At 50.3% G+C, this 72,089-nt stretch overlaps 1 protein-coding gene across 4 annotated transcripts; it reads right to left on the bottom strand.

Annotated features, from left to right (window-relative positions):
• Nucleotides 1-331: 331 nt before the first annotated feature.
• On the bottom strand, nucleotides 332-39,311 carry FAR1 (fatty acyl-CoA reductase 1). 4 transcript variants are annotated; one of them, XM_077286668.1, is made up of 12 exons: nucleotides 39,170-39,311; nucleotides 28,577-28,780; nucleotides 26,863-27,038; nucleotides 23,740-23,919; nucleotides 21,465-21,642; nucleotides 20,087-20,131; nucleotides 19,351-19,478; nucleotides 19,202-19,269; nucleotides 16,686-16,857; nucleotides 5,683-5,812; nucleotides 4,905-5,032; nucleotides 332-3,132 (listed from the first exon to the last, which is right to left on the bottom strand). In XM_077286668.1, the coding sequence occupies exons 2-12, from the start codon at nucleotides 28,763-28,765 to the stop codon at nucleotides 2,970-2,972; spliced, it is 1,557 nt and encodes a 518-aa protein (XP_077142783.1). In that variant the 5' UTR covers nucleotides 28,766-28,780; nucleotides 39,170-39,311; the 3' UTR covers nucleotides 332-2,969. The 4 variants fall into 4 exon arrangements, with proteins under 4 accessions (XP_077142783.1, XP_077142785.1, XP_077142784.1 ...); XM_077286670.1 differs by lacking the exon at nucleotides 16,686-16,857 and adding an exon at nucleotides 13,169-13,340 and having other exon boundaries at nucleotides 19,360-19,478; nucleotides 39,170-39,310; XM_077286669.1 differs by having other exon boundaries at nucleotides 19,360-19,478; nucleotides 39,170-39,310.
• Nucleotides 39,312-72,089: the final 32,778 nt, after the last annotated feature.

Below are 72,089 nucleotides of genomic sequence, written 5' to 3' on the forward strand. Positions count from 1 at the left end.
TTCTCCATTATGAGGGACTTGGTCGACCTCATGCTTTACACTGCAGCACTGTCCAGCTTAGCTCTAGTTTATAAACGCAGCAACATTTCAGTATAAAATTAACAGTGAATGTTTCCATTACAGAAAGGTACAGACATGGTAGAGCCTCAGCAGGGTCACCCACAACGTTATAGACCCATCAAGACATGAGACCCCTGTCACCGGAGGACAGCTGTGGAGTACGTGCCCGACTGACGTCACATTCTCCAGGGACCGCGCCGAAGGACAATACCTCAATCAACCCAGCAATCAATATCACGAGGAAGAGGAAAAAACAAACAAGAGGCGGAAATGTCACAAAAAGTCATAATTTATTTATTTTTTTGTCCTGTCGCCGACCACGGTCTCTCACACTCCGGTGCGGTCCTGGACCGTGGCAGCAACAGAGGAATTAAAGGCTATACAAGTGTGAAAATAAAAAGAGCAATGACATTTCACGTGTTACCGAACCTGCTGCGCTCCGAAATCAGATCCACACCTACAGGAAACAAGGTGCCTGGCGGATCAGCATCGCACAGCGTGATGACGGAGAGTGGGGGTTATACCTGCCGCCGGTGGGAGTGCAACATCCATTACGGGAAAAGGGACTGTGCCAAGTGATGGGACGAGAAACTGAAGGCCGGGGGGCCACATGTGCCCACACACACAGGCTGGGATGGGCGACAATGCCCACACACGCAGGCCGGAGGTGCCCATGTCCACACACACACGCTGGTGGGCAACGATGCTCCCACACACAGGCCAGGGGGCCACACGCGCCCACACACGTCCACATACACATGCTGGGGGGCAACAATGCTCCCACACACAGGCCAGGGGGCCACACATGTCCCCATACACATGCTGGGGGGCATCAATGCCCCCATACACAGGTCGGAGGCCACACGCGCCCACACACAGGCCACACGTGTCCACATACACATGCTGGGGGGCATCAATGCCCCCATACACAGGTCAGAGGCCACACGTGTCCACATACACATGCTGGGGGGCATCAATGCCCCCATACACAGGTCGGAGGCCACACGCGCCCACACACACAGGCCAGGGGGCCACACACACATGCCGGGGCGCCATGTCCACCTAAGGCATTTTCAGCCGTTCTACCATCTGTGGGTCCGACCACCTCCTATACAAACACATTGATATGAAACGCCCCTTCTACATCTGCGGTCATTTTTTATGAACTTTTTAATTGTCCCAAATCATCACTACTGAATAGCAAATTTGCGACAGGTAAAAAAAAAAAAAAAAAAAGCTTCAACCGTTTTGTGTATACAGCTCCTACAGACACGGGTCTCCATAGTAACAGAAAGCCATGAGTATATTGTCTGACCCCGCAGTCACGCTCTCCTGTCGGTCACTCAGAGGTCTGCACATCGGCCACCTGATCTCGATCCGATGGGCACAGACGTCTGAATGAGCCTCAATCCAACAGGCTGTCAAAAAAAGAATAAAAATTGTGAGCAAGTGGAAAAAAGCCTGACTGCAGGATCAGACTACAAGGATTGGATTGTAGTCTGTTACCATGGAGATTTATAGACCTGGATAGGAGCTGTAGACACTAAACGGTGAGAGATTTTTTATTGAAATCTATTGCAAAGATGCTGCATTTTAGATGTGCGGAAAAATGGTGGCTGCAGCCTTAACGCCTGTCGAGGAGACAATATGAGAACTTCGACCTCTGATGGAAGCAGCCAGGTGGCCTCTGTACACAAAGGCATCAGACTTCTTCCCGGACAGCGCCACACTATCACTGGTTAAGGGTGGTACTGCAACCCCAAGGTGAACTAAACTGTAAAACCAGGAGGGCCCATGGACAGGAGGGGGCACCGTTACTAGTGACATTTCTAATCCCGTACCTCCCCTTTAACAAGTACGTCAGGCCAGGTGCAGGGCTGCAGTTTTATGGGGAGAAATAATCCGTAATGTGAGCTGAAGCTACACAGAGATCAGAAGCACGGCCCGGACACCGCTATAGATGGAAGGTGTCCAATCCATCATACCTTACACTGCCATCACTCTCTACAAGGATAACTCTACAGAGGGGAGGTCGTGTTGGTGCAGTAACAGGGAGGAGGCGATAATGAGGGCGCAGCCCAGGGGGACAAGACGTATGACTGATCAGTGACGAAAGGGCCCGCTGCTCATCCCACTTTATGGAAAGGGATTTTTTAGGACATATAAAAAGTACAAACAAAATGGCCAAAACCGCTTCAAATCGATTGGTTACACGTACGCAGTGCAAAGAGTCGGGGCGAAGAAAAAGGGCGACAGAGAAATGTAAAAAAAAAAGGAAAAAATATATAAACGGTTACAAAAACAGAAGCGTAAAAATACAAAAAACTAAAGAAAACATAAAAGATTAGAAATTAAATAAGGAGAAAAGAGGCAGCAAAAGCGAAGCAGTCACTACAGAGAACGATCGCTGATCCTGACACTACAACTCCCAGCATACCTCCTCTGTAATTCCTGCTGGACTCGTCCCTATAATTGATGCGGATCGTGTCAGGACCAGGGATATTGTCCATTTCCAGGAGGAACAGCAGAGGAGCGTCCTCACACAAGCTGTAGCAAAATTATAAGATTAAGGAGTTTGCTAGAGTTTATTACAGAAGACAGGGTCAGGAAGGCGGAGGCGTCCTTTGTCGCCCACACTGGGCTGGCTATGCTGGGAGTTTTAGTTTGCCGCTTACTACAGATACTTGATGCTAGAACCCATCAGCGTCCACCACCAGGCGTGGCACGTAGCGGTGTGTGACCGGGGATAACATCGGTTGTGTTTAGTGGCGGCCGGCTCGGACATGTGCGGTTTTGTTACTAAGGTACACTTGGAAAACGGATATCATGATGGTCGTACACGGATGGCTGTATACAGTCTGTGCAGTCTGCGCTGTGTGCATAGATGTCCAGGCGAGGCGTCCGGCTCTTCAGTATCTCATGGTGCTGGACGCCCGGAAGTAAGACAGAAACTTGAAACACAAACTAACCACAAAGTACCAGATGTTCCGCGCCATCTGAGAGCGCGCGATGAAGACGCGCCAGATGAGGACCACCAGGACGGTATTGAATCCATAGCGAATGTTCCTTAACCTGGAATAGAACGAGAAGCCATTCTTAAAGGGGTTGTCCCATGAGCAGCAGACATCACTTATATACAGAACAGGAAATAAATGGATGATCGCTGCCCCCACTGATCATGAGAACGGGGCACCCGAAACCCACTGTGTGCAATGGAGCGGTAATAAGCGTGTGTGTGCGACCACCTCCTATAGGCGGTGAATGGAGCGATGGTCACACATAGTCACTGCGGCTTTAGTTACAGGGGGCTTTGGGTCCTCGTTCTCCGCAGTTGGACCCCAGTGACTACATTCATCTCGTCTGACATGTTGTTGTGTATGGGACAACTGATTGATGAATGTCAGTTTTCGGCTCTCCTGACTCCTGGTGTCGTCCCTCTGTTACTTCTCCTGGACAATATGAGCACACCGTGGTCCCGGCTGTGGGGGGCGCCGCACACCGTGGTCCCGGCTGTGGGGGGCGCCGCACACCGTGGTCCCGGCTGTGGGGGGCGCCGCACACCGTGGTCCCGGCTGTGGGGGGCGCCGCACACCGTGGTCCCGGCTGTGGGGGGCGCCGCACACCGTGGTCCCGGCTGTGGGGGGCGCCGCACACCGTGGTCCCGGCTGTGGGGGGCGCCGCACACCGTGGTCCCGGCTGTGGGGGGCGCCGCACACCGTGGTCCCGGCTGTGGGGGGCGCCGCACACCGTGGTCCCGGCTGTGGGGGGCGCCGCACACCGTGGTCCCGGCTGTGGGGGGCGCCGCACACCGTGGTCCCGGCTGTGGGGGGCGCCGCACACCGTGGTCCCGGCTGTGGGGGGCGCCGCACACCGTGGTCCCGGCTGTGGGGGGCGCCGCACACCGTGGTCCCGGCTGTGGGGGGCGCCGCACACCGTGGTCCCGGCTGTGGGGGGCGCCGCACACCGTGGTCCCGGCTGTGGGGGGCGCCGCACACCGTGGTCCCGGCTGTGGGGGGCGCCGCACACCGTGGTCCCGGCTGTGGGGGGCGCCGCACACCGTGGTCCCGGCTGTGGGGGGCGCCGCACACCGTGGTCCCGGCTGTGGGGGGCGCCGCACACCGTGGTCCCGGCTGTGGGGGGCGCCGCACACCGTGGTCCCGGCTGTGGGGGGCGCCGCACACCGTGGTCCCGGCTGTGGGGGGCGCCGCACACCGTGGTCCCGGCTGTGGGGGGCGCCGCACACCGTGGTCCCGGCTGTGGGGGGCGCCGCACACCGTGGTCCCGGCTGTGGGGGGCGCCGCACACCGTGGTCCCGGCTGTGGGGGGCGCCGCACACCGTGGTCCCGGCTGTGGGGGCGCCGCACACCGTGGTCCCGGCTGTGGGGGGCGCCGCACACCGTGGTCCCGGCTGTGGGGGGCGCCGCACGCCGTGGTCCTGTGCACTCAGTTGGGAGTGCCAGGTCGTGCTAGGACACGTCCGTCTGACAGCTGTCATTTTTAGGAGTAATAACCATGCATAAAACTGACATTAGGGGAGGTGAGGACCCTCTAAAAGGAGTTTGAGACATTACTGAAGATTGATAAAAATTCATTTCAAAGATCAGCATCGAGGTTCACGAGCCACCGGACCCTCAGTAGGGGGCACTAATGGCACATACACCATGGTGGCTGTAGAAAGGGGGCGCAGGACTTTATTTTAACGCGGTAGTAAGAACTAGTCTTAGGCACAGAGTGGTACGGTGTAGCCAGCACTACCTGGTGGTACTTTTATCTTTACTATGATGTCCCAGACCACACTCTTCGCCGGCCTGTGCCCTCCCATCACCAGGCGGCAGACAACTTACTTGTTCAGGTGCTTCCTGGCGGCGGGCAGGCCCGACATCTCTTCATTCAGAACATACTTTTTGGTTCCCATACAATAGTTCTCCATATATTCCGCCCAGTGCAGCTGCCGAACGTCAAAGTTAAACACCTGCAAGACACAGAGGACGCTAGAAACCGGCAAATCACAGGAGCGAACTGACGGCCCCCCGCTAAGGCTTCTTTCACACTTCAGTTGTTTGGCGTCAGTCTGCTCCGACATAGTGACGGATCGACGGATCCGTCACAATTGTTGAGAAAACGGTTCTAACGGATCCGTTTTTTTGACGGATCCGTTACTTGGGGGTTGTCTGGGAAAAGTATCTACTTTTTGGAGCATGTGCAATTGAAAAAGCGGATTGGGGCGACGGATCCGCCGAAATGACGGTCGCGACGGATCCGTCGCGAACCGCCATTTCGGCGCAGACAAAAAACTTTATAATGTCCGTCAATGTCTAGATGACGTCCGCCAAATCTTGACGGATCCGTCACATGGCGGATGGAACAGACGACGATCTGCCACAATCCGTCGCTAATGTATGTCTATGGGAAAATAGCGGATCCGCCAAAAAAAAAAAAAAAGGCGGACCCGCTATTTGAGGACTGACGCCAAAAGACTGAAGTGTGAAAGAGGCCTAAGTGACAGCGACGCCACAAAGTGGAGAATGACGGAGGGTGGACGGATCCCACAGACACCCCTCCCCCCAGGTGACAGACAGCCCCCACCCCCCCCCCCCCCCGTACAGCAGACATGCCCCTCACCTTCTTGTCCTCGGGGCTGAGCTGGCTCATTAACATGTTGGTGTTCTCATTACTCCACACCCAGGAGTTACTCGTGAAATACTCCAGTAACATCATGGCTTTGTGCAGACGACTGATCGTTTTCATCATCCTTAACCAAGAGAAGAAAGCCACAAATCATTAGTGACCCCCCATGAGCGGGACAATCGGTGGGGGAAGAGGTCCACAACATTTAATAATCTGGGCACACAAATATCCAACACCCGTGTAGTTCACAAAAGCAACCGGAGTGAGCGGAACGGGAGAGAGAAGCAGAAAAGGCACAAATGACGTGAAGGACAGTCATGGTAATGAACATAGGGCAGACGGATGGAGCAAGAACGCGGAGGAACGCCCATGCGCTACGGACGAGGGCCAGACAGGGGAGGAGCCTCGACGAGGGCCAGACAGGGGAGGAGCCTCGACGAGGGCCAGACAGGGGAGGAGCCTCGACGAGGGCCAGACAGGGGAGGAGCCTCGACGAGGGCCAGACAGGGGAGGAGCCTCGACGAGGGCCAGACAGGGGAGGAGCCTCGACGAGGGCCAGACAGGGGAGGAGCCTCGACGAGGGCCAGACAGGGGAGGAGCCTCGACGAGGGCCAGACAGGGGAGGAGCCTCGACGAGGGCCAGACAGGGGAGGAGCCTCGACGAGGGCCAGACAGGGGAGGAGCCTCGACGAGGGCCAGACAGGGGAGGAGCCTCGACGAGGGCCAGACAGGGGAGGAGCCTCGACGAGGGCCAGACAGGGGAGGAGCCTCGACGAGGGCCAGACAGGGGAGGAGCCTTCAGGGTGAGGACAGAGGAGGAGCCTTCAGGGTGGAGGGTGAGGACAGAGGAGGAGCCTTCAGGGTGGAGGGTGAGGACAGAGGAGGAGCCTTCAGGGTGGGGACAGAAGAGGAGCCTTGAGGAAGGAATTGACAACAAAGGAGCCTCAAATGCAGAGGGTGGGATGAAGAATGAGGCGCTTGGAGGAGGGAAGGCAAGGAGAAACAAGAGGAGATGATACAGGACCCTTGAGGAGGGATGAAACAGACCCCAATGAGGAGATTTGAGGGGGCACCTGACAGAGGAGGAGGGTCAATATAAGAGCAGAGGACAGAAAGGAGGAGGACTGGGAAATCTGGCAGGGCATCTGTCACAGAACCCATCTATTTAGTATTGGGGGCTTATGGGGCTCTAAGATAACGTGTGTGATAACAGGAGACCATTACTGCAGGCCGTGCACATAATAAGCAGAGGGGTTAATGAGAGCCGGCCAAAAATACGCCACCAGTCCCATCATGTTAGGGGGATTCTTCCCTGCTGGATTTACGACCGATTAGAAAACAAAGTATTTTGGGTTCCTGACATCAGGGGATTTAATGGCTACAGCAGAATGTATCTGAGGCCTGAGGATGGTGGATATTGATAATAAAGCACTTAACCTAAATGCTTTCCTGCCAGAGAAGATTACAATGAAACGTGTTACAGGATCTCTTGGCAGCGAAAGCCTCCAAAACCTGGAGGGGGAATTAATGGCATTTCCTTTCAGGTAGTAAAAGGCATTTATTTCCCACATTTAAGCCGCCAAGGAAATAAAATAAATGATCAGAGTTGTGGAGCCTGTGAGAACCCCCCAGTAATTATGTAATATGCAACAGTGCAGGTGCAAGATGCTGCAGGGAGCTCCCCCTAGTGGAGACTGCAGACAGGACCTAATGTGTCTCTCTATACATGGCACGCCCCCTGGTGGTGACTGCAGACAGAATCTTATCATGTATCTCTGTATACAGGGAGCTCCCCCTAGTGGTGGCTGCAGACAGGACCTTATGTGTCTCTATACATGGCGCTCCCCCTAGTGGTGGCTGCAGGGAACTCCCCCTAGTGGTGGCTGCAGACAGGATCTTGTGTATCTCTGTATACAGGGAGCTCCCCCTAGTGGTGACTGCAGACAGGATCTTATGTATCTCTGTATACAGGGAGCTCCCTCTAGTGATCCCATTCAGCTTCAGAGGCAGCAGTCAGGCTGCTAATCTGTGGCCCCTGTTGCAGTCTGTAGTTCAGCCACAGTATGTGAGCCATTTCCTGACAGATCCTATGCAGATTCTTAAGCCTCTAGGATCATGTACAGACACTTATACCATTCTGCTACAAGCTAGGTATTACACAGGTGACCTGCAGCGTTCCATTACCTCACAGTGACCCAGATAGTGACAGAGAAGTGAGTGTAGAGGGGGAAGGCTGCAGTCAGTGAGTCCGGCAATGAATCCGCTCCTTCAAGAATGCTCAGTCTTAGCAGGGATCCTATTTAAAGCAAATGTTGGAGGAGGCTGCAGGAGCAGACCAAGGCGGAGAGGAAAAATGAAGGAGGAAGGCGGACGTGCTTGTGTTTTTACAAACAGGACAGGACCGGGGGTGATTCCGGGACAACACAGCTAGGACATCATTAGGATGCAACACTGGGAATGGACGTCAACCATCCCGGGCATCATCAGCGATAACATAGAGCAGTGCAAAGAGCCAACAAGTGTGGATAACCAGTGCATGTACAATGAGAGGATGCCGTCACACGAGCCGGGTCTGATAGAAAGGAAGGAGACCAAAGCCAAAAACTGCATCAAAGCGACAAGTGTGAAAGCAGAACGACCAAGATGAAAGAAATCAGTGATCCACACCTCCAAACCCAAGACTTTCAGCCATTCTATATTATAGGCTCACACACATTAATGCATTTTCAATCATGTTTAAACTTTACCCCTAAAATATATAAATGACTGAAAGATCATAAAAGCATCAAGGAAAAAAAAAATGCACAAAATGCAGAATTTACTGCAAACTTTTCATATCGGTAATAGCTTAATGCAGAGAAAAGTGACAGGCTTGATGGCAATAGAAGCACGGAGGGTGGAATTAGCCGGTTAGGTTGGTAATTGGGGAACAAACGTTCACTTACTGCACCTCTGAACGGGTCTCGTGCTGAAAACAAACTCTGCGAGCAACAGGAACGAAGAGACGGAAAAGAAAAAAACAACATGGTGGTCTGGCTCCAATGTGGGGATTCCAATGAGAACCACATGAGGATCGAGTGTGCAGACAGCTGCCGGCACCATGAAGGCGCTCGTCCGGATAACGGCAGGGGAGAAGCAGACACTGACCACGATTCATTGGCCAGTCCCTTCTCCAGCTGCCCGGCCAAGCTCCTCCAGCAGATGCAGACAGATATATGCAGGGGAAAGAAGCGGAGACGGTTTGGGGCCCTACAATGCAACACTTTATGGAGCAAGTTCATCCGCATGATCACTACAACTCACTGTTCATCAGTCTTCCTCTCAAACTCTCCTCTCTCCAATCTATCCTGTATGCAGCAGTCAGGGACACAATTCTTTCCAGCTGATACACCGATGCCTCCACTCTGTGCCTGTTATTGCATCGGTTACCCATCCGATACATACAGAATTCAACAAACTCATCACAGTCACCCAGAAACATCTCCACATTGCTGCTCTGCCCTAAACCTCCTTCATCTGTCTGCTACTAGTGATGAGCGAGTATACTCGATGCTCGGGTGATCTCCGAGTATTTGTTAGTGTTCGGAGATTTAGTTTTCATTGCAGCAGCTGAATGATTTACAGCTATTAGCCAGGCTGAGTACATGTGGGGGTTGCCTGGTTGCTAGGGAATCCCCACATGTAATCAAGCTGTCTAGCATCTGTAAATTATTCAGCTGCTGCAATGAAAACTAAATCTCCGAACACTAACAAATACTCGGAGATCACCCAAGCAACGAGTACACTCGCTCATCACTATTTACTACCCTACCTCTTCACAGTGCTGCACCACCCTACATCTCCTCATCCTCATGTCTGCAACCTACCCATCCTCTCCAGTCCTGCACCGCCCTACATCTCATCTTAATGTCTACCACCTACCCGTCCTCTCCACAGTGCTGTATCACTCTACATCTCATCTTTACCCCCTACCTGTCCTCTCCACAGTGCTGCACCGCCCTAAACCTCCTTCTCATCTGTCTACTACCCTACCTCTTCACAGTGCTGCACCGCCCTACATCTCCTCTTCATCTGTCTACCACCTACCCGTCCTCTCCTCAGTGCTGCACATCCCTACATCTCATCTGTCTACCACCTACCTGTCCTCTCCACAGTGCTGCACCACCCTAAACCTCTTTCTCATGTGTCTACTACCCTACCTCTTCACTGTGCTGCACTGCCCTACATCTCATCTACCACCTACCCATCCTCTCCAGTGCTGCACCATCCTACATCTCCTCCTCATCTGTCTACCACCTACCCGTCCTCTCCACAGTGCTGCACCACCCTTACATCTCCTCCTCATCTGTCTACCACCGTGTTCATCTTTGTTCTGCTAATGAGTCAGGATTTTACAATCCCCATAATCTGAATTGCATTCCTGTCTGTAAGACTTTCGTGCTGCATCAGATTTCTAGACTGCTCTACCCAAGACAAGTCAGGAGTTTTAAAAGAGGTTCTTTGTCTACTGTGGTGCCATTGTATATCAAACACGCAATCAAACAATCGCAAGTTCAAGCCCCCTAAGGAGACTAAAAGTAAAAATAAAAAAGGTAAACATAACAATATGGAAATGTATAAAACATGTACATACTTGGTATCACCAAGTCCAATCAATATGAATTTTTTTTTTAGCAAAATTCTTATTTTTAAAATACTGAAAAAAACCTATACATTTGGTATCCCCATAATCGGACTGACATGAGTCACGTTTCGAGGTCATTTTCATTGCACAACGATTGCCGCAAAGATTAAACCCAAAAACAAACAATGGCAGAAATGTTTGGGTTTTTTTTTTTTTCCTCCACCATTTTCACCGCACTTAATTTTTATTTGCACTTTTCCACTTACTCTATATTGTAAAATGAATGTTTTAATTGAAAACAATAACCTGCCCTGCAAAAAAAAAAGCCCCCCCGTATGGCTGTCAGTGCAAAGAATTAAAAAAAAAGTTATAGCCATTTGAAAAAGAGGAAAAAATAAAAACAGAAAAAAAATAGGCTGCATTCTTAAAGGGTCAAATGACCTTGGATTGGTGGTTTAATATCCTTGTTACACCGTATGCTATGATCAGTAGCAGATCGCTCAGTGCACAAAAGCTGCCATTGATCTCGGCAGCACGAGTCCTGTGCTGTCGAGAATGACGATCCTTTGTGCAGCACAAGAGATGATTTCACCAGATGAACGAGTGTTTTGCTGACTCTACGGCAGGGATGCTTCACGTGGACGATTTCAGCATATTGCATTATAGTTGTGCTCCAAACCATCAGTCAGTGGAGAATGTTGCAGAAAGGGACGAGGGGGTAAAAAAATAAATGAGGGACCTCCAGGCAGGAAAGGAAAAGAAAAAAAAAAAAAAAAAAAAAGCAGAAGAGGGGAGGCACAGATTAAAAGGGCGAGCAAATGGGAACGAGCAAGGAGAAAAAGCAAAAACAGATAATGGAAGATAATGGAGATGTAAAGGGGAAGATGAGGTATATACCGGCGCTTCTCAAGCTGCTCCCCGGCGCCATAGCATCGCTTTATGCTGTGCCCCGGCGCCATAGCATCGCTTTATGCTGCGCCCCGGCGCCATAGCATCGCTTTATGCTGTGCCCCGGCTTCATAGCATCGCTTTATACTGCTCCCTGGCACCATAGCATCGCTTTATGCTGCGTCCCGGCACCATAGCATCGCTTTATGCTGCGTCCCGGCGCCATAGCATCACTTTATGCTGCTCCCCAGAGCCATAGCATCGCTTTATGCTGCTTCCCGGAGCCATAGCATCGCTTTATGCTGCTCCCCAGCGCCATAGCATCGCTTTACGCTGCTCCCTGGCACCATAGCATCGCTTTACGCTGCTCCCTGGCACCATAGCATCGCTTTATGCTGCGCCCCGGCGCCATAGCATCGCTTTATGCTGCATCCCGGCACCATAGCATCGCTTTATGCTGCTCCCCGGCGCCATAGCATCGCTTTATGCTGCTCCCTGGCGCCATAGCATCGCTTTATGCTGCTCCCTGGCACCATAGCATCGCTTTACGCTGCTCCCTGGCACCATAGCATCGCTTTATGCTGCGTCCCGGCACCATAGCATCGCTTTATGCTGCTCCCCGGCGCCATAGCATCGCTTTATGCTGCTCCCCGGCGCCATAGCATCGCTTTATGCTGCTCCCCGGCGCCATAGCATCGCTTTATGCTGCTCCCCGGCGCCATAGCATCGCTTTATGCTGCTCCCCGGCGCCATAGCATCGCTTTATGCTGCTCCCCGGCGCCATAGCATCGCTTTATGCTGCATCCCGGCACCATAGCATCGCTTTATGCTGCTCCCCGGCGCCATAGCATCGCTTTATGCTGCTCCCCGGCGCCATAGCATCGCTTTATGCTGCTCCCTGGCACCATAGCATCGCTTTACGCTGCTCCCTGGCACCATAGCATCGCTTTATGCTGCGTCCCGGCACCATAGCATCGCTTTATGCTGCTCCCCGGCGCCATAGCATCGCTTTATGCTGCTCCCCGGCGCCATAGCATCGCTTTATGCTGCTCCCCGGCGCCATAGCATCGCTTTATGCTGCTCCCCGGTGCCATAGCATCGCTTTATGCTGCTCCCCGGCGCCATAGCATCGCTTTATGCTGCTCCCCGGCGCCATAGCATCGCTTTATGCTGCTCCCCGGCGCCATAGCATCGCTTTATGCTGCTTCCCTTGGCCATAGCACTGCTTTATGCTGCTCCCTGGCACCATAGCATCGCTTTATGCTGTGCCATAGCATCACTTTATGCCGCTCCCCAGAGCCATAGCATCGCTTTATGCTGCTCCCCAGAGCCATAGCATCGCTTTATGCTGCTCCCCTGGGCCACATCATCGCTTTATGCTGCTCCCTGGCACCATAGCATCGCTTTATGCTGCTCCCTGGCACCATAGCATCGCTTTATGCTGCTCCCTGGCACCATAGCATCGCTTTACGCTGCTCCCTGGCACCATAGCATCGCTTTACGCTGCTCCCTGGCACCATAGCATCGCTTTACGCTGCTCCCTGGCACCATAGCATCGCTTTATGCTGCTCCCTGGCACCATAGCATCGCTTTATGCTGCTCCCTGGCGCCATAGCATCGCTTTATGCTGCGCCCCAGCGCCATAGCATCGGTTTATGCTGCTCCCCGGGGCCATAGCATCGCTTTATACTGCCCCACGCTCTGGATTTTGGCATATTTTAATGTCATGCCGGTTCAGGAGACACTGTGACCACGGCGTGGTCCAGACTTCATTGTGGTCGTCTGAGGGTCCCCAGGAGAAAGTTTGAGAAGCGCCGGTATTAACCCTTCGAGGGCAGCAATATTGGCTTAGTTAAAAAGTCACTTTTTTGATTTGTTTGTATTTATTTTTGCCATTGAGCCTGCGTCTTCTCCGCACGCCTTCACCAGGATAACAGCACCTCCTAGTTTTAAGTGCAACCTCCTTACCAGGGTTTCTGACCTGTCAACCTGAGAATAGCATCATACAACAGTGCGGGAACTATATGACTGACAGCCGTCCAGTAATGGTGCAAAAGGGGGTTGTTTCGAAGGTTAACATTGGGGCGCCTGAGGGCCTGTTCTAAAGGATTCATCTTGAAGGAAACATTTACATAATATTCTGTAGGAGAAATAAGGATCAGATGCAGTGAGAACACGTAGACAGTCTGGGACTAAACACAATAGTCATACAATGATGCATTAGAAGGAGGACGCCTTATTAAAGGGAATGAGCCGCCTGAGGATGGACGTCTCCTCCAATTCCAGCGCACCTTGTTCTGCCATCACCGGCAAAAGGTCACTGTACAGGATGTGAGATAGTGAATGTAGCACTCACCGGGGGGGGGGGTGCGGGTGCGGGTAACACACGTCACTTCTATGGCCCAGGGGGAGAGCTATGCATGCATTTCACCATAGCGAACCTGCACTTAAAGGGGTCGTGTCATATTTCGTCAGGAGCGCACTGCTCCTCTGCCTAGTGGCAGTGCACTCCTGAACACTGACAGCTCTGCTGATCCGAGCAGTGCACTCTCAAATGCTGCAGAGTTTTATCTCTGCAGCATGGGAGGAGCGATACGACCAGATCTAGAGAAGCCCTGCGTAGTAAAAAGCTGGAAAATGTGTGATCATTGCCTAGGAAACCGGCCACTTCTGCAGTCTGTCACAGATCTGTCGGCCCCATGTCTCTTGCCCTTACTAAGAGGCACACAAGCCCCCACGTGACCTCATTCAAGGACCCTCACTAGCAAATAAGGGACAACGTCACATCCTCACCCCACTGCTGCCCTTCTTTGGGTCACTGTAAATTAATTCTGACCTTATTGTCATGAACCAGGAGGCTCAGGATGAATATGATAGAAAATAGACACTACGTCAACATTTCCTGCCCGTCCAGATAGCCGCCCAGAACAGGCATTTATTATAGATATAATAAATAGCTAAACAAACCTACTTCTCATCTCTCATATCCTCCCTATCTCACAACCCTAAACAGTTATTCAACACCTTCAATTCTCTCCTCCGTCCCCCAGCACCTCCTCCCTCCTCACTTATCTCTGCTGAAGACTTTGCCTCATTCTTCAAGCAGAAGATTGATAACATCAGAGACAGTTTTGGTCAACAAGCCCCAGAGCCCTTCCTCCCAACTTCCCTACCCTCCACCTCCAAAACCAACTACTCCACCATTACAGAAGATCAACTCGCCACTCTACTCTCAAGATCGCATCTCACCACCTGTGCACTTGACCCGCTCCCAACCCACCTCATCCCAAACCTCACCACAATCTTCATCCCAACCCTAACCCATCTCTTCAACCTATCACTAACAAATGGTGTTTTCCCCTCAAGCTTTAAACATGCCTCCATCACACCTATCCTCAAAAAGCCCTCTCTTGACCCATCCTTTGTATCTAGCTATCGCCCTATATCACTTCTCCCCTATGCCTCAAAACTACTGGAACAACACGTCTACCTTGAACTGTCCTCCCATCTCTCTTCTTGCTCCCTCTTTGACCGCTTACAATCTGGCTTCCGGCCACACCATTCCACTGAAACTGCCCTAACTAAGGTCACCACTGACCTTTTAACCGCCAAGAGCAAGCGACACTACTCTGTTCTCCTCCTCCTCGACCTGTCGGCTGCCTTTGACACAGTGGACCATTCCCTATTATTACAGACCCTCTCATCCCTTGGCATCACAGACTTGGCCCTATCCTGGATCTCATCATACCTAACAGACCGGACATTCAGCGTCTCCCACTCACACACCACCTCCTCACCTCGCCCCCTCTCTGTCGGAGTCCCACAAGGTTCAGTCCTTGGGCCCCTGCTCTTCTCCATTTACACCTTTGGCCTGGGACAGCTCATAGAATCTCATGGCTTTCAGTATCACCTCTATGCTGATGACACACAGATCTACATCTCTGGACCAGATATCACCTCCCTACTAACCAGAATCCCTCAATGTCTGTCCACTATTTCATCCTTCTTCTCCGCTAAATTTCTGAAACTTAACATGGACAAAACAGAATTCATCATCTTTCCCCCATCTCACGTGACCCCCCCAACGAACCTATCCATTACAGTAAATGGCTGCCCACTCTCCCCAGTCCCACAAGCTCGCTGCCTCGGGGTTATCCTTGACGCTGATCTCTCCTTCAAACCACATATCCAAGCCCTTTCCACTTCCTGCCGACTTCAACTCAAAAATATTGCACGAATCCGTTCATTCCTCAACCAAGAATCTGCAAAAACCCTAGTCCATGCCCTCATCATCTCTCGTCTTGACTACTGCAACCTCCTGCTCTGTGGCCTCCCCTCAAACACTCTCGCACCCCTCCAATCTATTCTAAACTCTGCTGCCCGACTAATCCACCTGTCCTCCCGCTATTCTCCGGCCTCTCCCCTCTGTCAATCCCTTCACTGGCTCCCCATTGCCCAGAGACTCCAGTACAAAACCCTAACCATGACGTACAAAGCCATCCACAACCTGTCTCCTCCTTACATCTGTGACCTCATCTCCCGGTACTTTCCTACACGCAACCTCCGATCCTCACAAGATCTCCTTCTCTACTCCCCTCTTATCTCCTCTTCCCACAATCGTATACAAGATTTCTCTCGCGTATCACCCCTACTCTGGAACCCTCTACCACAACACATCAGACTCTCGCCCACCATCGAAACCTTCAAAAAGAATCTGAAGACCCACCTCTTCCGACAAGCCTACAACCTGCAGTAACCACCGATCAACCAACCGCTGCACGATCAGCTCTATCCTCACCTACTGTATTCTCACCCATCCCTTGTAGATTGTGAGCCCTCGCGGGCAGGGTCCTCACTCCTCCTGTACCAGTTACGACTTGTATTGTTCAAGATTATTGTACTTGTTTTTATTATGTATACCCCTCCTCACTTGTAAAGCGCCATGGAATAAATGGCGCTATAACAATAAATAATAATAATAATAAATAATAATAATAGATGAAGATTGGGACCCCCAGCATTTCTATACTGAGTGTTGCCCGCACACTCGAGGAGTGAGGAATACCGTGGGTGACAAAGCAAAGACAAACAAGAATTAAAACAGACGTCCATTTTCAGGCTCGCGGGTGCATTCCCTTTAACGTACAGGCGGGAGACGATTTAGTGGATCAACATGGAAGTAGCAGGATAAAAAATGTGATTGCAGACTGAAAAGCCACCCAAATTGCACTTGAAGCCCCCCCCCCAAATAATAGAATGTGGCCCCCAATAAGACCCCTGGGGGATTGGTGCACGTTGATCCAGAAAGTCTGTCTCTGCCGGCGAGGCGCCCGGTGCGGGTCGACCATGGTTAGTACTGGGTTAGGCGGACGCATGCTTCGCGGACAGCAGACGGCCCATCGGCTCAGGGCCCGATTCGCAGTCAGTCACTGGCGCTTGACATGTAAGAGGAACAGAAAAAAATGACAGAGCGATCCACCATTACCTTGGGCTTCTTCCAGTAATCCTGAGGTAGATATCATACAGGAATGCTGGGGCCTTATGGCTTACAGCAATCCAATAGTGATATAATAGGTGATTGGAGGTTAGATTTACATTGGGCCGTCTGAAGGCCTGTTCGAGAGGATTCCTCTTGAAAGTGGAAATTACATGGTATTCTGAGAAAGAAAAGTTGTTCAATAGCTTAACCGTGTAATGACCGGCGACAGAAAACGCTCACAGAACCATAAAGACATCACAACTACGGGTGGAGGGGGGGGGAGGGGAGCATGCCATGTCCGCTGCCTACCAGGACGCCACCGGCTACGCGTGACCGCGACTATGCGGCAAGGACAGCTCAGTTTGGTGCCCTCTCTCCGTCTGGGTTCCCCTACTTTTTTTTCTGTTCCTCTTAAACCACTTCCCAATATTTGCTCTTAAGTCAGAACATTTTCCGCTAAAAAAAAATAAAAAATTGTAAATATAAAATGTATTTTATGGTTGGATTTTTAGGGGAAAATGTGCTGCAAGATGCTCAATGAAAAAAAAAAAAAAAAAAAAAAGGATTAATCCACCTCCGGTGAAGCCAGTCACCCAATTTGATCTCGTGCCACCTATTGTGTAAATTAGTTTGGATTTTAGAATTAAAAATAAAATTAAAATAAAAAGGTAAAAAACATTGAATTTTTATAAAAATGGCTGCAAAATTAAAAAGGTAATTCAATTCCTGGAAAAGTGATAAGATAAATATCTCCGTGTGCGGAATGAGCCATCATCTGCGGGCAAGCACGTGGGCTAATACATTATAATGGGGTACCCTCTGTATAAGCGTCCGAGCATGGACATATATACGAGGCTGCGGAGACCCGCAGCCGCTCCGTGCATCATGGTCAGGGCTCGGATCATGACAAATGGATCCCTGAATCCAGCCTAAAAGGGATCACAGTGGGTCCAGCCTTTAAAACCTCCTGGGCAAGCTGCCTACAGGAAAATGACTTCATATGGGTGCTGGGAGCCCCCCGATCCTGGGAACAGGGCTCTCAGACTGAAGCGGGGGTCGAGCGTACCCACCTTCAGGCCATTCCATTCATTCTCTGCGAGATGGCTGCAAAAAGCCAAGTAAAGTCCACCAGTCCTGTGCAGAAAGACTGGAGCAGAGGCGCACATTATTAGGATAGGCGGGGGTCCCAGCAGTCAGACCCCCAGTGATCTATGGCTATGAGATCACGTACAAGTCAGCAGGCCAGGACACAATCCACAGGTTTGGCCGACCTTATTCTAAAGTGTATTGGCTCCTTTATCTTAAGCCTGACCTACAATGGTGAGTATTAAAGGGAGACCCTTACCTCCGCTTTCGGACATACCAGGCCCCCTTAATCTGCTATTTATCTTTATTAGCAGAGAACTCCGGATGATTGAAGTAAACCAACGTCCCCCTGAGTGTCCCCTAAGGCTTCTTTCACACTTCAGTTTTTTGGCGTCAGTCACTTCCGACATAATGACGGATCGACGGATCCGTCACAATAGTTGAAAAAACGGATGTAACGGATCCGTTTTTTTGACGGATCCGTTACTCGGGGGTTGTATATACTTTTTGGAGCATGCGCAATTGAAAAAAATTGAAAAAACGGATTGGGGCGACGGATCCGCCGAAATGACGGTCGCGACGGATCCGTCGCCCATAGGTGGCTATTCTATGAAATGACGGACGCGACGGATCCGTCGCGATCCGCCATTTCAACGCAGACAAAAAACGTTGCAATGACCGTCAATGTCTAGATGACGTCCGCCAAATTTTGACGGATCCGTCGCATGACGGATGGAACGGACGACCATCCGTAAAAATCCGTCGCTAATGCAAGTCTATGAGGAAAAAAACGGATCCGTCGAAAAAAAACCCGGATCCGTTTTTTGAGGAAAATGGCGGATTTAGACTGACGCCAAACAACTGAAGTGTGAAAGAGGCCTAAATAGTAAAGATGTCGGCAGACGAGACTTACATGGGGGTGAATACCAGGAATAGCCCACAGGCAAGGGTTGCAATGCTCCCGATTGTGAGACATTTAATTGTGGACCCCCGCCCCTTTAAATCCACCACCTTTCTATAGTCTATGGGTCACTGACTACGAGTGCAGATAATCTATTAGCCCAGGTACCTTCCAACAAGAGGAAAACAAATTTAGATAAAAACCATGAAGCCAATTGATGCGAAGAGTTGTCGGATCTATGAGACTAAGAGCACAAGAGACATCCATTCTTATCACGATCCGCAGAACATAAGAGAAAAAACTTCATTCTTGAACAAAATTATATTCAAGTAATGCAAAATCCTACAAAAGTCAGGAGTCATGCCGAGCTAAAAGCTTAAAAAAAATAAAATAAGCCCGCAGCATGTAAGCAGAGCATTCCTTATCTACAGGCTGCCCTGCGAGAAGTCCAAGGAGCAGCTGCAGGACGGCGCTGCGCCACTACCCTGCCAGCGATATGCCGCAATAAGCTGGGACAGAAGGGAAGTGCTCATACCGACTTCACCCCAGTGGAAGGGATTGGTTCCTCCGGTCGTGCAGTTGTACACGATGATGTTTTTTGGCCTGAAAATGAAGAAAACGGAGAAGTTACGACACTGCGGACAAGAGCCGGCTCTGGGGCTACGGACAGAGAAGCGGTGTCACCTGCTGTACCTATTCACTCCCGAGTACCAGGCCGCCGCCACCGTGGTGTTCACAACCACATCCACAGGGATGAGGTCGGCCACGGCGTTGTTGGACGCTCTCATGGTGCGGAGGATTCCCTTTCCTGCCTGTAAAATGACAGCGATGAATGGCAGAAACGTAAAAATCGATTAAACCAGTCTGCTAATGTACATCGCTTCCTACTGCTGAAGACATTTAGGTAATTGCCCCCCGGGACCAATCAGTCACAACCCGGAGACTCATTGATTTAACCCTTCCCTGGTCTCACGTAAGGAGCGGGGAAACCGCGGCACTCGGCACATTGATGGAACAAGCTGGCTGCCATCACTGCCATTAACCGCTTACATGCCTGCGACACTGAAGCGATTGGGGGGAGATCTCGCTCCATCACCAGCCCCCCACCCGCTCCCACTGACTCTTTAGATTTGCCATTCAGGACCCAGAAGCCATGGTGGGGATGGCACTGTGTTATTACTTCTCTTCTTAGTGGGTATTGTAGCCGGAAGCAGCCATCACTTCTCTGGATAAATACTAAACAGACGGAGGACTGACAGTTGGAGCCAAGATGGGGCAACAGATGTGGGGGAACATCAATCTTCCAGAGGTGTAAATCAAAGCCTGTGATGAAGTCTATCCACAGTCGGCCAGGATACTCCAATAATATTGTGATGTGATCCGTGTGCCATTGAGGAAGGGGTCGGCTATGACTACTTACAGCAATGAAAAGACCACTTGGACCATTGAAATTATCGATCCAGCCCTGCGGAGAAGAAAGAGGCGTTCAGTGCTGTACACCTGTGACAGCAAACATGGCAGGCGTATACTTTACTAATGTACACATTCATTTCCAGGGTTACTGTCCCTTTAAGGCTCCAATAATCAGCACAGATACTAAGAAAACCTCCCAAAATAAACACAAGTGTGACCACGGACATCCACAGATCCGACAAGTGCAGGAGCCTCCGGTGTGTACGGTACAATGCTCACCCGGGTACAAGAGGAATCCCGAAACCGCAGCAGACATGACACCGTGAGCCAGACAGTGCACACCCGCAATACCAGGTAGCCCCAATACCAGGTAGCCCGCTGTCCCCAATACCAGGCAGCCCGCCGTCCCCAATACCAGGCAGCCAGCCATCTCCAATACCAGGCAGCCTGCCGTCCCCAATACCAGGTAGCCCGCCTGCAATACCAGGTAGCCAGCCATCCCCAATACCAGGCAGCCCTCCGCCCCCAATACCAGGTAGCCCGCCTGCAATACCAGGTAGCCCGCCGTCCCCAATACCAGGCAGCCCGCCACCCGCACCACCAGGTAGCCCCAATACCAAGAAGCCCGCCCGCAATACTAGGTAGCCCGCACTTACCAGGTAGCCCGCCGCCCGCAATATCAGGTAGCCCGCCTGCACCAGGTAGTCCACCGCCCGTGCTTACCAGGTAGCCCACCGCACGCAATACCAGGAAGCCCGCAGCTCGCTGTTCCCCACGCACAGGAACTGCAGTTTACAATTGCTCGTAATGAGCTGCACAAAATAGCCCCCCGCCCTTACCAGATAGCCTGCCTGCACCAGGTAGCCCGCAATGCCAGGTAGCCTGCCTGCATCAGGTAGCCCACGCTTACCAGGTAGCCCGCCCGCAATACCAGGAAGCCTGCCACCCGCGCTTACCAGGTAGCCTACCTGCACCAAGTAGCCCGCTATACCAGGTAGCCCGCCACCACCAAGTGTCCCGCTATACCAGGTAGCCCGCCCGCTATACCAGGTAGCCTGCCCGCACTAAGTAGCCCGCCACCCACTATACCAGGTAGCCCGCCTGCACTAGGTAGCCCGCCCCCTGCAATACCAAGTAGCCCGCTACCAGCACTTACCAGGTAGCCTGCAGCTCACCGCTCCCCACACAGGAACTGCAGTTTACAATCACTCGTAATGAGCTGCACAAATATTTTCTGACTCTGGTACATACATTGCCGGAGGGATTAGAAAAGAGGATGAATTGAAGACCAGGAGGTAAGAAAGTCAATGATTGACGAGACTACACGAGACGGATATCGCGCACTCGTGTAAGCAAAAGGTTAACACTGGGATTGTTTCACTTACAGGAAATGGTTCCTTCCAGCTGGCACCGACGATGGAGGGCCTGACGATGGCGATGTTCAGCTTACTGCCTTCCTGCTGGACTATGTATTCCGCCAGGGCCTTTGTGTAGGTGTACGTGTTTGGCCGGTCCCCTATCAGTTTCGGGGTGATGTCGTTCACCAGGCCGTCCTCCATCCATCTGTGAAGGCACGGACATTGGTCAGAAGACTCATTAACCCATTGTGAAAGACTCAAGATCTTACAGGGGTATTCCAGTAAGTCAGGATAGGACAGATTGCTGCTGAAAAGTGCGGTGGCCGATCATGCCATTGATTCTGCAGGTGCCTGTCAGGGACAGTGTGACTTCTCATGGGGCAGGCAGAGACCGCTTATTACCGCCCCTGCGTTCCCGATCCCTGCATACACCGTGCAGATCAGAAGAAAAACGTGACAATGCGATTACACTGCTGGAGTTTTCCTGAATAGTCTTCTCGTAGCAAAAATACGGTGAGTACGCCGACCTCTAAAAGATACCGTGTGCCCTTACCCTTATTTTGGATAAAAAAACGATATATATTTTATTATTGAACATATTAATCTTGCATTTTTTAACATATAAAATAAAACCTGTTGGACATTTGTGGCGATAGACGTCACCTGGTGTTGAACTTTGTAACCCGACAATAACTTGGTAACTTTGCAAACCCCACGGCCAAGATTTCTAGACGGAGCAGATCCTGTAAATGTGGGTGGTGAAGGTGTGAAGACTTCACTACAGACCTGTAATAACAGGAAAGTCTCCTCGTCAATCAACCCTCTGCGGCTCCACCCGAGACGTGCCTGCCGCTGTCACAGGTCATGCCTTCCACATGCAGAGTAAAGGTCGCTGAGGGGCTGAACTGAAGTTTATGGACCTCTGAGCAAAAAAATGCGGAATTACAAGTTGCCGCCCCAGGGCGGTCTACACCTGCTCTCACAAGGGGAAGGGTTACGTCGCTTTGAGGACATTTGTGATTTGTACGGTGAGGTTATTGGAGCATCCACCCCTAAAAAACATCCAGGATGCTCTAAAAATAATAACGTATAATCAGCGGACTCCTGCAGTGTGGCCCGGGGTCAATGACAGTCTCCGGGCTTCCCCTTCCAGACTGATCACAGGCCACAGTGGTAAGCACATCCAGTGATTGGCTGCAGCGGTCACAAGCCCGTTTGGCCTGGAGATGAAGCAGAGACCAGTGGATGACCAGGGCAGCTATCCAAGGAATGACTTGAAGACTGGTGGGATTCCACCGAGCACAAGAACAGGGCTAAGATGTCGCGTGTGAATGGGGGCTGCGCAGACACCGGCGGGACCGTAGAGAATGAACACAGAGGTGGTCACCACAAAATTATTCCAGAGGAGTATTTCAGAGCCTCAGGATCGGAGGGGGTCTCAGCATATGGGACAATACATGTTGAGAAAACCCCACAAAATGAGATGACAGGAGAGATTTGTAGTCCGTGAGGGCCACCAGCCGATTAGCATAAAAAAGGAAGCGCCACATGCAAAAATGCAAGGATTAAAGATACATATAAACAGAAAAAAAAAACCCTCCAAATACAAATCCTAAAACCGTACAGAATATCCCCCCAGAGGACCGCGACCCTCAGATTATCGGCTTCCCTGCAGGCGCTGGACGGAGGCATCTGACCCCTGCACCTTCGCCTCTGCCCAGGCAGGTATTTATATCCAGAGAGCAGTAATTATAGAAGGGCCGGCGTCAGCTTCTCGCCCATCAGCGAGACCAGGACTAATCCTCCTTGGCACCGAGATGAGGAGCCAAGAAGTTCTCAGCATACAATTACCTTCAGGAGTCACCTTTATTGTATGGAGGAGGCGATCATAAAAAGTGTTCGGTGGACGGGCTGCGCGAGGGGGCACACCGTCTCACGGATGGGCTGCGCGAGGGGGCACACCGCCTCACGGAAGGGCTGCGCGAGGGGGCACACCGCCTCACGGATGGGCTGCGCGAGGGGGCACACCGCCTCACGGATGGGCAGTGTGAGGGAGACGCACTGCCTCATGGATGGGCTGTGTGAGGGGGACGCACCGCCTCATGGATGGGCTGTGCGAGGGGGAGAGAGGGTGCACCGCCTAGCGGACAGACGGGCTGCGCGAGGGGGGTGCATCGATCCAGCTCTGCTAGCACTGCAGTGTATACCGGGCACGCTGGCAGGTCCCAGCACAATGCAGGTCTTATGGGAGATCTCACTGCACTGACACACTGTCACGAGCCAGGTGATGTACGATACTTACTCCAGGGACTCTATGAGCTTCCTGGGATCCAAGGGGGGAGGGTACACGACTTCCTCAATGTGCTTCCGGTTGCAGTTGGCGTATGCGGTCGATACGTGAATGAAAACCTCCAGTTTCTTCATCTTCTGGGCGAGATGTAACAGCTGCTGCGTGGCGATGACGTTCAGCTGCATGGCATCACTGGAAGGGACAGAAGACAGACATCAGTACAGAGACTTCACAAGAGTATCAACATGGCCGCCACGGGGTCTTCCCGCAGGCCTCCGGGCACCCTGTGATCACCTCGCAGGTGGGGGGTGCCCAGAATGTCGGCCATACATGCTACTGGCAGGTCGGCTCCTGACCGGAGCTCAGGTGCAGTTACAGATGGATGGCATCGCCGCCCCGAGTCCGCTCCATGTGTACGTCACACATCAGGAAGGGGTTAAAAAGGTCATTAATATCAGACAAGCGGGGAGGTCACAACATAAAGAAAAATAAAGTGAAACTGAAGACAACAGAAGGGGGTGAGAACAGCGACTAAATAATCCTGAGCGCCGGCGGAGCAGCACAGGGCGGCCTCCCCGCCCGGCTCAGGGTCCGTCTATACTCAGCCTATTCTTGCATTATCCTCCATTACCGGGAATCAGAGCAGCATCATCAATGTCATCTGGAGGCCTCTGTGACCTCGCCGTACCCGACGGCTGCCAACTAATCTCCCGCACATCTTATCAAGCCAAACTCTGCTGCCCTTTTACACAATAAATCGGGTTCTGCAGGATCTCACATATGTACAGTACAAACAGCAAGATTACCGTCCATCACAAGAAACAAAACAAATAAAATCCTTTCTTTCCTAATGTTGAGGAGCAACGTGCTCAATCCAACAGCATCAAAAGGAGTCACCTACAGTAATACAGGCTGGATGTGAGGTCTGAAAGTCCTCCCTGTAATACAGTCTGGATGTGAGGTCTGTGTCCTCCCAGTAATACAGGCTGGATGTGAGGTCTGTGTGTCCTCCCACTAATACAGGCTGGATGTGAGGTCTGTGTGTCTCTCCCAGTAATACAGGCTGGATGTGAGATCTGTTTGTCCTCCCAGTAAAGGAAAGGTTTCGGCGTGCACTCAGCCTTTAATAAAGCTAGGTGCTGGTGTAATGGACCTATGGCCCAGATAGCAATAAATATTGAAATTCACCGCACTCTCTTTAGAATAGTTATGCAAATCTCGTATCAATTTATTAAATGAGAACTGGGAGCGTAACAGAATATTACAGCATAAGCGATCATACAACGTTTCGGCTCAACCAGAGCCTTTGTCACGTATTCGCTGTAAAGAAACAGAGAAATATGCAAAATACAGCATAAATAAAATAAAAGTTACATAATGGATTGTCAATACAATAATGGATCGTCCTAAGTTTGAAAAGGGAGAGACAGACATGTCCACCAACAATAATATACAAGGACATCCGTGGAAATGATGAATCAGGGATCAAGATTCGCGGTGACGTCACCGCTGTGATCTGATTTCACTTTACGGCCGGGAGTCAGTCAGTGCGGGAAGCAGACGGCAAGGGACCTGACGGACACCGGAATGTGAGTATGCACTGTTTGTTTGTTTTTTACATTTACGACGGTAACCAGGGTAAACATCGGGTTACTAAGCGCGGCTCTGCGCTTAGTAACCCGATGTTTACCCTGGTTACAAGCGAACGCATCGTTGGATCGGTGTCACACACACCGATCCAACGATGACAGCGGGAGATCCAGCGACGAAAGAAAGTTCCAAACGATCTGCTACGACGTACGATTCTCAGCAGGGTCCCTGATCGCTGCTGCGTGTCAGACACAGCGATATCGTATGGATATCGCTGGAACGTCACGGATCGTACCGTCGTAGCGACAAAAGTGCCACTGTGAGACGGTACCCTTAGATGCTTTCCTTCCTTTTCCCACTCTGATCTACTGTGTACAACCTCCTCCCCATTCCTGCTGCTACGTTTACCAAATGTGAGTAGTGGGGAAGACTACATAGGAAGTTCCTCAAATTTGTATTTGGGAAGCAAATAAAAAAATAAATTAAATAAAATCAGAAGTGCCCATGGCTTTAACTCCTGATGAGTAATTAAGATGCCTGCAGTAGGTTCCTGAATACAAAGTAATGTCAGAATGGGAGGCTTCCTGCAAGTAGCCATGATTGGCAGAAGTGACCTCTCCCCATTATGTGGGGTGCCTGGAGCGCCCCCTGCTTGCTGAGAGCTGCAGAGACATGCGTGCTGCTGCACAGGGACAGCTCACCTCACCTCCTCTCCCGGGCCTCGGATCTGGACACCATTTGCTGGGATTTCATTGGTGACACCGATTCCTCGTTATGTAATATTCCAGTGTGTTTTGGCTCTTACACCAAGGTAACACTAGTTATCCTGAAATAGCTGCTGACACTGCGGTGACCATGATGACATGAGCCGGAGTGACATTTCTGACCGGGACCAGTCATGAGCCATCTGACATCTCTGCAGTGATCGCCGGCACACACGGTATGAGATACCGACACTAAGGGGAGATGGTGCTGCCATGAGAAGACTGGCAAGCAGCGAGGAGACCAACAGATGGATACGGATATCCGTGACGTATCTCACCGCCAATATCAGCGGGAGATTACACAGAAGCTGCGCCTTCTTAAAGTGAATCACACAGCAATAATAAACCAGAGCATGACTGCAGACATATCAAGGTGGAAGATACAAGTAGTGAGCGACCATAACACCGGGGTGCGTGCACACGTCACGGTCCACAAAATACCACTGTATCGAGGCAGATTGACTAGTGACAGCCACTATGCTATAAACTAATAAGGCCAGAGTCCTCCTACAGGCTGAATTCAGACGTCCTCCAAAGTGCAGCCCGTGTCTGACCCGAACTCAGCAGCCGCTAATACTACTGTAAGGCTGTGAGTTTGGGTCAGTAAATCCATGGTCATCTCCCAGCGGTTCACTAAGGGAGAGACCTGTCAATCAAAATCCTCGATGCACAGACCCAGGCTGTGGCGTCGGCAGGTAGAACTGTGCTGTCCCTCGCCTCCTGCATTAATAGCTTTTTTTTGTCTCCCTTTGGATACACACTGAAATGGCAATAAACTCACCGGAGCGACTCATTGAAGCGCACGGTGGCAGCGCAGTGGAACACTATATCAATGCAGTCTATCAGCATGTCCTGGTCTTCTCGGCTCAGGTCCAGCTCCGGCTGCGTCAGTTCACTGCTCACCGCAATCAGCTTCTCGGCACAACGCGGCTGCTCCTCTCTCAACCGGTCAAACAGCTGAAGGAGGGAAAGAAACCATCACTGACATATCCAGAAACATTAATACCCATGAACTGAGCACCGGGACATATTCCAGTAGATTCGGGAAGTGTTCATGAACAGTTTCATTGTTAAAAAAAAAAAACCCGAGTATAAACCGACTGGACCGTCAGGACGGTGCGACACGGTGTACTACGCTGGAATGGTGACGTCACGCCGGGCCTAGGTGCTGGGGCACAGACATACTCAGTAGGGTCTCCAGAGCTGCTGAATCTCTGCTCATGCTGGAGCACCGCAGGGCCCTGACCTTGACTCGAGACTCGCCACCCACGCCACTGACGAAAGGTCTCGCCTGCAATCACACTTCAATTTTAGATGCAGGTCTTAAAACGAAAGCCAGAAGTGGATCTAATGGCAAAGAGAAGGCTCCATCCTTCCCCTATGATTTCCATTCCTTGCAAATCTAGTCTTGGCTTTGTCTCAAAAACCGGCATCAGAATAAGAAAATGTGATTCCAGCCCTAATGAAGTTTTTACGATTGGGTCCATCAGTCCCATCCGTGATCTGTGGCTGCTGATCTGTGAGGATCGCCTCGTACCTGATGGATTCGTGGCTCCTCTTCAGTAGCCGGCCTGTCGTGACATCACATGTGCGTTACACTGGAACAATGACGTCACGCCAGGCCGGCTAATCAAAAGAGCTGTAAATGAAGCCAGGTATGAGGTGGTCCCTCACAGACCGCACCGGCAGCTACAGATTACTGATGGGGCTGAGGGACCAGCTTGTGCGGGGCAATTCGCAAGATGAATACACCAAGAAAAGATCCAGGACAAACATTCACTCGACAGGAGGCCAAAAATAGAGTCCATCCGGCCTTGGCCACGCTGGTCTGCATCGGTAACCCACACCTCAGACTGTATGACCATGAGCTCTCCTACACACGTATGCGAGGCAGCGTGCACGCAGCCAATGACCGCGCCATTACTCTGCATTATTCGGAGATTTAACCGCAGCACCATTATTGGCCACGTGCAGGTGTCTCCAGCCGAAAGAGGTAGCAGTGATATCTGTGCCCGGCGTCAGATAAAAGCATCAGTGATACAAAGCACAATGTCAAATGGCACGAAGAGAAAATGCAAGAGGAGACTGTGGCTGCACGTGGCAGCCTTGTACACAAACAGCGGCTGGGGTGGAGGGGCTTCAGTGGGCAAGTTATATTATTTCACCGATGTACAGCAGGATAAGTCACCCTACGGCAAGTACAATCAGTCTTTCCCGTCTCACGGTCCCTTTGTGCTGTTACCATGGCAGACAAGCGTCTCTACCAGGCGAGCGCGTCACTTTAAATCCACGTGGGAACCATTGCTGTCCTCACCGCTGGTGTAAATGTCATGTAACGCATGGAGATGTTGTGCAAGGATCTCAAGGTTGAGCCGACAGTAAAATGTCAGAGCTCCGATGCACCAGCGCTAGAGAGACCCCAGAGGTTATCGTCTCTGCAGCTCAATGCAATCTAGTGTTCTCTGTTAGCAGCCAGCAGACGGCTCAGCACCCACCTTGCAGCTCATCATTTCTGTCACCCGCTCCTGAGGCTTCTGGCTCGCTTTGGGTCGCACCAGCACATAGACGGCCCTAATCCCTGGGCAAGATCTCAGCAACTTCTCCAGGAGAACCTTCCCCATGAAGCCTGTGGCTCCGGTGATGAGGACGTTCTTCCCTCGGTAGAAATCTGGAATGGATGCCATGGTGAACCTGAAGTCCTGCCGGGAAGATCAGAGAAAGGATGTGAAAGTGCAAGACAGATATTCCAGCAATGTCTACAGATAGGTTTTCTTGCCCACAGGGGGCCCACGCTTCCCTCTCACCTGCACCCACCCACCGTGGGCCCCGCGCCTTCTTCTCGCACCCACCCATGGGGGCCTACACCTCCCTCTCGCCTGCACCCACCCACCGGGGGCCTGCACCTCCCTCTCTCGCCCGCCCACACCCACCCACGGGGGCCCACACCTCCCTCTCACCTGCACCCACCCACCGGGGGCCCAGCGCCTTCCTCTCGCACCCACCCATGGGGGCCCGCGCCTTCCTCTCTCACCAGTATTCAAGGGGGCCCACACCTCCCTCTCACCTGCACCCACCCACCGGGGGCCCCACGCCTTCCTCTCGCACCCACCCATGGGGACCCCGCCCCTTCCTCTCGCACCCACCCACGGGGGCCCCACGCCTCCCTCTCTCTCGTCCGCACCCGTGGGGGCCCGCAGATCCCTCCCTCTTTGCATCACGGCATTGCACAGGACAAGGTGTAACCAGCTCACATGCGCCATGTCCCACATGCTATCACCCAAGCTGCTGTACGGCACGGCGGCCCCACAGATCTCGGCTTCCTGGACCTGCTGTCATTATATCACAACAAGTACATAAAACGGAAATAACACTGGAGGCAAATGATCTGATAGTTACTGCGTGAACGTACAGGAGGAAGTCAGGCGCTCCGGCCAATATCGTGCCATAATATCACCACTTCCTCATCTGCACCCAACGGGGAGGAGAATGCGACAGAACTGCTGAAAACCCAGTGCAGCTAGTCCTGACCCTGCCGCTGTGCCGATAACACTCTGCTGCACTGTCCTAACCCGGGACGGCCACCAAGCCATAAGGCAGCCCCCAGCTCAGCCTAACCTCGGGGGCAGCACAATCCAGCCCAGACTAGCACCAGGGGGCACCATCAACCATTCCAAGACTAAACGAGCACTGGGGGCACCGCCAAACAGTACAAGACCAAATAAGCACCGGGGGGGACCACCAAGTAGCTAGCCCAAGCGAGAACCGCCAGGAGACTGCATCAGTATTCGGGCTGTTATTGGACACTACACGTCCCATGAGTCACCCCCACAATCACTGCCAGAGCCGGATTCCTGCCAGCTTGGATCATGAATGGTGCAGTGCAGCCGGCCAAAACACACTTCGTTATGTACCAAGGGTGGAAAACGCTTCATATTTTCCTATCAGGCCAAGGACCTAGAAGTCTCCATTGTATATGTACATGTACCTAACAGATCGCATGCCATGTGCTGCCGCCATATTTGTATCAGTCGCAGGATGACAAAGGGGGATACAACAGGGCTCTCACATCCCTCGCTCTGCACCTGGACATAAAGGTGAACATGGCGGTGTGATAGACGAGAGAATGGCCGCCCCCATACTGCGATCATTACATACACGTGCAGGAAACCTTCCACATTTATGGTCTCCGGCTGAGGGCTTCAAATCTACCACTAATGTAATGTTCCTCTCGAGATAAAAGCCACCGCACCAGAGCCTGTCAGACCGCCAAACCCCTGACCAGAACTGGAAGAGGTTCTTCAGAGGGGAGGTCCTCACTTCTGCCCCTGCTGAAGATGGCAGCAGAGCTCAATACAATGTGCAGAAACAGGGAAAGTGCTCCAGGCCCAGAGAATAAAGCATTTCTGGGACACAATGTAGCAAACACCCAGCAGTGAGGCGAGGCCTTGGTCAGAGGGGGGTTCCCATCTCAGGATGTGTTTTCATCCATTGGTGACTGACCACAATCAGTCATCAGCCCCAGAAAGTTGGCGATAAGGGGGAGGATGTAAGGTGCATTCACACCGGATGATCGCAGCCGATCAGTGGACATTTACTCGGCTGCCGGCCGACAAAGATGGAGCCGGAGGGTGGATCAGTGTCCCTGCTCGGAGCACACATCTATACTGTAATAATGGGGCTTCTTTAAGACATTAAGACATTTTTAATAAGATTTGTATCAAGGGCACGGACTTTTCAGAAGACTTTTTTTTTTGCAATGATTGCGAAGAAGAAATCAATTGATAACCAGGGCTACTGCTGGGAGTCCATGCAAGATAAGAGGAGCCTTATCAGGGTAAACTACTACCTATTGATTAGCGCAAGTGGCTGTGAGAGCAAAGTCATAAAACACTGATAAGCAAGCGCTCCATAAAATACTGCCGATAATACGGCGAGCCGAGAGCGAGGATAAAGGGGTGCGACACGCGGTGGCACTGCAACCTTGCTCCGCTATTCACTGCATTGCATGGCCGGACCCTCCCCAAGATCCAGGGACAAGGGTTACTTTGTCCTTCTGGATGAAAGATGTGGACCACAGCCTGGATTTAGATTTGTTCCACAAGGGAAAAAAAGATGTAAAATTGCAATTGTGCAGATGACCAAATCAGTGATGCAAATGGAAAACCGCCTCTAACTTTCTGCTGCAAAAGTTACTTCTTACAGCCCCCCTTGTTAACAAGACCTCCAGAACCTGCAACAGGCAATGGGGGCTGGAGCTGTCGCTGCGACCCCCTGTACATAAAAATTACAATAAGTAACCAGATATTGACATCTATACATACAATCGTCATATGGCACTAATCCACCATTTTGGGGAGCAATAGAGTGTTTTCCCCCAGTCACCATTCACCCGTCTATTAATATTGCATTCACTACCCCACAGCTGCATTTAAATGGATGCTAAATTAAAGATATTAAAGGGATTGTCCAGAATTAGAACATGGCTTTCTTCCAAAAACAGCGCTACCTCTGATCACAGGTTATATCTGGTATTGCAACCCTTTGAAGTGAATGGAGCCGCGCTGCAATGTCAGACATAACCGATGGGCAGGGCTGCCTCTGTTTCTCTACACCTGAACCTTCCTATAAAGCTTCACACCCCATACCATCCATCAGCCATCAAGAGCGGTGCGTGCCCGGGTGGTTCGATTCCCTGGGCGCCCATTACATTCATCTAGCCACGTATAATGCACGGCTCTAATGGGTCAATTACAAGAAGACAAGCAAAACAAACAGCAATAGAGCTCAACAGGTGCCTCCAAGACTGCGGCAAAGCTGGAAACGCAAGCAGGGAGGCAGCAGATCAATGGGCAATGTATGACCACTGCTGGGACCCAGCCAATCCCAACAATGGGGCCCCAAGAGTCCCCTGTGTGAATGGAGCTATAATAAGTATCCCCCCACGCCCAGGGTCTCAGCAGGCAGCCCCCACCCCCAGGGTCTCAGCAGTGTTAAACACCCCCCCCCCCCCACACCCACACCCACACAGGTCTCGGCCCACGGACCAGCCCTCCCCTTCCCCAGGATCTCATCTTCAGACAATTGTTGTAACGATACATGTCTGCAGTCACCACTAGGGGGAGCTCCGTGTACACCACTAACAATATAGAGCAGTATGCACAGAGCTCCTCGGCTCCCTCTAGCGACTGCAGCAGGAAGAACATTTTAAATTACGGTATTCCAATATGAATGGGAAAGATTTGGAGCCCAGTCTTAGAAAATTGGTGCTCCAGCCTCTAACAAAGCATAAGAAATAACCAGGGCTAATGCACTGCTCATATAGGAGGGTTAGAAATCTTGATGACAAGTAAATCATGCAATGTAAACCCCAATCCTCATAGGACTCCGGAGGACCCTGCAGGCTCCACATGGGGTCATATTTACCTGCTCTTTAGGGCAATCTCTCCCCCATCACAGATTACATTGCAGAGCAAAGTCTATACCATGGGTGGTGGATGCAGATCAGACAGGGGGTCATCACTACAGAGGTCAATGGAGCCGATAATACAGCCGGGTCCTCTCAGGTAAAACCTGTTCACACTGACATTATCTACCATCCTGCGGCTGCTCATAGTGACAAGTCCAGAGCACGCGACTCTACAAGGGGACCTTCAACCACCGCCCCAAGCCATCACATGTATTGCAGGCATCAGACTATGGGGTAAAGCTGAACCTTTCGGCTCTATAATGGCCCTTGGGGCCCCTTTTTCACCATCAGATTACATACAGGGCGCACTTTGTTGCAGATTAGCGGTATAGTGACTTTATTACGCTAAGGCCAGTTATTCATCTGTGCATAAAAAAGGATTGTGAGTGTCGTCTCCTGCGATCAGGACTGGGGTCTTGCAGCTTCCTCTGCCGGGAGCTAAATGTGCAGCACTAAGAACATCCATAGTATTATTAGAAAATGACCCAAAAAGAGTCAGGTGCTGGCGTCACATTTCCACCAGTCACCTGAGCTGCTTATCTCCACATTATCAAATGCTCCAGACACAAGAGATTTATCAAAACCAGAGGAATAGGAAGTGGAGCAGTCGCCATAGCAACCACGGAATAAATGCAGGAATCTGATCAGTTGCTATAGGCAACTCCCCTACTTCCCTCTTCAGTAGAATCTTCATAAATCTCCCTGAAAATGACATATTTTCCTGCCCAGTCCACATCAGTAAACTACACGGCGATTTCACATTAATACGAGCCGATATTACATCCTCCAGGGATGGCGGTAACTCCGGAAACGTCAACGGCACAGGATGTTCTCACCATTGTACATATAATACATATGGCCATTCCTATGTTACCGCTCGGCCGCAGGTTTTAGGCGTTACAGACGCCGCACAAAATCAGAAACTGCAAACCTGAAAAACGGGTGAGACACCTATAGGGTTAGCGTCCTCCGGAAACGCTAGCCCGGGACAGCTCCGCACCGCCATATAGTGGAGGAGCGGCCATTGTCAGCGGGCGAGGGAAATAGACGAGCAATGTGGTCAGATAAAGATTAAAAACATTTATTACACAACATGCACCGGATGAAGCAGGGCGATATCAGACATCTGTCAAACAAGTGAACAAAGCAGAAGACTTAAAGGGATCATCCACTACTGTGCACCCCCAGGTCCCGCAGTGTTCCGTTAAGTGGGTTGTAACCATGGAGATTAGCAGTTTGGGTCATTTCAGCCAGCCTCCTTCTGCAAAGTATAGACATGGAACGGGGTTGGCTTTTCTACTAAAACAAGGAAGCACTGTGCTGTGTCAGGCATAGGGCACAGAGCAGGGCAACTACCTGACTATCTTTGAGGGGCTCCCCAGGACCACTCACGCCCGCACCGAGCCGTGTGGGTGCGGATGACCTGGCGTCTGCACATACGCACACAGCCAGGTATCAGCAAAGGTCCTAATGGACCGATCATTGCCATTAACATAAAAAGCAAAATGGTAAAAGTTATTGGCGTCTACCCAGAAGAGAAACAGCAGCTGCATCGGGCACAATGTGGCCTCCTCTGCACAGGCCGGGATTAGTACCAGGGCGGAGGAGCACGAGCGTGCCACACTCCTCGCCACTTACATATGCTTCATTGCTGGTGGCGAGGAATAAAGCCGATAAGGAGATTTCAGGAGTGAAGTTGCAGGTTGGATGGGATTGTGTAATTCCTGGAAAGCAGAGGTAACACCCGGGCCGTGGCTGCAAGCTCAGGTTGCTGCGGGACACTCCATTATGCTACATATTGCACCGCAGTTAACTGGAGGTTCTGGTAAGTTTGCATTCAGCAGAGACAATCACCCGCGAGAAACACGAGGCGATTCACAAAATAACACTGGGAAGTTCATGGAGGTAAAAGGCAGAATTACTGGAGTCTTTCCTGCTGTACTTTGGACTAAAATAAATTTTTCCCATTTCACAATGTTCATGCAATTCATTAGGCTGTGTCACTAAAATGCATGGGGGACTGGTCCCTGTGCCACGGGGGTACGGGGTCACTGTGGGAAAGGCAAGGAGTCACCGGACCCCAACTAATCAGGAGGACGTGGGATATCCTAGGTATATGTCTCCATATTTAATTGCAGAAACCCTTTAATGCAGCGTTTCTAAACTCCGGTCCTCAAGTCCCACCAACAGGTCAGGATATCCTTAGTATTGCACAGGTGATAATTCCATCACCTGCTCAGGCATCCAGTCCATCGCCTGTGCAATATCCATCCATTCCATCGCCTGTGCAATATCCATCCATTCCATCGCCTGTGCAATATCCATCCATTCCATCACCTGTGCAATATTAAGGATATCCTGACAACCTGACCTGTTGGTGGGTCTTGGACTGAAGTTGGGAAACACTGCATTAAAGGGATATTCCAGTTTCAAGATGCTATCACTGTATCACAGGAAAGGTGATGAGTTCTATATCAGCGGGGGTCCGCCCTGCACGGATTGCCAGGATGGGGACTTCAGCAGTTTGCACGTTCATCCATGGCTGCGATGATTCCCTATGGGACTGCAGGAGAACGACGACAGTCACATAGACAACTAATGGAGCGGAGGATGGGCATGCGCTGTGCCGAGCCACTCCAACATCCCGGCGAGTGCAGCGGATCCTGTGGGTTGGACACCAACAGATCAACCATCTTGTGGATAAGTGATAACCTCTGACAAATGGAGCATCCCGGTAAGATACCACACGACAGCAAGAGGCTGCAGGATACAAAGATCCCGCTTTCCATGTGCTGGCGTCAGACCCCGTCGACACCAGGGGGCTCACACTCAGCCTTGTGACTAGTGTGGGTCAGCCCAGACCAATTACACTTTGGTAACGATACATGATCATTAAAAAGCCAACTCTAAATGTCGGGGGGGGGTGTCCGGAGACCCGATCTACGTATATACTGGTCAGGCCAAGCTGCAGCGGATGTCAGTAAAGGTTTCCATCCTGCAATGATCACGGTCGGTTTATGCTTCTTACACTTCCCAACTCAGGCACCTATGCCCAGCTCAGGATTTGCCCAATAGCCGTGTGCCGCTGATGCATGCCTCCGGTCTTGCCATACTTTCCACAAACCTCAATGGAGTAACATCTCCATAGAAGTCAGTACAGAGGTCGGCTGCTTTGCCCTAATGCTAATTGGTTGGCATCAGACATGGTACCCGACTAATGTTTAAGGGGATAATAAAGTTATAAAAGTTCATGGAGTGGCATCACTGCATTGCTATACTGCTGTCCGGGTACAGATATAAACCTCTGCTCCAGTACGGCAAAGGACGGATTAGAGGAATAACAAGTGACTGAGGCTATGGCCATGGGAACACAACGGTCTGCATGGGAGCTGTGTACACAGAACAGTGGTGTTTCCTGCAATACGATTTGCAAGATTGCTTCCTTACACAAGTAAAGGCGCAACAAGAAAGGAAGTTGGTTGCACAAGTGTTCACGCACTTCACATCATATCTTTACTTTCATCGCCCGAGTCTGTGCAAATACAGAGATCACGAAGAGCCCTCGATGACGAACACGCCGATGGAACGAGAAACAAAAACATGGCGAAGTCAGCAAGAATGAAATTAATGTCACATCTGCAGTGGGCGAGAGAATGACAAAGCAGCACAAATCTGAGCCCTCGGCTCCTGCCCGGGCACTGCCCGAGGGGAAAACAACTGTGGGAACTGGGAGGGTTAAATCCAGATACCCAAAAATTAACACCCCGGGGTGTGAGAAATGAGAGGAACAAAGATAGAAAACCATGAGGTTTCATGAAGTGCCAAAAAAAAAAAAAAAAAAAAAAAAGGGCGGAAACTCACGCCATGGCTCTGGGGTGTCCTGCCAGATACAACGTCACTGTGCAGATTCCTACAGCACAGAGCTGATAGTCTGCGGCTGTCCTGCTACTGGGCAACTACAAGTCCCAGCACTGCCGGCGGCTGGGGCTCCTGCATGTTGTGAATGCAGCAAAGATCAGACAGGACTTTCTCCTACTGGAGAGTGTATGACGTGTCAGAGCCCACCCTCCCCCCAGGGGCCGGGGATCAGACCACCATAATGGCACAATGTCACAGGGATCACCAACCTGTCACAGCTTCTAGGGCCGCGAACAGATGCGCTGAGGAATAAACACGATAACTGCCAGAATTACACGGCATTCATGTATTAGGCGGTGTTCACACAGTGCAGCACTGCGCCCCTGCATCTTTCACCAGCAATCCATTAAAGCGTTAAAATAGACCATGCAGCTTCACAGGTGAAACCATTAACTGACTGCACACGGGAAAGAGGGACAACACTTCAGCTGCAATGTGTGAACGCGGCCTTAAAGGGGCTGTCATCGATAAAGGAGTCACCAGGTAGGTCTGATCGCCGGGAATACTCGACTAATGTGCCGATTCGTGTGATCACATGACATCGCCCTGGACGCACATGTATGATGATCACGTGAGTGCACAGAAGTCGTCATCCATCAGACAGCAGCCCGCCGCGGTGAACCAACAGTCACACAAGGCTTTCATGGTGGGCCGTCCTGACTGTTCTACCATAATGCACCGCAGTAAGTCGCAGGCCGTGTGCTCACACTTCTCCAGTCACAGATTAACCACCCGATTTATCCACCTAACTCCAGTCTGTGTCGGAGCGGAGGACGTGTTCAGACCTTTCTGTACGTCCTCCAGAATCACCACGCAATAATGTGCAGTATGACAACTCCGCTCAATGGAGGGAGCCGGGCTGCAATACCCCACGCAACCCATGGTCAAGAGTGGCGCTGTTTCTGAGAGCAGCCATGTACTGTTAGACCAGATCCACATCTGTGAGCAGCGCACGGAGCGGCCGCAGGTCTCCCGTATACGCAGCCGCCGCAGGTCTCCCGTATACGCAGCCGCCGCAGGTCTCCCGTATACGCAGCCGCCGCAGGTCTCCCGTATACGCAGCCGCCGCAGGTCTCCCGTATACGCAGCCGCCGCAGGTCTCCCGTATACGCAGCCGCCGCAGGTCTCCCGTATACGCAGCCGCCGCAGGTCTCCCGTATACGCAGCCGCCGCAGGTCTCCCGTATACGCAGCCGCCGCAGGTCTCCCGTATACGCAGCCGCCGCAGGTCTCCCGTATACGCAGCCGCCGCAGGTCTCCCGTATACGCAGCTGATGAGTTAAGGTCAGGAGACTCAGACGTATACTGCAGTCCTGCAGTCCTCAGGCGCATGTGTGAACCCGGCCTAGAACAGCTCGGAAGCTTCACTTGTGCTGCCCGGGTCCGGCACCACTCTGGCCCTCTGTGACAGCCGGTGTACCCTCACTAGACCCTGCAGGTAAGACCCCCATTGTAATGTCATGGGGTATCACAAAAGCCAGGACACCAGGTGCAGAAATGGGGGCAGGCCCAAGCACAACCGTCCCCAGAGCGACGGAGGCCCGACCGCTACCTCCTCCAGTGTGACGGGAGGCCCGACCGCTACCTCCTCCAGTGTGACGGGAGGCCCGACCGCTACCTCCTCCAGTGTGACGGGAGGCCCGACCGCTACCTCCTCCAGTGTGACGGGAGGCCCGACCGCTACCTCCTCCAGTGTGACGGGAGGCCCGACCGCTACCTCCTCCAGTGTGACGGGAGGCCCGACCGCTACCTCCTCCATCAGGGTCTATGGTCTGAGAGACCGGATCCATTCAGTCCTGAGCACAGAGGATCAGGATCTGGGAGGTCTCGGACATCAAACATTTATCATCCATCCTGCAAATGCAATGTGTGAGAAAATCACTTCCCTTACAGCGCCACCCCTGTCTTCAGGCAACGTCCAGTACTGCAGCTAATTTTCATTCAGTCAATAAAGGGCAGTTATAAGAGGAGACACCACACAACCTAAAGTGCTGCCGTTTATGAAAATATTAAAAACCCCTAGTTGTAGAGACCCCCAGGAGTCCGTGCTGACCTCTACCCTCCCACTGCACAGAGCTTCTCCTCATAAAGGGGCGGTTATGGCGGCCGTATAACACATCCCCGGGCCGGTCTATAAAGGAACAAAAAGTCTGCAATCCTAACGTGTGAAAGTGTTCAACCCCTGAGGCCGCATCACCACAACTCCCAGTATGTGGCACTACTCCTTCCAGGAGCACGACGTCCACCGGAAACCTAAGTGGTGAAGAGTCTGGGCCTGGGGGGCACGGGGGGGGGGCAAAGACAGTGGGAGGGGCCCTGGAGGTGACTGACAGGAATGACAAGCGCTGGAGGCAGAAAGCTGTGACCTACAGCGCTGGAGAGGCCACACAGTAACGGCCTCAGCTCCATGACAACCGGCCACCTCTTCAGAGATAAGCGGCGCCAAACCTGCCTGACGATTTATTAGAGGGGTGGTCTACTGTAAGAGGGCCATTCTATAGACGGGGGGTGAATAATCTGACAACCTGCCTCCACTACTAGAAGGGCAGGCACTCGGGTTGTCAGACAGCTTCCCCAGCAGAAGACACATGCTGTTAGAAGAAAGGGTTAATATGTGGTGCTGTGTGGTGAATGGACCTGCCCTTTAAGGGGTGACCACAGCCGGGGCAGAGCCCGGGCCCCACACCCTGCCCAGCACACGTTACCTCAGCCCAGCGCCGGCAGCAGCACTCGCTCTTCTCGCCTCAACTGACGCCCCAGCCTTCAGGCCGCTCCGTCCCAACACTCCCTCAGCCAGTAGCCACGCCCAGCTCTGCGCTGACTGGACGGACGCCCGTGACGTCACGGAACAGGCAAGAAAACTCCGCCCTGTGATTGGATGATCTACTGGTACATGGAGGCGGGGACCACACCCATCCGTTACCGGGGGGACCGGGCGGGAGACAGAGGAGGATGCTGGGTAATGGGAGGATGGATGATGAGGAGTCGGGACGGGGACGAGGGAGCGAAGGATTATGGGATGGTTGCCTCGGCAACGGCATCACGAGCAGCCACAGATAACCATGGTGAGCGGGACATGATGAGGAAGATGATGGGAGTCACTGCTGTCACCGAACAACGTGCAGGAGGCTGGGAAATAACGGACTGTCTCACAGAATATCACGTAACCACATAGTTACCCCACGTCACCCATAACAACCCCATGTTACCTCATAACAACCCCACATCACCAATAACAACCCCACGTCACCCCATAACGACCCCACATTACCCATAACGACCCCACATTACCCATAGCGACCCCACGTCACCAATAATGACCCCACGTCACCCATAACGACCCCACGGTACCCCATAACGACCCGTCACCCATAGCGACCCCACGTCACCCCATAACGACCCCACGTCACCCATAACGACACCACGGTACCCCATAACGACCCGTCACCCATAGCGAACCCACGTCACCCCATAATGACCCCACGTCACCCCATAACGACCCCACATTACCCATAACGACCCCACATCACCCATAACGACCCCACGGTACCCCATAACGACCCGTCACCCATAGCGAACCCACGTCACCCCATAACGACCCCACGTCACCCATAACGACACCACGGTACCCCATAACGACCCGTCACCCATAGCGAACCCACGTCACCCCATAATGACCCCACGTCACCCCATAACGACCCCACATTACCCATAACGACCCCACATCACCCATAACGACCCCACGGTACCCCATAACGACCCGTCACCCATAGCGAACCCACGTCACCCCATAACGACCCCACGTCACCCATAACGACACCACGGTACCCCATAACGACCCGTCACCCATAGCGAACCCACGTCACCCCATAATGACCCCACGTCACCCCATAACGACCCCACATTACCCATAACGACCCCACATCACCCATAACGACCCCACGGTACCCCATAATGACCCGTCACCCATAGTGACCCCACGTCACCCCATAACGACACCATGGTACCCCATAACGACCCGTCACCCATAGCGAACCCACGTCACCCCATAATGACCCCACGTCACCCCATAACGACCCCACATTACCCATAATGACCCCACATCACCCACAATGACCCCACATCACCCATAACGACGCCACGTCACCCATAGCTACCCCAGGTTAACCATAACGAGCCCACGTCACCCATAATGACCCCACATTACTGTATAATGACCCCATGTTACCACATAACGACCCTACGTTACCGCATAACGACCCCACGTTACCGTATAACGACCCCACGTTACCCCATAACGACCCCACGTTACCCCATAACGACCCCACGTTACCCCATAACGACCCCATGTCACCCATAGCTACCCCAGGTTACCCATAAAGACCCCACGTTACCCCATAACAAACCCACGTCACCCATAGCTACCCCAGGTTACCCATAACGAGCCCACGTCACCCACAATGACCCCATGTCACCCATAATGACTCCACGTTACCACATAACGACCCCACGTCACCGCATAAGACCCCACGTTACCATATAACGACACCACGTCACCGATAACGACCCCACGTTACCCCATAACGATCCCACGTTACTGTATAACGACCCCATGTTACCACATAACGACCCTACGTTACCGCATAACGACCCCACGTCACCCATAACGAGCCCATGTCACCCACAATGACCCCACGTTACCCATAACGACCCCACATTACACCATAACGACCCCACATTACCCATAAACACCCCACGTTACCCAATAACGACCCCACGTCACCCATAATGACCCCACATTACCCATAACCAACCCACGTCACCTATAACGACCCCAGGTTACATCTTTGTGGTCCCACATCAGGTCTGACCTCTGGGGTCTGGTCTGACCTCTGGGGTCCCACGTCTGGTCTGACCTCTGGGGTCTGGTCTGACCTCTGGGGTCTCCCCCTGGTCTGACCTCTGGGGTCCCACACCTGGTTTGACTTCTGGGGTCCTCGTCTGGTCTGACCTCTGGGGTCCCACGCCTGGTCTGACCTCTGGGGTCCCACGCCTAGTCTGACCTCTGGGGTCCCACACCTAGTTTGACTTCTGGGGTCCCACGCCTGGTCTGGCCTCTGGGGTCCCCGCCTGGTCTGACCTCTGGGTTTGGTCTGATCTCTGGGGTCCCCGCCTGGTCTGACCTCTGGGGTCCCCGCCTGGTCTGACCTCTGGGGTCCCCGCCTGGTCTGACCTCAGGGGTCCCCGCCTGGTCTGACCTCAGGGGTCCCCGCTTTGTCTAGGGTCTGATACCAGGAAGGTTGATTGACTCAGCATAGTGCAGTACATTGGTGTGTCCATGTCACCCTCCAGCAGTCCCGTTAGTCACCTGAGTAGGTTCTGGTGTTCTGTAACTAATGTGGCCCCTAACCTGTGATCACATTACACCCTGTGAGATTGACACAGCCTCCGGCGCCAAAACCGTTGTGTAAAACATCCTGAAAGTTTTACTTTCTGACAAGTAATTTAGTAACTGCCGCAAGTTCTTCCCTGATGATGCCGCAGGACGGGTCGGACACACCGTGCAGGGCAATGGCACAGCAGGCAGCGATGCAAGAACACCGAGGAGACACCCTGGAAGCTCCAGAACAAGGAGAGGAGACGGCGAGGGAAACGGCAAGTCCGAAGCAGCCCACAGAGGAACCGCTGGAGATTTACAAAGATGAATGCACAATGTGAACAGAGACCGATAATATTTTGTGCTGCTTACTGCAACTGATGGATTATTCAGCAGGTTTGAACAAGTGAAAGAATCACTGGTGTTTTGCAAAAATGAATGCACTATGGAGCTCTCTACACATCAACTGAGAACACGAGTCTCAATACTAAGACACCGGTGTGTAACCGGGCCTTGTAAGATGTCACAAAGGAGCAAGACCCGACGTGGAGCTTTCCAAAGGTATCACTTGCATGTCAGTGGATCGGGAAGCAGGGAAGGATCATCCAGGATCCAGCTCCTGGATTTAACGCTCTTTATAGACTCCAGTGTCTCCGCTCTCTGGGGATTTCTGTTTCTCTGTGTTCATCACTATTTACAGTACTTACATGTTAACAATCTGTGCTGACAAACCGCTTCTGTACGGAGGGCATGACATTACCTGGCGGGATGGTTAGTGTGATAATGTATACAAGTGCTCCCATGGGAGCTTTTGGGTTGGCACAAAAGTATTCTGCATACACTTAACCCTTCAGCCATGATCGGGCTTGACAGATTTGCTGCACATCGGAACATACCCATAAAGTTCAGGGCTTATGCAAATTTGCACAAAGTGCAGTGGGATATTTTGTGTGGTTGTTCCCAGGTAGATTAGGAGCACGATGCTTGTGATCATGAAGGATGAGGACTATGTGACTGCTGTAGAAATCCCTAATCCAAAAAATGGAGGTGTAGTAACAGGCCCCACAATACGCATGGAGGACAAGTAGAGAGTGACAGATCCCGCACTTCGTATGGAGTACAAGTAGAGAGCGACAGACACCGCACTACATATAGAGGACAGCTAGAGAGTGACAGAACCAGCATTGAACATGAAGGATGGGTAGAGAGTGACAGAACCAACATTGAAGGATAGGTAGAGAGTGACAGAACCAGCATTGAACGTGGACGATAGGTAGAGAGTGACAGAACCAGCATTGAATATGGAGGATAGGTAGAGAGTGACAGAACCAGCATTGAACATGGAGGATAGGTAGAGAGTGACAGAACCAGCATTGAACATGGAGGATAGGTAGAGAGTGACAGAACCAGCATTGAACGTGGACGATAGGTAGAGAGTGACAGAACCAGCATTGAACATGGAGGATAGGTAAAGAGTGACAAAACCAGCATTGAATATGGAGGATAGGTAAAGAGTGACAGAACGAGCATTGAACGTTGACAATAGGTAGAGAGTGACAGAACCAGCATTGAACATGGAGGATAGGTAAAGAGTGACGGAACCAGCATTGAATATGGAGGATAGGTAGAGAGTGAAAGAACCAGCATTGAACATGGAGGATAGGTAGAGTGACAGAACCAGCATTGAACATGGAGGATAGGTAGAGAGTGACAGAACCAACATTGAGGATAGGTAGAGAGTGACAGAACCAGCATTGAATATGGAGGATAGGTAGAGAGTGACAGAACCAGCATTGAACATGGAGGAGAGGTAGAGAGTGACAGAACCAGCATTGAACATGGAGGATAGGCAGAGAGTGACAGAACCAACATTGAGGATAGGTAGAGAGTGACAGAACCAGCAGTGAACATGGAGGATAGGTAGAGAGAGACAGAACCAGCATTGAACATGGAGGATAGGTACAGAATGACAGAACCAGCATTGAATATGGAGGATAGGTAAAGAGTGACAGAACCAGCATTGAAGGTTGACAATAGGTAGTGACAGAACCAGCATTGAACATTGAGGATACGTAGAGAGTGACAGAACCAGCATTGAACATGGAGGATAGGTAGAGAGTGACAGACCCCACACTACACATGGAAGATAGGTGTCATGACACAGCTGTCGAGTGACCTGGGATCAGGGGCTACTTTCCTGGCCCTAACACTAGGGGGCGCCATAGCTCGCCTTGTTCCCCGGGATACTTCAGATGGTGAAGACGCCAGGGCCTCTGCCCTTGCTTTATCTCCTAGATTAGCCTTTCATCTGTCGAACCAAGAAAAGAACCAAGGATCCCTAAAATTTAACTTTTAATAAGAATAAGACAGTTTAAAAATTAGACTTTATTTATCAAAGCAGATTTAAAAGGTAAGAAGGCAACAAATGTACCTAAACCACCCTGTGTTCAATACTGATAAATCCTGCCTGACAGTGGAGGTAGGCGCCCTACTTTACCGCGGTAGGCGCCCCCACTCCTCGAAGGCTCACCCTGTTGTTGCCCTAAGAAATACCTACAATAAAGGAAACCTGGTGGGTCCTATACAAGATCACTATAATGAAACCTACCTAACAGTGGAGGTAGGCACCCTAATTTGTTGCGGTAGGCGCCCCCACTCAACGGTGGCTGACCCTAGGGTCCCTTACTATCCCTGAACTCAGGAAAGATAATTCATCTGTCCCCTTCCTCCACCCAGAGAAGCAGGGGCACTACTGTTCATTGCAGTACACCAACCCGACAAACGGCAACAAAGACAAGGGGAAACTGAAAACTTCACACACACAAAATATTCACTTATATATAACAGAGTAATCCACCAGGGTGTGCAGGGAGGGGGAAGAAAGCAAAACAGGGAAGGATAATGAATTACCACGCGTACAAACTAAACAGTCGCTTCTCACTCCTTTAGCTCTCCTCATACCAATGTCTCTCCCTCCTTATGTCATGCAGCAAGTGCTAACTCTGACAAGGACTAGGTAATAGAGCCCAGATTTTATAGGGAAAAGGAGTGTCTAACCGAGCACAGCTGAACACCCGAATTTCCAACTTGGCCGATTAACCCCTGTTCTGCTGGAAGAAATAAACATATTTAATAAACAGAAAAAGTACTTCTCAGCGGAGGAGTAGGAGCCACCAGACGCTGCGGTCTTCTGGTTCCGCTCCATTGCGGTAACCCCATGACAATAGGTAGACAGCGACAGACCCCACACTTCATATGAAGTATAAGAGAGCGACAGGCCCCACACTACACATAAAGGACAAGTAGAGAGTGTCGGACCCCGCACTACATATAGAGGACAGATAGAGAGTGACAGAACCAGCATTGAACATGGAGGATAGATAGTGACAGACCCCACACTACACATAGAAGACGGGGAGAGCGAAAGACCCCACACTACTCATGGATGACTGGTAGACACTGACAGACCCCGCACTACACATGGAAGACTGTGTTTGTTATTTGTAAATAAAAATAGAAAACTGTTTTGTTTTATTTCAAATAAAGGACTTTATTCTGGCCGTGTCTTTATTTACATATAACTATAGGATTAGTAATGGGTAGGTTCTTATAGACGCCTCTCCATTACTAAGCTGTGGGCTTGATGTCACCTGCCAATACAAAGGTGACATCAACCCCACAAATATGAACCCCACTTGCCACCACTACAGGGCAAATGGGAAGAGCTCGACAAAGCGCCAGAATTGGCACATCTAATAGATGCGACTTTTCTGGGCAGCTGTGGGCTGCTATTTTTAGGCTGAGGGGCTTTATCACTGGCCCCTTACCAGCCTGAGAATACTAGCTGTCAGGTTTAGCAAAGCTGGTTGTCAAAAATGGAAGGACCCCACGCCTTTTTTTAAAATTATATTTATTTAAATAATTAAAAACGGTGGGAACCTCTCTAGTCTGGTTATAGAAAATACAGGGGAACCCCTTTTTTGTTTTTTTTTAAATGTATTTACAGCGCAGGAGCCGGCTGATGAATACTCCCATCAGCCGCTCCTGCTGTCACTGCTATTAGCGGCAGCAGCTGATGGCTGATGGGAGTAATAGTCCTATCAGCCGCCACCTGCTGTCATTGTTATTACTTGAATATAACTCAATATAATTGCGCTGATCGCTGGCAGAGCAGGGGAGAATGATGAGAGCCATCTTCAGCACCCGGCGCCGGGGAACAGTCTCTGGCTCCCCTCCGTGTGGTACTGATGCAGCACATAGTTGCCACACTTGTGCTGCAAGTATTACGCACACGGACACTGTAATCTCCGGTACCGGAAATATCAGGACGGCCTTACAGACACCATTCTCTTGGCAGACACCCGCCTCCTAGTGAAGTGCTTAGCAGGCCGTGTTCCAGCCCTCATTAGGAGATACAGTACAGACCAAAAGTTTGGACACACCTGCTCATTTAAAGATTTTTCTGTATTTTCATGACTATGAAAATTGTATATTCACACTGAAGGCATCAAAACTATGAATTAACACGTGGAATTATATACTTAACAAAAAAGTGTGAAACAACTGAAAATATGTTTTATATTCTAGGTTCTTCAAAGTAGCCACCTTGATGAGCTTCAAGAGGTAGTCACCGGGAATGGTCTTCCAACAATCTAGAAGGAGTTCCCAGAGATGCTTAGCACTTGTTGGCCCTTTTGCCTTCACTCTGCGGTCCAGCTCACCCCAAACCATCTCGATTGGGTTCAGGTCTGGTGACTGTGGAGGCCAGATCATCTGGCGTAGCACCCCATCACTCTCCTTCTTGGTCAAATAGCCCTTACACAGCCTGGAGGTGTGTTTGGGGTCATTGTCCTGTTGAAAAATAAATGATGGTCCAACTAAACGCAAACCGGATGGAATAGCATGCCGCTGCAAGATGCTGTAGTAGCCATGCTGGTTCAGTATGCCTTCAATTTTGAATAAATCCCCAACAGTGTCACCAGCAAAGCACCCCCACACCATCTCACCTCCTCCATGCTTCACGGTGGGAACCAGGCATGTAGAGTCCATCCGTTCACCTTTTCTGCGTCGCACAAAGACACAGTGGTTGGAACGAAAGATCTCAAATTTGGACTCATCAGACCAAAGCACAGATTTCCACTGGTCTAATGTCCATTCCTTGTGTTCTTTAGCCCAAACAAGTCTCTTCTGCTTGTTGCCTGTCCTTAGCAGTGGTTTCCTAGCTACTTTACCATGAAGGCCTGCTGCACAAAGTCTCCTCTTAACAGTTGTTGTAGAGATGTGTCTGCTGCTAGAACTCTGTGTGGCATTGACCTGGTCTCTAATCTGAGCTGCTGTTAACCTGCGATTTCTGAGGCTGGTGACTCGAATAAACTTATCCTCAGAAGCAGAGGTGACTCTTGGTCTTCCTTTCCTGGGGCGGTCCTCATGTGAGCCAGTTTCTTTGTAGTGCTTGATGGTTTTTGCCACTGCACTTGGGGACACTTTCAAAGTTTGCCCAATTTTACAGACTGACTGACCTTCATTTCTTAAAGTAATGATGGCCACTCGTTTTTCTTTACTTAGCTGCTTTTTTCTTGCCATGATACAAATTCTAACCGTCTATTCAGTAGCACTATCAGCTGTGTATCCACCAGACTTCTGCACAACACAACTGATGGTCCCAACCCCATTTATAATGCAAGAAATCTCACTTATTAAACCTGACAGGGCACACCTGTGAAGTGAAAACCATTCCCGGTGACTACCACTTGAAGCTCATCAAGAGAATGCCAAGAGTGTGCAAAGCTGTCATCAAAGCAAAAGGTGGCTACTTTGAAGAACCTAGAATATAAGACATAATTTCAGTTGTTTCACACTTTTTTGTTAAGAATATAATTCCACGTGTTAATTCATAGTTTTGATGCCTTCAGTGTGAATGCACAATTTTCATAGTCATGAAAATACAGAAAAATCTTTAAATGAGAAGGTGTGTCCAAACTTTTGGTATGTACTGTATATGTTTACTTCCTCTGTGATTTATGGGCTTGGGTGGATTTCTCATAGTCTCTGATGTCTGGGCAGCTGAACCTTGTGACTTGTGTGATCTTTTGCATTTTGGGGGTTTCTCATCTTCTTAAAGGGAACCTGTCACCTGAATTTGGCGGGACCAGTTTTGGGTCATATGGGCGGGGTTTTCGGGTGTTTGATTCACCCTTTCCTTACCCGCTGGCTGCATGCTGGCCGCAATATTGGATTGAAGTTCATTCTCTGTCCTCCGGAGTACACGCCTGCCACGCCTTGCGCAGGCGTGTACTCCGGAGGACAGAGAATGAACTTCAATCCAATATTGCTGCCAGCATGCAGCCAGCGGGTAAGGAAAGGGTGAATCAAACACCCGAAAACCCCGCCCATATGACCCAAAACTGGTCCCGCCAAATTCAGGTGACAGGTTCCCTTTAATTAGGTAAAATTACAAAATGATTGTAAAATCCTGCAACTCTGCAATTTACCTCATTACAAATTCTGTCTGTTCTCAAGAATGGATGAACTTCTGGTTCTACAGTTTGCTACTCATTGCTGGCTGGGTCATGGGCCACCTCTGAAGTCTGTCAGAGGTGGCCGTTCTAGGGAAGTTGCACTTGCTGACAGTATCTTTGCTATGCAGCTTACAAGCAGTGCTCAGAGTCTGGCCTGATCGCTGGATCCACTCTCCTCTGATGCTGCTGAGGTAAAGCTGCCAGTGCATGCAGTGTCAGAGAGCGCACAGTCCAAGCGTCAGCGTACAGTCCAAGCATCGGAGAGCGTACAGTCCAATCGTCGGTGAGCGTATGGTCCAAGCGTCGGTGAGCGTACAGTCCAAGCGTGGGAGAGCGAACAGTCCAAGCGTCAGAGAATGCACAGTCCAAGCGTTGGAGAGCGCACAGTCCAAGCGTGGGAGAGCACATAGTCCAAGCGTGGGAGAGCGTACAGTCCAAGCATTGGAGAGCGTACAGTCCAAGTGTTGGAGAGCTCACAGTGCAAGCTATTTAAAGACAGTTTGACGTCTCAAAGTATAGAGTCCATCTGTGATGCCAAAACATTTGTAACGCAGCCCTAACACCGCTACTCTTGAATCTAATGGGCAATTTTCTGAGGGTTTGAGGCCAGAATTCTAAGTTTTTCTTACCTTCTCTGCTTTGATTGACAGCCAGCCCTGCTGCCTAAAATTCCTGTTAATGAGAGAGCAAGGCTCTGCTCCCACAATGGGCAGTAGAATTGATGCTCGGTATTTCGGGAAGTTTACTTTTGTTTTAGAGGGAGAACTGGAAACCACAGATTCATTGTAGAGTTGAGTGCGGATCCGGCATCAGTCTCATCAGTGATTTTTCCACGTTTTCTCATTTCTCCAGAGAAAATGATTTCTAGAAGATCTTAGTGAGGAAGGGGAAGGAGGCTCATGAAAAGCAGCCACTCCCTGTGCCGTAAAATAATGGTGGCAGACATTCGGAGCGCTGTCTGCTGAGCTCAGTTTTTATTTTTAGTGCATGATATATTTTAAGCTTATATTTTTGATTTTAAGAACTAATATATCACCATTTCTCTAAAGCCTTAAAGGGCAAGTCTAGCTAAAAAATCTAAATAAATGAAAGTATAGTGGTGGATCTACAGCACCCTGCACTGAGGACTACAGGTTGGTGGGGTGCTGGGTGTCAGACCCCCATTCATTTGGTATTGATGGCCTCGTCTCCGCAGGTCTTTGTCTGGTATCATCACAGAATAGCATTTACATGTGCCAGGGGCTTTCCGATGCTCATTTCAATGGCTAAACCCTTGTCTGTACATCAGATGTCAAAGAAATGGGGGCTGACTTAGCTACTGATATCAGCCAGCCCCCTTCACACACAGCTTGATACTGGATCTGCAGGGCCTGGAGCTTTTAGCTGCAGATCTCCGCACCGCTCAGTCGTCACTAAGTCGTGTAAGGCCGGCGTCACACTAGCGAGTTTTACGGACGTATGAGAGGTGCAGAAAATACGGATTGCATACGGTACAATGATTCTCTATGGCCGGCGTCACATTCAGCGTATGAAAATACGGTCCGTTTTTTACGGCCGTAATACGCAAAAATGTTCCCAAAATAGTGGTCCGTATGTCAGCCGTAGGCAGGGTGTGGCAGCGTATTTTGTGCATGTCATCCTCCGTATTTAATCCGTATGGCATCCGTACTGCGATATTTTCTCGCAGCCTTGCAAAACCGACATCTAATGGATTTATGTGCTCAAATGTTCATTAAAACATATATATAGTATCTATATATATATATATATGTCATTGAGACACATATACATATATATATATTTAGATTTCAGACAGCGCTAGATATCATAAAAGCCGGTAAATCAATTGCCGGCTTTTGCTCTCACCTTCCCAAACCCGACATGATATGAGACATGGTTTACATACAGTAAACCATGTCATATCCCTTTATTTTTTGCATATTCCACAGTACTAATGTTAGTAGTGTGTATGTGCAAAATTTGGGCCCTCTAGCTATTAAATTAAAGGGTTAAATAGCGGGAAAAATTGGCGTGGGCTCCCGCGCAATTTTCTCCGCTAGAGTGGTAAAGCCAGTGACTGAGGGCAGATATTAATAGCCTAGGGAGGTACCATGGTTATTGGCCCCCCCTGGCTAAAAACATCTGCCCCCAGCCACCCCAGAAAAGGCACATCTGGAAGATGCGCCTATTCTGGCACTTGGCCACTCTCTTCCCACTCCCGTGTAGCAGTGGGATATAGGGTAATAAAGGGTTAATGTCACCTTGCTATTGTAAGGTGACATTAAGCCAGATTAATAATGGAGAGGCGTCAATTATGACACCTATCCATTATTAATCCAATAGTACGAAATGGTTAAAAAAAAACACATTATTACAAAGTACTTTAATGAAATAAAGACACAGGGTGTTTTAATATTTTATTAGACTCTTAATCCACCTGAAGACCCTCGTTCTGTAAAAAAGGAAAAATAAAAAATCAACAATATCCCATACCTTCCGTCGTTCTGGTCACGTCCCACGATGTAAATCCATCTGAAGGGGTTAAAGCATTTTACACCCAGGAGCTCTGCTAATGCAGTGCTCGTGGCTGTAAAACCCCGGGGAATGAATGGAAAGCAGGGGAATGTCCTGTAGTTACCTTGAGTTGCGCTGTATGAAATAGAAATATATATGTCTCACTGACATACAGGTCCTTCTCAAAAAATTAGCATATAGTGTTAAATTTCATTATTTACCATAATGTAATGATTACAATTAAACTTTCATATATTATAGATTCATTATCCACCAACTGAAATTTGTCAGGTCTTTTATTGTTTTAATACTGATGATTTTGGCCTACAACTCCTGATAACCCAAAAAACCTGTCTCAATAAATTAGCATATCAAGAAAAGGTTCTCTAAATGACCTATTACCCTAATCTTCTGAATCAACTAATTAACTCTAAACACATGCAAAAGATACCTGAGGCTTTTAAAAACTCCCTGCCTGGTTCATTACTCAAAACCCCCATCATGGGTAAGACTAGCGACCTGACAGATGTCAAGAAGGCCATCATTGACACCCTCAAGCAAGAGGGTAAGACCCAGAAAGAAATTTCTCAACAAATAGGCTGTTCCCAGAGTGCTGTATCAAGGCACCTCAATGGTAAGTCTGTTGGAAGGAAACAATGTGGCAGAAAACGCTGTACAACGAGAAGAGGTGACCGGACCCTGAGGAAGATTGTGGAGAAGGACCGATTCCAGACCTTGGGGAACCTGAGGAAGCAGTGGACTGAGTCTGGTGTGGAAACATCCAGAGCCACCGTGCACAGGCGTGTGCAGGAAATGGGCTACGGGTGCCGCATTCCCCAGGTAAAGCCACTTTTGAACCATAAACAGCGGCAGAAGCGCCTGACCTGGGCTACAGAGAAGCAGCACTGGACTGTTGCTAAGTGGTCCCAAGTACTTTTTTCTGATGAAAGCAAATTTTGCATGTCATTCGGAAATCAAGGTGCCAGAGTCTGGAGGAAGACTGGGGAGAAGGAAATGCCAAAATGCCTGAAGTCCAGTGTCAAGTACCCACAGTCAGTGATGGTGTGGGGTGCCATGTCAGCTGCTGGTGTTGGTCCACTGTGTTTCATCAAGGGCAGGGTCAATGCAGCTAGCTATCAGGAGATTTTGGAGCACTTCATGCTTCCATCGGCTGAAATGCTTTATGGAGATGAAGATTTCATTTTTCAGCACGACCTGGCACCTGCTCACAGTGCCAAAACCACTGGTAAATGGTTTACTGACCATGGTATTACTGTGCTCAATTGGCCTGCCAACTCTCCTGACCTGAACCCCATAGAGAATCTGTGGGATATTGTGAAGAGAAAGTTGAGAGACGCAAGACCCAACACTCTGGATGAGCTTAAGGCCGCTATTGAAGCATCCTGGGCCTCCATAACATCTCAGCAGTGTCACAGGCTGATTGCCTCCATGCCACGCCGCATTGAAGCAGTCATTTCTGCCAAAGGATTCCCGACCAAGTATTGAGTGCATAACTGAACATTATTATTTGATGGTTTTTTGGTTTGTTATTAAAAAACACTTTTATTTGATTGGACGGGTGAAATATGCTAATTTATTGAGACAGGTTTTTTGGGTTATCAGGAGTTGTATGCCAAAATCATCAGTATTAAAACAATAAAAGACCTGACAAATTTCAGTTGGTGGATAATGAATCTATAATATATGAAAGTTTAATTGTAATCATTACATTATGGTAAATAATGAAATTTAACACTATATGCTAATTTTTTGAGAAGGACCTGTATATATAGAGAGAGAGAGAGAGATAGACACTGTATATATGTTTTAACGAACATTTGAGCACATAAATCCATTAGATGTCGGTTTTGCAAGCCTGCGAGAAAATATCGTAGTACGGATGCCATACGGATTACATACAGAGGATGACATGCGCAAAATACGCTGACACCCTGCCTACGGATGACATACGGACCACTATTTTGGGAACATTTCTGCGTATTACGGCCGTAAAAAACGGACCGAATTTTCATACGCTGAGTGTGACGCCGGGCTCAGGCTGCTTTCACACTAGCGTCGGTACGGGCCCGTCGCAGTGCGTCGGGCCGACGCATGCTGTGAAATGCCCGACGTGGGCAGCGGAAGCAGTCTTACGACGCTTCCCCTGCCCCACTGCAAGGTCCAGGGAGGAGGGGGCGGAGTCGACGCACAAAAAAAACGTTACATGTAACTTTTTTTGTGCCGACGGTCCGCCAAAACACGACGCAACCATCGCACGACAGTTGCGACGTGTGGCAATACGTCGCAATGCGTCAGTAATGTTAGTCTATGGGGAAAAAACGCATCCTGCAGACAACTTTGCAGAATGCGTTTTTTCTCCTGAACGACGCCTTGTGACGTATTGCAAACGACCCTAATGTGAAAGTAGCCTAAGGGGTAAAGTGTTTCATTTTAGGGGGTGCCACATTGGGGTAGGGAGACTTTTAGGCCACACGATGCTTCCTTGGGAGTACGTTGCATACTTTATACACATTTCCCTAGATTTTATTCTGCTCGACTATGCCTCTTCCTCTTGATGGCTGTCATAGTTTGATGAATTGATCCCACAGATTTGTGCAATATCCCGCAGTGTAACTGAGGTGTCGCAACCAGCGCGGTAACCGTGCATATGCTCTGTATGGAGGACGCCAAATTATGAGAAATGATGCAAGGGGAAGCTCAGATGTGGCAGCCAGAGTCGGATGCATATTAACCACTTATGGCCTTTTATCATTCTTAGTTATTATTTATTTAGCACCAACATATACCACAGCGCTGTACAGACATCATCGCTGTTCCCATTGGGGCTCACAATCTACATTCCCTATCACCAGGTCTGTGGTGTGTGGGAGGAAACAGGAGAACCTGGAAGAAACCCACGCAAACATGAGGAGAACATATATAACTTCATGCAGATGTCCGTGGTGGGATTTGAACTCAGGATCCAGCTTTGCAAAGAAACAATACTAACCACTGAGCCACCGTGTGCTAACCACTGAGCCACTGCCCTAGCCATTGAGCAGGGGTGCCACATGCATAGGACTAGGGTGCCACCCTCCGCTGACGGATAGGGGCGTACAGTCGTGGAGCAGGGCAAGGCACCTCCCCCTGGCTCTTATCTATTGCCTGATTGACATATTTTTTTACTCTTGGTGGTGGTTTTGGTTATTTGCACTTTTTCGTATTTTTAGATTTGTTAAAGTTATATTTTAATATGTATGTGATTAATGTGGAGTCCCTTCAGTGAATTCATGATAGTTACACACTCCTCACTTATTTTTTTCTTTAATCTGTAAATTTCTCCTAACCACTAAGCCATTGTCTGCTAACCACTGAGCCACCATGTGCTAAACATTGAGCCACTGTGTGGTAAACACTGAGCCACTGTGTCCTAAACACTGAGCGACAACCTGTTAACCACTGAAGCATTGCCTGCTAACCACATAGCCACCATGTGCTAAACACTGAGCCACTGTGTGGTAACCACTGAGCCACTGTGTTCTAAACACTGAGCCACTGCCTGCTAACCACTGAAGCATTGCCTGCTAACCACATAGCCACCATGTGCTAAACACTGAGCCACTGTCTCCTAAACACTGAGCCACTATCTGCTAACCACTGAAGCATTGACTGCTAACCACATAGCCACCATATGCTAAACACTGAGCCACTGTGAGGTAACCACTGAGCTACTGTGTGCTAAACACCGAGCCACCACCTGTTAACCACTGAGGCATTGCCTGCTAACCATATTACTGCCTGCTAACCTCTGATCCACTGTGTGCTAACCACAACCACTGAGCCACTGCCTGCTAACCACTGAGCCACTGACTCCTAACCACTGAGCCACCATTCTGCTTTTCTTAATGTAACCTTACAGCAGCCTGAAGGTTTGTTTTTCCGATACAGAGCTCCAAATCCCCTGCAACCTGGCAACTAGCAGGCTTACATAAAGGGGTATTCTGGTGGTAACAATGTGTCACCTAGCTACAGGATAGTGATAGCAGCTAGAACGGTGGGGTTTCATTGCTGGGACCCCAACTACTCTACTATGAAAAGCGTGGCCATTTGTGTTGCATTCACATGTCAGATGATGGGGTCCCACTGGCTGGACCCCCACTAGTAAGACATCCTGTAATAATGTCCAGATAATTTTCTGTTCAGTCTTCAGGGTATGATATGCATACCTATTACCAGAAAGTGTTAGGAAGGGGTTAACAGCGAGCTGTAGTGTAAACAAAGCAGTTTCCATAGCCGGAATATCGAGTTCGCAGATCCCAGGCGGCTTCCACTGCCCAGGTGACTGCACCGAGTATTGTATCTCAGGTCCAGGATCCACGTTCTGGAGTGAGCAGTAACCAGCACTTACAGCAGTAACCAGCAGTGTGGGAAGCCTCTGCTTGTAGAGTTGTCTGGGAATCGGGAGTTCCACGCTCAAGGCTGCAGATCTAGTCATAGTCATAGCTGGAAGCACACTGGGTGCAGGTACATGCACACTGCTATTAACCGTTGCCGACAGTCTGCAAGGTGCAAAGCTCCAAATCATGCTGGTTTCATTGTGGAATTCTACGAATTTACTGCAGCTTTCACCATCTACATTTCATCTTCATGTGGCCAGAACAGTTACTCCATGAAAAGCTTGTGGTACTAATGGTGCATTCAGAAGGTCTCCATGTCCCTTAGCCATTGAATGCCTGTGTGATGCCCCTGGAATGAGGGTATGGGCCCTTCATCCTAGTTATCTGTTGGGTCCTGGTGGTAGGGTCCCCAGCTATCACACACTTATCACCTGTCTTGTGGATAGGCGATAAACAATTTTAGTTCAATAGCCTTTTGAGAAGGACACCATTGCATATAGAAACCTTGCTAATCTTATTAACATTCAGGATAACATTCAGATTGCCTCTATGTAGCTGAGTTGCTATGAGTGCCGACCACAAGGTCACCGGTGCACGTATTTCCGGTCCGATGGCTGAAACGCGATTTAAATGCCGCTGTCAGAGTTTGACAGCAGCATTTAACTAGTTAATAGCCGCGGGTAGATCTCGATTCCACCCACGGCTACTGCAGGCACATGTCAGCTGTTCAAAACCTGAGCACACATCAAAGCAGGGGATACTGACATTGGCGTACTAATACGTCCGATGTCAGTAAGGGGTTAATCATCTAGAATGGGACCATGCAATGGTAACTGGGGATACCGAACATACATGGGACATTTTTAAAAAAAATACTACTAGAATCCTGCAGAAAACTTATACCTTCTGGTAATAAAATGTCACGGAATAAAAAGAAGCCATTATGGATAAGTATAACAGTACAAAGTTTAATGAGACAAAAACAAAGGGCCTAGAATACAGAAATAGCATTTCAGGAGTATAAAGATCTAAATAAGAAATGTAAAAAATAAGTCAAGCTAGCAAAGTTATCTACAAATAAACAAATCGCCAACGACATTAAAATAAATCCCAAAATTGTTATAACTACATCAATGCCAAAAAGAAAAAAACATGGTATTGGCCCCTTAAAAGAGGACAATAACAAGACAATTATAGAGGACAAAGAAAAGACTGAGATATTAAACAGGCGCTTTTCATCTGTTTTTACCAATGAGCTGTCTATTACAGGGATCACTCAACCAGGCAAAAATCAAAGTTCACAACCTGATATAACTAGTTTAACACAAAAAGAAGTACGCCTGAGTCTTCTGTTTAATAGCCCATAACGTCGACGTTTCGGCTCACACTGAGACTTTGTCAAGATCAAGGCTTGAGAAAGGCTCAGTGTGAGCTGAAACATCGCAGTTATGGGCTATTAGGGTATGTTTTGACGTTCAGGAAACGCTGTGTGTTTGACGCTGCGTAGAGCAGCAGCGTCAAACACGCAGCGTCCAGATGTTACAGCATAGTGGAGGGGATTTTATGAAATCCCGTCTCCACTCTGCATGGGAACACGCATCCGGCGGCCCTGCGATTCCGGACATGCGGCGCGTCTTTTTAGATCGCAGGGCCCTATGTGTGGGGTGCGGTGATGCCGGATGTGTGCAATGAACACATCCGGCATCATCGCATCAACAGAAGGGGGCGGAGCAGGTTTGCCGCTCCGTCCAAACCGCGCAGCCATCCTGAACGTGGACACTTACCCTTAAACAGAAGCTCCTCTATTTTCCATTTTGAACGGTATGCTGCCTCCATTTTTTTGAATCTCTACAAGGTTTGGTACTTACCTGGGGGGCCTTGAACCCTACTTGCTATTTTTTTGTGCTGCTTTTATTTTTGTGATTTTTAAATGTAGAGTAATGCACCTAGGAAGGAGTAATCCTATTGCTGCATATACATTAAATGGGAGAATACTCCTACAGAACAGGAGAAGGACCGGGTATTCTCGTTACAAGTAAGCTGAGCAGCAGCACTTAATGTCAAGCCGCAAAAGCATACAACACCATAAGATGTATAAAAAGAGAGATAAAATCCCACGATCCCAACCAGGAGTGGATTAAGGGTAGCCAGGGCCCCGGGCTGTTCAGACACTGTGCCCCCCCCCCCCCCCCCCCGGTCATGTGACGGGGGTCATGTGACGGGGGTCATGTGATACCCGAACCAGATTATTCCAGAAAAATGTCCGGGCCCTACTCTACTGTAACCTATTAAATATTTGTTAAAATCTGCAATACAATTTAGGTATACTTTGACCAATAATATCACATACAAGGAACAAATACCACCGCGCCATGACCAGACCACAAATTACAACCACAGTGACTGAATAATATCACATACAAGGAACAAATACCACTGCACCATGTCAAGACCACATATTACCACCACTTGGTGACCAAATAGCACATTCAAGGGACAAATACCACAACACCATTTCCAGACCACATATTACCACCACATAGTGACTGAATACTACAATACTGATCAGTAATTAAAAAAAAAACAAAAAAACACTATACTATCACCATAAGTGCCATTATACATAGGAGATCTGTACTTAGTATGCAGTGTCTGTGTAGAGGTAATACAGAGATCACCGGTGGTATTATACACAGGAGCTCTGTATATAATGTATAGGTAATACAGTGATCACTGGTGACATTGTACACAGGACCTCTGTATATAGTATACAGTGTATAGTGTCAGTGTATAGGTAACACTGACTCACCAGTGACGTCTCTAGGTGAAGTCCTTCATCTTTCATCCAGCACAGACCGCCATCATTTCTTCCAGCCAGGACTCGTTTCTGCAGGAAATAACACAGTTATCTCGAGCTCTGCTTGCAGAACACATTACTTAATTTTTCACAACTTCTACATTACACCACATGGAGAAAAAAAAGCGATATAGTGTCACTCTGCACAGTAACAGGGCTGCCCCCCCCATTTAAAACAGTATACTCAAAAAATAAAATAAATACATCACTGCGGTAATAATATCCCTTAATTAGCCCTTATGGTAATAATATTCCCCACCCTGGCCCCGTGTGTCTCATTCCTGGCTCCAGCCATATGTTCTCCCATCCTGCACTCATGAGTATCCATTCTACACCATATGATTTCCCCATCCTGCCCCATCTGTCTCCATCGTATCCATCCTGCCCCATGTCTTTCATTCTGCCCCGTGTCTCCAATCATGCCCTGTGTCTACATTCTGCCCATGCCTCCAGTCCTGCCCCCAGTGTGTCCAGCATATTACCCCCAGTGTGTCCAGCAATCTGCCCCAGTATGTCCAGCATATTGCCCCAGTATGTCCAGCAATCTGCCCCAGTGTGTCCAGCATTGCCCCCAGACAGTGTCTCCAGCAATCTGCCCCAGTGTCTGACTCCAGCATATTGCCCCCAGTGTGTCCAGCATTGCCCCCAGACAGTGTGTCCAGCAATCTGCCCCAGTGTGTCCAGCATATTACCACCAGTGTGTCCAGCAATCTGCCCCAGTATGTCCAGCATTGCCCCAGTGTGTCCAGCATATTACCACCAGTGTGTCCCGCAATCTGCCCCAGTATGTCAAATTGTCCAGCATTGCCCACAGTGTGTCCAGCATTGCCCCAGTGTCTCCAGCATTGCCCCAGTGTCTCCAGCATTGCCCCAGTGTCTCCAGCATTGCCCCAGTGTCTCCAGCAATCTGCCCCAGTGTGTCCAGCAATCTGCCCCAGTGTCTCCAGCATTGACCCCAGTGTGTCCAGCAATCTGCCCCAGTGTCTCCAACATTGCCCCCAGTGTGTCCAGCAATCTGCCCCAGTGTCTCCAGCATTGCCCCCAGTGTGTCCAGCAATCTGCCCCAGTGTCTCCAGCATTGCCCCAGTGTCTCCAGCATTGCCCCCAGTGTCTCCAGCAATCTGCCCCAGTGTCTCCAGCATTGCCCCAGTGTCTCCAGCATTGCCCCAGTGTCTCCAGCAATCTGCCCCAGTGTCTCCAGCAATCTGCCCCAGTGTCTCCAGCAATCTGCCCCAGTGTCTCCAGCAATCTGCCCCAGTGTCTCCAGCATTGCCCCAGTGTCTCCAGCATTGCCCCCAGTGTGTCCTCCAGCATTGCCCCTAGTGTGTCCAGCAATCTGCCCCAGTGTCTCCAGCATTGCCCCAGTGTCTCCAGCAATCTGCCCCAGTGTGTCCTCCAGCATTGCCCCAGTGTGTCCTCCAGCATTGCCCCAGTGTGTCCAGCAATCTGCCCCAGTGTCTCCAGCAATCTGCCTGTTGTGAACTATATTTGTTGGCTCCCTCTTGTGGTCACTAGCGGTATGGCACTTGGATTATCTTTCCCCAGGTTGGTACCCACCTGGTTCGTTAGGCCTTGTGTGTTCCTATTTAGACTTCCTGGAAACTCAGTCTAGTGCCTGGAATCGATGTAATCAGTCTATGTCTGTTTTCCTCCTGACTCCTGGTCCCTGAGTTTTGCAAGATAAGCTAAGTTCTGCTTTCTTATTTTTGTCCTTTTGCATTTGCTCTTATTTTGTTCCAGCTTGTTCAAAATGTGATTTCTGTTTTTGCTGGAAGCTCTAGGGGGCTGATATTCTCCCCCCACACCGTTAGTCGGTGCGGGGGTTCTTGGATATTCAGCGTGGATATTTTTATAGGGTTTTTGCTGACCGCATACGTCCTCTTGCTATTTTCTGCTATTACTTAGTGGGCCTCTCTTTGCTAAATCTAGTTCATTCTTACGTTTGTCTTTTCTTCTTACCTCACCGTTATTATTTGTTGGGGGCTTGTATTATAACTTTGGGGTCTTTTCTCTGGAGGCAAGTGAGGTCTTATTTTCTCTGAAAGGGTTAGTTAGTTCTCCGGCTGGTGCGAGACGTCTAGAATCAACGTAGGTACGTTCCCCGGCTACTTCTAGTTGTTGTGCCAGGATCAGATATGCGGTCAGCCAAGTTACCACTTCCCTATGAGCTGGTTTTTGTGTTTGCGGACTTAGCTGGAACTCCTGAGATCCTCTACCACTAGGATCATAACATCTGCCCCAGTGTCTCCAGCATTGCCCCAGTGTCTCCAACAATCTGCCCCAGTGTGTCCTCCAGCATTGCCCCAGTGTGTCCAGCAATCTGCCCCGTGTCTCCAGCAATCTGCCCCAGTGTCTCCAGCAATCTGCCCCAGTGTCTCCAGCAATCTGCCCCAGTGTCTCCAGCAATCTGCCCCAGTGTCTCCAGCATTGCCCCCAGTGTGTCCAGCAATCTGCCCCATTGTCTCCAGCATTGCCCCAGTGTCTCCAGCAATCTGCCCCAGTGTCTCCAGCAATCTGCCCCAGTGTGTCCAGCAATCTGCCCCAGTGTCTCCAGCATTGCCCCCAGTGTGTCCAGCAATCTGCACCAGTGTCTCCAGCATTGCCCCCAGTGTGTCCAGCAATCTGCCCCAGTGTCTCCAGCATTGCCCCAGTGTGTCCAGCACTGCCCCCAGTGTCTCCAGCAATCTGCCCCAGTGTCTCCAGCATTGCCCCAGTGTCTCCAGCATTGCCCCAGTGTCTCCAGCAATCTGCCCCAGTGTCTCCAGCATTGCCCCCAGTGTGTCCAGCATTGCCCCCAGTGTCTCCAGCAATCTGCCCCAGTGTCTCCAGCATTGCCCCCAGTGTCTCCAGCAATCTGCCCCAGTGTCTCCAGCAATCTGCCCCAGTGTCTCCAGCAATCTGCCCCAGTGTCTCCAGCATTGCCCCAAGTGTGTCCAGCAATCTGCCCCAGTGTCTCCAGCATTGCCCCAGTGTGTCCAGCACTGCCCCCAGTGTCTCCAGCAATCTGCCCCAGTGTCTCCAGCATTGCCCCAGTGTCTCCAGCATTGCCCCAGTGTCTCCAGCAATCTGCCCCAGTGTCTCCAGCATTGCCCCCAGTGTGTCCAGCATTGCCCCCAGTGTGTCCAGCATTGCCCCCAGTGTCTCCAGCAATCTGCCCAGTGTCTCCAGCAATCTGCCCCAGTGTCTCCAGCATTGCCCCCAGTGTCTCCAGCAATCTGCCCCAGTGTCTCCAGCAATCTGCCCCAGTGTCTCCAGCATTGCCCCCAGTGTGTCCAGCAATCTGCCCCAGTGTCTCCAGCAATCTGCCCCAGTGTCTCCAGCAATCTGCCCCAGTGTCTCCAGCATTGCCCCCAGTGTCTCCAGCAATCTGCCCCAGTGTCTCCAGCATTGCCCCCAGTGTGTCCACCGTTAGCTTATCAAAAAAAACAAAACAAAAAACAAACAAACATCTCCTCACCTGACCAGCGATCCAGGCGGCGAGCTCCCTCCAGCAGCGCACACTCGCCGGCGACTGACAATGACGTCAGACGCCGGCGACATGTACGCTGCGGCCGACTTCAGCTGCCAGCCTCCAATTGGCTGGTGGCTGTTGTTAACTATTGACGTGCGGGCGCGCGCCCGCACGTCAATAGGAAACCGCCACAGCGACGGAAGGGGCCCGGTGAGCAGATGAGAAGGGGCCCGATGCGGGCCCCCTCTCTCTGCCCACCAGGTCCGGGGGCACATAAATGCCGGCGCCGGCGGGCATTCACAGTACTCGGGCGAATTATCAGAGGGTCAATCTGTGCGGTAGCCCAGGGCCCCCCCACACCACTGGGCCCTGGGCTACAGCCCATATTGACCCTCTGATAATCGGCCCTTGATCCCAACGTATTGTTACCCCTTTATGAGTCACTGGTGAGGCCAGATCTAGAATATGGGATCTAGTTTTGGGCTCCACATTTTAAAAAGGATATTCGGAAGTAAGGGTATGTGTCCACGATCAGGAAACGCTGCGTGATTGACGCTGCGTGAGGCCGCAGCGTCAAACACGCAGCGTCCAGATGTTCCAGCATAGTGGAGGGGATTTCATGAAATCCCGTCTCCACTATGCATGGTAACTGTCACGATATGGTATGAAATATCATATAAGTTTAGTTTCTCTTGTCAGCCCAGGATGTGGGCTAAGAAACCCCCCTTCTCTTTTACTTCAGAGTTGAGCTTGCCTTGCCAATGTACATGGGGGAAGAGCGTTTTATTGCCTAAAGGAATGTTTACAACCAGGTAGAAGCTTCCTCCAGCAAGAACTGGATTCTAAGTCTCTAGAACCATGCGGTCCTTTGTTCCATTTTTGTAAGATATTAGGCAAACGATTTAAAATACGAACACAAAAATATATCGTCATAATCACACTCGGAGGATCTACCCATCACTCTAAGCATCAGCGTCTAACTCCATCGGGTGAAGAAGTAGGGATTGCTCTGTAAATAATAGGACATATTTGATCTCCTTAGAAAGCCCACGTTACTCCGAGATGAATGCTGGTTATGTTAGGACTATGATATGTTCAGTAGCGGAATTACAAGTCTTAGAAAAATTTAGCTTACACTTAGTCAGAATGCAGAGAGAGGAGGGACTGGGATAGCCAGCCTTTTTGGTGATGTCACCAGGCTAAGCTATAACTGTTTTAGCCGGACTCCAGCAGTGAGTCTGTTGCTGGAAGAACATGTGGGTCTGACCTGAAGAGCTGTACCTCATGCATTGGGATTTTTGGGAGCCCCTCCCACTAGCATGGTGTTTGCCTGAACTGATATGAACTAAGAACATGTGAGTTATCTTTTCTTCATTTAATCCTTTTATTTTCATAATTACCTTGTACATATTTGCAATTGTCTCATTTGTAACATCTTTGTATAATTTTGATAAAGCACTGCCTAACCTTTCTGGAGTATAATATTTAATGCTAGTTCTTCCTCCCTGCTCTAAAAACGTACCCTGTCTCTTGAAGGGAAATTACGCTACTGTTTTGGGTTAGCTCCGGACCCGTTTGATCGGAGCTGGTGGCAGCTTACCGTGTGCAGACTTTTGGGGTGTTGTTTCAGCGACTGCAGCTTGATAATTATTGTTCCTGCCTGCGTGGGAGTAGTTATCGCGTCGCTGCAGCACGCCCAATAGCCAGTACATAGCAGGCAGCCTTTCTGGCGACTAATTACCCTAGGTGCAGTACCTAATCTGACCTGAGTAAGGGGGCGCCAGAGAGCTGCAAGTGTTAAGTGGAACTGTAAGCGGGATACACAAATCCCTGCAGTTCATGGTATATTGAAGAGCAGTGGGATACCTAAAATAAGCCCCTGCTGTAAACTAAGAGGTCAATAGCATTGTGTGTGTTTTTTTTATCACATTGTGGCAGTAGAGGGATAACGAGGATAAGCCCCCCTGCACATGTGATAGCCGTCTGCTGGTCTAAAGTCACCCCAATCCGTGACCTAATGGTGGCAGTGGTCAGGAATCCCTGTGGATTTTCGTGACAAACTGCGGGCCACGGCTAAGGGATCGTGACAATTGGTGACAGTCACGGTGTGAATCGTGACAATTGGTGGCAAGGCGGTGGGATATTAGAGCATTAGTGATTTGGTTTGAGCAATCATTCCTCTCACTAAAAACTTGCAGAAAGTTCTTGCGAGAACTCTGCGCAAATAAGTTTGGGAGAACGAACTCAGTGCTTATTAGTTGTGAGACAATTGTGTACTGGTAATTATCCCCTCCCTTTTTCTTCGTTTTTCTATCCTATCTTTTATTTGGCAACCATGGTTGGGCTGGGAGAAGCCTTTTATGAACAGCAGACCAGAGACACCCTTGTTGCCTTATGCAAGTCACAGCACATTGACTATGCAAGCAAAAACAAAAGCGAACTGGTCGCAGCCCTGATGCAATGGGAAGCCGCTCTAGACCACTCACAGAGCCCAGAAGCCGCAGATGCCAGCACCAGCGAACATGGTGCTGCAGCAGAGGTCCAACCACTGAATGCTCGCCCCGTTAGCAATCTGGGCGAATTGGATCCCCACCTGCAGGCGGCCTTGAAAGAATTCCCCGCTGACGACCATGAGGGACGTCGACAGCTGATCCAGCAATACCAGGAGCGAGCCGAGGCCCGAGCCAAGCGGGAGGCCCAAGCGGAGCGGGAGTACCGGCTGCAGATGGCCCAACTGCAAATGCAGAGGTCGTCCCAGTCCAGCCGTGAGCCCAGCAGCGCTCAGATACCGAAGCCCCGGCCCGACCACTTTCCTGTTATGGAAAAGGATGGGGACTTGGACACTTTTCTGTGGGCCTTTGAGAAAGCCTGCAGACAGTACCAGCTGCCTACACAAGAATGGGCACGATACCTGACACCAGGGCTGAGAGGAAAAGCTCTGGAGGCGTTTGCTGCCCTCCCTCAAGAACAAGATGGTGACTATGAGGCCATCAAGCAGGCTCTGATAGCCAAGTACCAGCTTACACCCGAGGTGTACCGTAAAAAGTTTCGGACCCTCCAACGTGGCCCACACGACAGTTACAGTGATGTGGTGCATGGACTGGGGACCCACTTTGACCAGTGGACCCAAGGACTGTCAGTGACCACCTTTGCACAGCTGCGAGACCTGATGATCAAAGACCAGTTCTTCCATCTTTGCCCAACTGAGGTGCGACAGTTCGTGATGGACAGAGAACCCAAAGACGTGACGAAAGCAGCGCAGATTGCCGATGCCTATGAGGCCAACCGTAGATCGGAAGTGCGGAAGCCAGTCACCACCAGCTGGAGAGGGGGTAAGCCTGCATCCAACGCCAGTTCCCCTGCCAGCCAACCTACCAGAGGTCCTGTCCCCGTGGCCAACAGCACCAGACCTACCACCGAACTTCGCCAGTGTTACCACTGCAGGCAGACTGGACACCTCAGTCACCAATGTCCAGCCAAGCAGAAGAACCCCTCATCCAAGGCCCCAGGGCCTAATGCAGCAGTTCGTTTGGTGGGTGGTGTGGCTGGGAGGGGGTGTGATAACGTACAGCATGTCATTGTGGGAGGTCATGTTGCTACAGGCCTCAAGGACACCGGGGCTGAACGAACCCTCATCCGACCCGAACTGGCGGCCCCTGAAGAAATCATTCCGGGGAAAACCCTAACTGTCACTGGGATTGGGGGCATCAGCTGTCCCTTACCGATGGCCCGGGTTTATATTGATTGGGGTGCCGGGAGCGGGGTGAAGGAAGTGGGGCTGTCTGATAATTTGCCCACTGATGTTTTGTTGGGGACTGATTTGGGGAGGTTGTTTGCATACTACGTCCCTGACACCCCTCCCCAATCTGCTAATAAGGGTAACGTTAACCCTGATGATGATGATGATGATGGGAAATCGCATGTGTTACCTGACCATGCTTTATCTTGTAATGATGCATCTGTTAACCCTTTTTTCCCTAGGATTGATGGTGAAAATGTTGTACCTGTGCCAACTGTACCTGATAATGATGTTTCTATGAAAGTTGATGTGTCCGTAGGTACAGGAGTGCTCAGCCACGTCGCTCTGCGGAGTGAGACGGCTGAGGAACCCTTAGCAGGGGCAAGTGTCGGTGCTACCGGAAATGGGGAGATACATGGGAACCGTGAGGAAGGTGATGCCATGCAATTGACCAGTGCCACCGAGGAAGGTAACTGGCCCATAAGTAGCAATGCTCCTGAGGTAATGGGGGTGGATGGGGAGGTAGAGCCCATAGCAGCGTCGGCTGATGGGTCTGTAGAAACCCCCGGGGAGACAGCCTACGTAGCTGCTGTCACCCGCAGTCAGAGTGCCCGGAACGCAGATAACTGTCTGCCTCCCGGACCCTCCTCATCAGTATGACTGAACCAGAGGTGGACCCAGAGCAGGTCCCAGAGGGCTCCCGTGGGGAAGGGACCCTGACGTCGCTTCTGGCTTCCCCTAGCCAGGAGTTTCAGGCCGCTCTGCACACAGATGCGAGCCTAGAGAGTTTGAGACAACTCGCCGGGACGTCATTCTCCGAGACTGATAAGGAGAAGGTGTTCTGGGAAGGAGGAAGGTTGTACCGGGAGACAGTACCCGGAGAATCACAAAAGGAGTGGTTGAGGGAAAGACAGCTGGTCGTCCCACAGCAATTCCGGGGTGAGTTGTTGCGGATTGCCCATGAGATCCCGCTAGCTGGACACTTGGGGATCAGCAAAACTAAGGCCCGGCTGTCTCAACACTTCTATTGGCCTAAGATGGGGACAGATGTGTCAAACTACTGCCGCTCCTGTGTCACCTGTCAAAGAGTGGGGAAGGCGGGGCCTGCTCTTAAGGCTCCCCTGATCCCTTTGCCAGTGATAGAGGAGCCTTTCCAGAGGATTGCGGTGGACATTGTGGGCCCGCTGGCCGTCCCCAGCAGCTCTGGAAAGCGATATATTCTTACTGTGGTAGACTACGCTACCCGGTACCCAGAGGCAGTAGCTCTGTCGTCAACTAGGGCAGATAAGGTGGCGGATGCCCTGTTGGCCATCTTTTCACGTGTAGGATTTCCCAGGGAAATGCTTACTGATCAAGGGACCCAATTTATGTCTCACCTAATGGAGGCTCTCTGTAAGAAAATGCAGGTGAAGCACCTGGTATCGAGTGCGTATCACCCACAGACCAATGGCTTGTGTGAACGCTTCAATGATACCCTCAAACAGATGCTACGCATGCTGGTTGAGACACAAGGGCGTGACTGGGAGCGGTACCTCCCACACCTGCTATTCGCTTACCGAGAGGTTCCGCAGGCCTCGACGGGGTTCTCTCCCTTCGAGCTCCTGTACGGCAGGTAAGTCCGGGGACCCCTTGGGTTGGTAAGAGAATCCTGGGAAGAGGAGCCGAACCCTTCTGAAGTGTCCATAGTGGAGTATGTCATGCGCTTCCGTGACAAGATGCAGACCTTGACGCAGTTGGTGCATGACAACATGACGCAGGCTCAGGCTGATCGGAAGCACTGGTATGACCAGAACGCCCGGGAGCGGACCTACCACGTGGGTCAAAAGGTGTGGGTGCTGGTTCCTGTACCAACGGATAAGCTTCAGGCAGCCTGGGAGGGCCCGTACGTCGTCCACCAACAGCTCAACCCGATCACCTACGTGGTCACGCTTGACCACACTCGGGGTAGGCGAAAGGCCTTTCACGTCAACATGATGAAGGCTCATCACGAACGTGAACCTTTCGTCCTACCGGTCTGCAGCGCACCCGAAGACGGGGAGGAAGACGCCCTCCTGGACATGCTGGCCCAAGCCAAGGCCTGTGGGTCCATTGAGGACGTGGAGGCAAGCGCCTCGCTAGATGAACCACAGCGGTTGCAGTTGCAAACCACACTGGAACCCTTCCGGGTCGTGTTCTCCAACCGGCCTGGAAGGACTGAGTTAGCGGTCCACGAGGTGGACACCGGGAATCACGCCCCACTACGGCAAACACCCTATCGAATCTCTGACCAGGTGCAGCAGTGTTATGATTTTCCCAATGGCAGGGAAATCAAAAATAACAAACGGACTAGCTCTCGGGTGATGGAAACTAAAGTGACCGTGACCTGAACCTGACACAACACTGGAAGTAGCCGGGGAGTGTTTCCTACGATGCCCTAGACACCACGCGCCAGCCGGAGATCTAACTACCCCTATCAGAGGAATATACAGGCCTGCCTTACCTCCAGAGATGAACCCCAAAAGGAGATAGCAGGCCCCCACAAATATTGACGGTGAGTCAAGAGGAAAAGACATACGTAGGATGAACAGCAGATTTAGCACAGTGAGGTCCGCTTACTAGATAGCAGAAGTACAGGAAAGAGTTACTTCACGGTCAACTTCAAAACACTACTCAAAAACACCATCCTGAAATTACTTTAAAACTCCAGTGACAACTCATGCCACTGGAGTGGCAATTCCAGTCCACGAGAGCTTCCAGCTACAGAGAGTCACATTGCAAATAGCTGGACAAAAAATAACATTAACTAGGAACAAAATTCAACTTAGCTGAACTGGAACTTGAGGCAGGAGAATGCAACAGAATGCTACTGATACATTGTTGGCCGGCATCGGACCAGCAGCCAAGCAGCCTTAAATAGGAAACTCCCCTAATGGGTGTCAACAGGTGATCAAGGATAGAAGAAGGCAAATAAGTGGCAATACCATAAAACACCACCGGGGGAGCCCACAAACAGAATTCACAACAGTACCCCCCCTTAAGGAGGGGGCACCGAACCCTCACCAGAACCACCAGGGCGATCTGGATGAGCACTATGGAATGCACGAACCAAATCAGGAGCATGAACATCAGATGCTGTCACCCAAGAATTATCCTCCTGACCATAGCCTTTCCACTTAACCAGATACTGAAGTTTCCGTCTGGAAACACGGGAGTCCAAGATCTTTTCTACCACATACTCCAACTCACCCTCAACCAGCACAGGAGCAGGAGGATCAGCAGACGGAACAACCGGCACCTCATACCTCCGCAATAATGACCGATGAAAAACATTATGAATAGTAAAAGATGCCGGGAGGTCCAAACGAAAGGACACAGGATTGAGAACCTCCAGAATCCTATAAGGGCCGATAAACCGAGGCTTAAACTTAGGAGACGAGACCTTCATAGGAACAAATCGAGAAGACAACCAAACCAGGTCCCCAACACAAAGACGAGGACCGACACGCCGATGACGATCAGTGAACTGTTGAGTCTTCTCCTGGGACAACTTCAGATTGTCCACAACCTGTCCCCAAATCTGATGCATTCTATCAACCACAGCATCTACTCCAGGACAATCCGAAGACTCCAATTGACCGGACGAAAAGCGAGGGTGAAACCCTGAATTACAAAAAAATGGAGAAACCAAAGTGGCAGAACTGGCCCGATTGTTAAGGGCACACTCTGCCAATGGCAAAAAATCAAGCCAATCGTCCTGATCAGCGGACACAAAACACCTCAAGTAAGTCTCCAAGGTCTGATTAGTACGCTCAGTCTGGCCATTAGTCTGAGGATGGAATGCAGACGAAAACGACAAGTCGATGCCCATCCTGGCACAGAACGCCCGCCAAAATCTAGACACAAACTGAGTACCCCTGTCAGAAACTATATTCTCAGGAATACCATGCAAACGCACAACATTCTGAAAAAATAGAGGGACCAGCTCAGAGGAGGAGGGCAATTTGGGCAAAGGTACCAAGTGAACCATCTTGGAAAAACGGTCACACACCACCCAGATGACGGACATCCTACGAGAAACAGGAAGGTCAGAAATAAAGTCCATAGAGATGTGCGTCCAAGGCCTCTTAGGAATAGGCAAGGGCAACAACAACCCGCTGGCCCGGGAACAGCAGGGCTTAGCCCGAGCACAAACATCACAAGACTGCACAAAAATACGTACATCTCGAGACAAGGAAGGCCACCAGAAGGACCTAGACACCAGATCCCTGGTGCCAAAAATTCCAGGATGACCTGCCAACGCGGAAGAGTGAACCTCCGAAATAACTCTACTGGTCCAGTCATCAGGGACAAACAGTCTACCAGGCGGACAGCGATCAGGCCTATCCACCTGAAACTCCTGCAAAGAGCGCCGCAGGTCTGGGGAGACAGCTGACAATATCACCCCATCCTTCAGGATGCCAGTAGGTTCGGAATCACCAGGCGAGTCAGGCTCAAAACTCCTAGAGAGGGCATCCGCCCTCACATTCTTAGACCCAGGCAGATATGAGACCACAAAGTTAAATCGAGAGAAAAACAACGACCAGCGCGCCTGTCTAGGATTCAGACGCCTGGCTGACTCAAGATAAATTAGATTTTTGTGGTCAGTCAAGACCACCACCTGGTGTCTAGCACCCTCAAGCCAATGACGCCACTCCTCAAATGCCCACTTCATGGCCAAGAGCTCCCGATTTCCAACATCATAATTTCGCTCAGCGGGCGAAAACTTTCGAGAGAAAAACGCACATGGTCTCATCACTGAGCAGTCAGGACCTTTCTGCGACAAAACTGCACCTGCTCCGATCTCGGAAGCATCTACTTCAACCTGGAACGGGAGCGAAACATCAGGCTGGCGCAACACAGGAGCAGAAGAAAAGCGGCGCTTAAGCTCCCGAAAGGCCTCCACAGCCGCAGAGGACCAATTAGCAACATCAGCACCCTTCTTGGTCAAATCAGTCAAAGGTTTAGCAATGGCAGAAAAACCCGCTATGAATCGGCGATAGAAATTAGCAAATCCCAAGAATTTCTGAAGACTCTTTAGAGAAGTAGGTTGTATCCAATCACAAATAGCCTGAACCTTAACAGGGTCCATCTCCATAGATGAAGGGGAAAAAATATATCCCAGAAAGGAAATTCTCTGAACCCCAAAAATACACTTTGAGCCCTTCACAAATAGAGAATTAGCTCGTAAAACCTGAAAAACTCTCCTGACCTGTTGAACATGAGATTCCCAGTCCTCCGAAAAAATCAAAATATCATCCAAATACACAATCATAAATTTATCCAGATATTCACGGAAAATATCGTGCATAAAGGACTGAAAAACGGAAGGGGCATTCGCGAGACCGAAAGGCATTACCAAATACTCAAAATGGCCTTCAGGCGTATTAAATGCGGTCTTCCACTCATCCCCCTGCTTAATCCGCACCAAATTATACGCACCACGTAGATCGATCTTAGTGAACCACTTCGCCCCCTTTATGCGAGCAAAAAGATCAGTCAGTAAAGGTAACGGGTACTGGTATTTAACAGTAATCTTATTCAGAAGTCGATAGTCGATACAAGGTCTCAATGAACCATCCTTTTTACCCACAAAGAAAAACCCTGCCCCCAATGGAGACAAAGAGGGGCGAATATGACCCTTTTCCAAAGATTCTCTGATATACTCCCGCATAGCAGTATGTTCAGGATAAGACAAATTAAACAAGCGACCCTTAGGAAATTTACTACCGGGAATCAACTCAATAGCGCAGTCACACTCTCTGTGAGGGGGGAGAGAATCAGTTTTAGGCTCCTGAAAGACATCATAAAAATCTGACAGAAATGCTGGGATCTCAGAGGGAGTAGATGAAGAAATGGGAACCAAAGGTGCATCCCCATGAATCCCCCGACATCCCCAACTCAGCACAGACATTGATCTCCAGTCCAAGACTGGATTATGAATTTGTAACCATGGTAATCCAAGTACTAATACGTCATGTAGATTATATAACACAAGGAAACGAATAATCTCCTGATGGTCTGGGGAAAGATGCATAGTCACTTGTGTCCAATATTGTGGTTTATTGCTAGCCAAAGGTGTAGAATCAATACCCTTTAAGGGAATAGAAACCTCCAGAGGCTCTAAATCAAACCCACAACGCTTGGCAAAGGACCAATCCATGAGACTCAGAGCGGCGCCAGAATCCACATAAGCATCCACAGTAACAGATGATAAAGTACAAATCAATGTCACGGACAAAAGAAATTTAGACTGCAAGGTACCCATAGAAAAAGATTTATCAACCTTTTTATCAACCTTCTTTATGCGTTTAGAGCATGCTGATATAACATGAGCTGGATCTCCACAATAGAAGCACAACCCATTTTTGCGCCTGTAATTCTGTCGTTCGCCTCTAGACAATACACTATCGCATTGCATATGCTCTGGTGCCTTTTCAGAGGTCACCGCCAAATGATGCACAGGTTTTTGCTCAGAAGATACCGCCATATGGTGCACAGGTTTTTGCTCAGAAGATACCGCCATATGGTGCACAGGTTTTTGCTCAAAAGATACCGCCATATGGTGCACAGATTTTTGCTCAGAAGATACCGCCATATGGTGCACAGATTTGCGCTCCCGTAAACGCCGATCAATCTGGATAGCCAATTTCATGGCATCATTCAGACCTGTAGGCACAGGGAACCCCACCATGACATCCTTCACGGCATCAGAGAGACCTTCTCTGAAATTAGCTGCTAGAGCGCACTCATTCCA

The sequence above is a fragment of the Ranitomeya variabilis genome, chromosome 2 (assembly GCF_051348905.1).
Source record: "Ranitomeya variabilis isolate aRanVar5 chromosome 2, aRanVar5.hap1, whole genome shotgun sequence".
In the NCBI taxonomy this organism is placed as follows: Eukaryota; Metazoa; Chordata; class Amphibia; order Anura; family Dendrobatidae; genus Ranitomeya; species Ranitomeya variabilis.

Excerpts from the sequence above, each read along its gene's own strand:
- FAR1 (XM_077286668.1), bottom strand. The coding sequence starts at position 28,765 with ATGGCATCCATTCCAGATTTCTACCGAGGGAAGAACGTCCTCATCACC. Across the intron at positions 23,920-26,862 it reads CGCTTCAATGAGTCGCTCCG|TGATGCCATGCAGCTGAACG; the intron begins GTGAGTTTATTG and ends TGTCCCTTCCAG. Across the intron at positions 20,132-21,464 it reads GCTGGAAGGAACCATTTCCT|GGCTGGATCGATAATTTCAA; the intron begins GTAAGTGAAACA and ends TCTTCTCCGCAG.